The sequence below is a fragment of the Ammodytes marinus genome (genome assembly GCF_949987685.1).
Source record: "Ammodytes marinus genome assembly, chromosome: 7".
Taxonomy (NCBI): domain Eukaryota; kingdom Metazoa; phylum Chordata; class Actinopteri; order Uranoscopiformes; family Ammodytidae; genus Ammodytes; species Ammodytes marinus.
In genome coordinates, this window is record NC_137211.1 from 25,312,831 (window position 1) to 25,384,131 (window position 71,301).

A 71,301-nucleotide genomic window follows, 5' to 3' on the forward strand; every position below is an offset into this window, starting at 1 on the left:
CAGCTTCAGCCTCAGTGACCCATTAACATCACTGCAGTCTCATCCTTTAGTAAAATGAAAAAGGAGCTTTAAATTAGTGTGTGTGTGTGTGTGTGTGTGTGTGTATGTGTGTGTGTGTGTGTGTGTGTGTGTGTGTGTGTACGTGCGTTTGAATTTCTCTAACCAACTGCAGTTCATTACTGCAGGTCAGAGCAGGTTGTGGGAAGGAGGATAGACATCATTAAACTGCTCTTTGGCCTCGCCGCATTTATCATTTGCCACTCATTATTCAAAGCGCTCTACAGTAAATGTCATGTCATTTCAAATCAGATCAAATCAAAATGTTGGTTTGTTGCTCTTTCTTAATGCACATAGATTTAACCCAGCAAGCATTCAAAGGGCAAAGCACTTCAGGCTGATCAAATACTATGGCTTTAGCTGTTGCTGAGAAAGTTGGCCAATTACAGTTTGTGTGTGCTGTGTTGGCAGGGCCATGCATCATGACTGCGTGGGCTCCGACCATTTCTCACTCTCACTCTACTCACCGTCTTGGAAGAAAAACTTGGAAGAAGAAGCCCACAGCCAGTACAGGTGGAATGTAGCCTATCTGTGGGAGAGACACCATAAATCAAACAACGATTAGCCTTCGCTTTACAGGGACTAATTATAGGCTACTTAGAAAACTTTACACAGATTCACAAAGTTACAATATACTCCAGTTTTATTGACTGGAACTTTCATGGATTTTAAATTAATGTGTGATATATTCTAGTTATTGATTATTTACTTAGAGTGTATACCAATGTGAATCTATTGTGTGCCAATTCATAGTGGTGAAATGACATCATTTGAACAAATAGGGGTTTTGAAGATTTTGATCATATGTATGTCAACAGGACATCAATTCACAAATACATTCAAATCCATAGAGTCCACAGTCATGTTATCAGAGCATACCCACACATTCTAAAGACAAGACACACACATGATCTAAATAATGACTGAGGAGGTCTTAGTTGGTTGAAAATGGCACCATCCACTGACACAATGGCTTCTATTGATGCTGTTAGGCCACACAATGTAGCTCAAAATCCCCCCCCCCCCCCAAATAAAATAAAATTACAGATACATACACAGGGACACATGGATAAACATATTCGCTAAATGTCATCTTTTGTATTCATAATCATTTCAGAAAAATACCCCTACAACATAGGCTAATCCTCCTTATTGTTATTTTATCCTCCTTATTGTTATTTTATGTTACTAATAATGAGCTTTTGCAGGATAATTAAAGTTTTAATTACATCATTGTTTTTGGTTTTTCAGCTAATTAGGAAGATTACTGAAGACATGAACCAGTAATGCTCAGTTACCATCTTCGCTCCATGAAATTTAGCAGTTCCACTAATTGCCTGTATGGTCTGCTATCGGGGGCTACATGCTAATTGCTGCTAGTGACCTTAACCATGGGGAAATATTCCACTAATGGTGTTAATATTAAGGCAATTAACTGACTTATCTGTGCCGCTCTCTTAATTGAATCAGAACCATTTATTGCAGTCATTACTTGCAGTAATCATTTATTTAATTTATTTTTCTAAGAACAAGGCCTTAGATGGTTTTAAAACGTCTTAAATCAATTCCTCAAGTCTTAAAAGCACTCGGAAATGGGAAGTAGGATTTTATGAATAGTTTTTTTCCGACATATTTTATAAAGTAATTGTTCTATTTGTGATGTTCAGTTCAGGACCTTTAGAAGACACACGATCTGCTTTTGAGTTGTGTAACATAACCAATAAGAAAAATTAAAAAATTGTATTCAACATTTTAATCTCCTTACTTCTTCACTGGATCATCATATTTTATGCAAAATTGTCCCTAACCCAAAGTAAATAATGTATTTTTTCCTACAGTTTGGTTGCTGTAAAATTTGGACTTGAATTTCATTCCGACTGGCATTTCAAAAAGTTTTAAATCGAAGCTCCTCTGAGCTGTTGAAATCCTGATAGAAACCGCATGATAGGATTAGACAGAAATATTGATTTGCAGATATTTACAACTTATATTGATCATCTTGTCTCACAGAGCTGCTACAACCCATCATTTTATTTCTGAAGGATTTTAACCCAGACAAGGTTAGGAATTTAAAGTAATATAAAATGAATGTATTAAATATTAGCACTGACCTGAAGTACCCTGAAGTTCATCAGTCCACTGGTCCCTAGTGTGACACAGACCATTAGCAGTGAGGAAGAGGAAATACAGAATGCTCTCAAACAGTTCCCAGCTATTTCTCTCCACTTCGCTTTTTAAGAATGAGTGACATCAGGAGGACAGCTGAAAAAGCATAGAGAAACTATACAAAGAAGGAACATGAGGACAACTGAAGGGGACAAAAAGGTATGGAAGGACATAGAGGAAGAACAGTCATCATGAATGCAGTATATCATATTTTAAAAACTTTACTAATCACACACATGCATACGCCATTAGATGGGATTTGAATGCAGAAGAACCATATGTTTTTGTTCTGGTATTCTAACAAAAAAAACAGGATGAAAGAAGGCTTGCATTGGTTTTGAAAGTCAATAGCAAGCCTCATTGATAAAATATCAAAATTGTCTATTACTTTATTCTCAAGTGCACTGTATAACCATTTAATAAGAGCAAATCAAATTTCGACATTCATTGCAATGAAATATTTCAGCCTATGAGCAGAAAATGCCACGTAGCACACTCCGAATTTGAAATTCAACTCACGTTTTCAAGAAGCAAAATGTTTCAAAAAGCATTACAGCCATCAGACATGAATCACATTTTTATAAATGCGGTCCAGAGGTGGGGAAATGACGATGATGAGCAGAACGGAGCGGAGGAACACAGCAACTGAGGAACCCAAGCGTGTACAAGGAACGTGTACAGAGGAAAAAGGCAAAAGACGAATGATGCGTCACATTACGGTTGTTGTATCCGCGGTGATGGATCACAGTTAACAGCATATACAGTACCTCTGTCTGGGATACTATCTGGATCTATGTGGCCTAAGGGGGCAACATGAGGGGATTGTTATATAGAATAATAGGTGTGTGTGTACAATCTTTCGAAGCCAGAGACGAACACACACAGCCAGAGAGAGTCTGTCATGGTTATTTTAATTCTGCAGACAGGAAAGACACAGAAACTGTGGGCAAACAGATGTGTGCAGGAGAGGGGTTGACAGTATCATTTACATTCACATGGAAGACTACACTTAAAAGGGGTCAGAGATGTGTGTAGAGATTGTTCAGGATTAGGAAGGGAAGTCCTGTGAAGTTAAGCTCCTGTTTTTTTTGTTTTCAGAATTAGAATTATTTGTACTATTGAAACCAATAGAAAGGATAACAAATAAATTACTTTTTAAACATAAGTTATTGTTTCCTTGTTTTTCTAAAGCATTTTTTGGTTGGTTTTCAACTTCCACAAACAGGGCTCGGGCAACTATATTTAAGACAGGATAGCTTGTGAGTTTATAATACAATGGGAGTAATATAATGGGAGTTAGGACGCCCAAAGAGGAGGGAGAAAAGACTGAGAAAGTGGCAGAAAAGGGTCAGAGGTGTGAGAACATGGCAGCAAGAGAAAAAGACTGATGGCTAACAGTTAACCTATCGTATCCACAGTACATCAGTTTACAGAAACAGTGAAAAGAAAAATAATCAAAGTCCCTTATTCTGCATCTCTCCTGCATTAATACTGTGGTCATTACAGCAAGACTGTAAACAACTTAGCATAGAATAAACATACTGTTCCCTTTTCTATTGTAAATAAAAGGCTAAAAAAAAATGTAAAAAAGAAGAAGAAGTGCATTACAAAGTAGACCATCCAGGAACGAGCAACATTTGGATCCGATAACATTTCATGCAGCTAAAAATGAGTCATCAAGAAAATTGATAACCGTGTGTTTTGTTGCAACATTGAGATATTAATAAAAAATAAAAATAAAAAAAAAAACATTACAGAATAATGTGTAGCAGAAAGTTAAGACGAGCTATGGCACATTTTGACAGACAGCAGGTGACTGCAATGGAAACACATTTCACATTTCAGAGATACTCAAGGATCAAGTTAAGGTCATTATTATTTTACCCTGGCAAAAAAGTTTTATAAATAACATATTTGGCATAAAACTCTTCATATATATTATTTTCATGCCATTTCATGCATTTCCTAACGTTATGGCACCATGCCCTAAATGCTGCTAATGTCTATTGTTTTTCTTTGTTAATAACTTATGAACACCTGTAACACATGGTACATGTTTGATACGGAACGTTGGTGATTTGTCAAGCAGATATTTGATAATTTGGCTCTCAATAATAATACAAATATGAACACAGCAATTAAGACCCATATTAGGCAGAATATATATATTCTGTACACATCTCTTTTTTTTAAATCTGACAATAAATATATGTGTGGCATTGATAAATACAATGTGGGTAACATACATGAAAAAAATTACTTTTAGACATGTGTATGTGTTTCAAAAAGCGACATTAAGTGTGCATTGTGAAATACACATATAGGGAAATTTAGAATGTTTGACATATCTTATAATAGTTTAATTGGGATGTATTGACTACTGGTTAGGTGTTGTATGTCATAAGATCAATATAAATGTACTGTATAAAGGGTAGAATTTAAAATGGCAACGTATGGCTTCAAAAGACCATAAAAACAATATCTGATTAAGAGCCTCTCTAAAGCTTACTTGTTGGCACATTGCTTCTTGTTGAGGCAAAAATCAAAGAGTGAAAACGACAATTCCATGTTTCCTGGACTCACTACCCAACTGGTCCCAGTACAGAAATCTGGCACATAACCCTTCTTAAAACATGTTGTACATATTACAAGATATAACAAGTTAGTGAGTGAGCTTTAGCGGAGCTGATATTTTGTTATCTTTGGACAGAGCTAGGCTAGCTCTTTCCCCCTGCTTCCATTATTTATGCTAAGCTAAGCTAACTGGCTGCTTGCGGTAGCTTCATATTGACTTTACGGACGTTACAGACCTATCAACCTTCTCCTCGATTGGAAAACAAAAACAAATAGGCTGATGTCAGATCACAGAATTCAAGGGGAAATATTTGTGGCTACAGTCATTTCTGACAATGAGCAGTGGAAGCTCAAGCTACACAGTGAGCAGGTCAGACAACATCTCATAGTTTATAGTGACAGCCTCGGACTGTACTGTGACTTTGCCAAAACGAGGTAAAAGGTGACACCGTGTCTGAGGTGGACGCATGATCTTTGCTAAACGAAATGTGTGCGCGTGATGAGGCCGCAATTTGCTCAACACTGGTGAGTTTGTGTGTGAGACGTGTGGGGCCAGTGGTGAATTATGGGATAGTGAGTTGTTTGGCTATAGTTGCCTGATGGGGGGGAGGTTGAGGGTGTCCAGAGCGCTGTGGTAGAGCTCTCTCAGCGCTCTCAACAGATACAGACGACAAAACATCTGGTTGAAGAGATGGGGCAACGGCTCCTGGAAAGACAGGAAGAAATAAATTGGAAGAGTGTGTGAGTGTTATAAAAGAGGGAATATAAAAGGGAATCATACAGTTGGTTAGGCACAGCACAGTAAACCTAGACCTGGCTTGCACTACTAGCTACTTGGTAGACAGTGTTTGTGCCAGACGCCAATAGCTGCATTAAGAGTACAGTCTATGGGTCAGAGTAGTTGAACGGCGCTGATGGCGGCAGCTACGTAACTATGATGACATCATAGCAGCCTGACACAATGTAGCCCGTTGATTCATTCAATGAAGAGGAAAATCGCCACAATTAACAAAAGCTGCACACCGGCATTTAAATCTGAACACAAGGCTCTTCACACAAAAAAAGGCAAATTAAATCATATGCATCATAAAATGACATGAAACAACTTCATATTAATGGGAATTATCTATGAACACTCTATGTGAAAGGACAGGGCTTCTGAGATGCGTTCCAGAGGTAGAGGCAGGATGTGTGTCCCAGGCCTAATGCTAAACTGATGTTTCCTCTTCTTTTCTTAATCGGTAATGACATTCTGTTAGTGACAGCAAGTCACCAGACGGGGCAATGGGCTATTAACACACTAATCTCCATATGGCGCACAACAGGAGGGAACACACACACGCATACAAACACTTAAATAAATATATATTTACAGCCATTTGTCCAAAAACAAAGACTTGCTGTAGTAGACTAAATCTCTTGACCTTAGAATTCCCTTTCAGTGAATAAATTAGTACATTTATACAAGGCAAAAACCTACTTAATTTATAAGCATGTGTGAATGATGTAGTAAATAATAAATAAGTAAAAATCCTCACCCCCAGCACGTGGACTCTGTTGTAGTACGAGCTGAAGTCTTTACTGAGCGACACTAGGAATTTACAGATCTGAGGAACACAAACGTGTATACATATTAGATACATATTTCAACAGTTGACCTTTAATTTAATACATTACAATACAATAGAAGTTGCCAATTGATGGCAAAAATCAGTTTATCTCAGTCGACCTGACCTGTTCAGTCCTGATGTTGACTCTGGCCCCTCCCCCTTCACAGTCCAACGCCTGTCCTGATTGGTCCAGCAGCTCGGAGAACGGAATGAGGTAATTGAACAGGAGAAGCCACTCGCCCTGTCAGTCAAAAAAAAACACACAGTCAGCGTGGAGGGATGAACACTGAGGATTTATGTAGTGCACAGTTTGTAGGCTGACATAAAGAAAATAGAAGCAAAGGGAATCTAAAGGAATGAATGGAGTTACAGAACAGACTAGAGAGAGTAGAGTGGTACCTCTTCTTTCAGAGCAGAGAAGTCGAGCTTGGAGCCTTCGGGGATTTCTGGGTATAGACCTGCAGATAAACAGTCAGAAACACTATAAACATAGCATCCACAGATCTAGACTGGTTGCAGAACCAATGGCAAATGGCAGGTTGTAGGCCAAATCCTGCACTCCAAAGCTGAAGTTTTCCCTTTAAACATTTACATTCAGATTTTGCAAACATCTCCACAATGTAAATACAAGGCATGTGTAAATCCCAACTAACAGCCTGGTAACATCTACTTATGATCAACAATTTCTGTCTCAAACACAAATAGTTGCCACTCTCAGTAAAATAACAGTAATTTCATTTAGACCATGAATTAAACAGGTCACTGCACTTTGATGCGTATATAACCATTTAATTACATATTTCATAGGCTGCTGTATCTCTGTCAGCGACTACTTACTAATGTGAATAACTTGCATATGACCTCAGATGCAATCCAAACAAACAGTTATTTTCATAAAGGAAGAATATACTCAAAAATAAAATTGAATTAAACATTTACAATGTGTATATGGCTGTGTATCATATTCTGTAACTTTGTAACTATATTGTAAAAAACTGGCCCATAGCCATCCATTCTGAGATTAAGGGGGAATCTGCCTGGCCACAGCAGTTTGAGTTATTGGACATTTGTAACGTTATTGATGGGACAAATGAAACACTCGTCTCTCACCCTTCTCCACCCCTCTCTCGTAGCTGTCAAACAGTGTGTGCAGTCTGGCGCAGTTATACATCACAAACACTCCTCCTCTGGGCCCTTTGGTGGACACGCCCCCTTCCCTCTGGACGTCCAGTGTCACCTGAAAACAGACAGCTGTCAATCATTCTGACTCCACCAATCACACCCAAGGAGGAAACTGTCATCACTTTCCACATTGAATGGCCTTGTGTCTGAATTGTGCTCTATAAATAAACTTGCCTTGCCTACGTTAACAAGGAGGTGTTTGTGACTGACCATCAAACAGAGTCAGTTCTAATGAATCAGTACGGGCCTTTGGGACAAAATACACACACACAACACATCGCGACACATTCAGGTGTAATGAGGACTCACAGGACTGGTGTGGACCGTAGACAGCAGCTCAAACCTGACAGTGGCCGAGGTCATGACCCTGATGATGTCATCCCACGTCTGACCTACAAGAGGAGACAGGTATTTCACTCCAGTTAAGTCACTTTATCTGTAGTTCATAAATAGCAGTTAAGTCATTTTCATAACTCTTTAGAAACAAAATATTAAGTGGATTTGGTCCAACTGTTCCTATTATTTTGTTCTTGTTCGGTCCAAAAGGGTTGATTAAATTAAAATTGTATTATCTATGATTAATGTTAAACTAAAAAGTAGAACTACCGCCTGGTACCTGCCTCCGTAAGGCATACAATTGAACAGTGAAAGTACAGTGGTGGTATGAAATGCTTTCAAGGATGTTAAGCTCCTACAAAGCTACAATATAGTTACTGCAACCACACAATATGTAAAGTTGACCTCTAAAATATAATCAGTTCACCTTCGACTCCAAGTGTAAGATTGTGCTAAATTTGACAAAAAAAATCCTCCAAGGCATTCTTGAAATATACATAAAAGATTTGAGGTCAGAGGCCTTGACCTTTGACCTCCAAAATGTTGATCCTTGAGTCAGACGGACAAGCCAAAACCTAAAGCCTCCGGCCCTATGCTATAGCCCGGCTTTGTTGCTTCTGTGTTGCTGTCTGAGAATCCCGTTTGCTTTTCATTGCTTATGAGTTTTACTTGCGTTTGTATTATTTTAACATGTCCAATATATCGACTTTACAAAAGTGGCATATAATAAAACAACACACACACACACACACCTTCCACTTGATCTCCATACTTCATCTCTGAGGCCTCCTTCATCTGACCTCTTCTCAGCCTGGAGGAGAAGAGGAAGGAGGAAACAATAGAAGCCTTGTTTACACCGACAGCTGGGCTTAAAATATACTATACTACACAGAGACGAAGAGGAGCGCCATCAACGCCCACAAGTGGTGTTTTAATTTGGTCTAATTAAGGCTGCGATTTTACGGTGCAGAGTTGTGTACTAGCAAGGTTGTCTGAGATTAGAAACATCTGTCTGGTGGAGCGCTGGGAGGGGCAAGAGGGAAGAAGGGGGGAGGGAGAGAGAGAGAAAGAGAGAGAAGACAGACAGTAATAGTGAGAATGACATAAGTGTAAAGAGAGAAGGTGGGGCGTCTTACTGCAGGTACTGTGCAGCAGTGAGGTGACAACCGGGAGTCTTGACAGGCCCACACACCAGATGTCTCTGCAGGCAGGAGAGAGCAGAGCTGGTTAAAATAGGAACACAATGCAATACATGTGTGAAGACTGTGTGTGTGTGTGTGTGTGTGTGTGTGTGGTCACCTGTGTGTGTGTGGCTCCACTGGCTCTCCACAGTACTGCTATCTGCTGCTGGCGGAACTCATCCTGGCAGGAAGTCACATGTAGCGCTGTTGCCATGGCTACCTATGAAAGAGGCAGCAAGGATATAGAAATCAATGCTTTGTTGCAGAAAGTCTGAGTGTTTGTATACTGCGCGTGTGTGTGTGTGTGTGTGTGTGTGTGTGTGTGTGTGTGTGTGTGTGTGTGTGTGTGTGTGCGCGTCTCACTGTGCAGTCAGCTGTGGTTCTGTCCAGTTGTGCCAGATGGGAAACACTGTCTCTGTGTACTGAAACATATTAAACAATGGTTAAACAACATATCTATTGTTAAAGGAATAGAGCAGCATTTTGGGAAATAAACATATTCCTCACAGAAAGTAAGGTGACACCACTCTTTGTTAAAGGTTCCCTGTGCTTGACCTTTAGTAGCACTATGCAAGTTGTCATCACATCCATGCGTAACAAAGATGCATGAGGATGATGCCATAAACTGTCCAGCAGCCAGTGGTTTCACACTGATCTATAGGTGGTGGTAATGCTTCAAGATACAGAGCAATGCACCAACAAAGGAAAAGAAGAAGAGGGCTAGCTAGTAACATGGGTGGAAACATACAATGCAGGGTTCAAACTTTAAAAGGAAAACGGTTTGTTTGTTGACAAGGGCAGTGTGGAGATGGAGCCAGAAGACAGTTAGCTTAACATAAAGACTAGTAACTGGGGGAAACAGCTAGCCTGGCTCAGCACATAAGTAAATAGATATTTGCCTTAGGCCACTATCTATCTATCTATCAATCAATCGATCAGTCAGACTTTATTTATGTAGCACTTTGCATTACAGTACACAGCCAGGACAACACAAAGTGCTTCACAGAATAAAAACATACCACAGGCTCTACTGTTTGGGACAGGCAGCAGAAACAGATATCTTGAAACCTCAGCACATAAACCCAAACTCCACATGGCTCCATTTGTAAAACCATAACAGACCAAATGGAAAGGGACACATCTTGGAGGAAGTTACAATTATTTAGCTTTTCCTTTTGAAAAATCAGCAGGGAGCAATCACAGGGCAGACCAGAGAGTAAGACGGCTCTGCTTTTTTTGATGATTAAAAATGGAGGGGGATCTTCTACTCTTACAACCCGAAAAGTATTAGCAGGGAAATAAGCTATGTTACACATTTACATAACCACTTCATTGAAACATTTCAATTTGTTTGGTGTGGAACCGAAGTGCTTTTCACATAACCTGCCTTATTGCCCAAAAATACAAAATCACAGAATAAAGCAGCACGGCACGATCACAGCGTACTACATAGCCATTCACCTCAAACAGAAATGGGGCAGTTTGCAGTGACTCGGGAGGAGGGGGGGGGGTTTGTTTACATTTGCGCAGCCTGCGAGTAGTATACAAAACATGTACTACATGTAATTCTTAGTATTGAATTAATTTTATAATTAATCAAAACTAAAATATTTTGTAGCACCTGGAAACAAATGTAAGACAGGAATATCTTTAGAAACAAAACAGTTGGCCCTGCTGCTTCAGGTCACTTTCTAGCTTCAGTGTTCCAGGAATCCAATATTATTGTGAGGAAAGTTTGTTTATTCAGTTATACGATAATAAATGTTCACTTTTCTGACACACCCAAAGTAACATAGTGCACCTTTAACATTCCTTTTGGCCTCACCTGTGCAGGTGCCGAGGCTGGGGTCGTATCCCAGTAGCCCCTCCTCCTGGAACACTCGTTTGAGGTTGATTCTGAGCGCTCCCTCGTTCTCTTCCTCCTCCACTTTCCTCCCTCCTCCTCCTCCTCCTCCTCCGCTGGTCCTCCTGCCTCTCTCCGTCTCTCTCTCTCTATACGGGGAGTTGGCCAGCGCTTCCTCAATCTTCTCCTCTCTCTCCTCATTGGTCCAGTTGGCCGGGGCCGTCGACCAATCGATGCCAAGAGACTGCAGAAAGGTGGCCATGTCGCTGTCCTCGGGGAGCGTGGGGCAATAGGACACTGTGTATCTGACACAGGTGAGGAGATTGGTGTTGATCACAGCAGCATTTTTAATATTTGATTGCAACTTATAAACAGTATGTAATATTTTCACAGTTATCTGTCAGTTAGTTTTTTTCAATGAACTGATTGATAGGTTTGTCTTAATGTCAGATTATAGTTTTTGTCATATATGTCAGACCATATTTTTTGTTGTTTTTTTTATTTTTCATTCATTTTGGGGGCAACAATATTTAAGAAAGTAGGCTATAATCATAAATAATGCATACTCCAAAATTGTATTTAAGTAGTTCCTCAGATTAGTCTAAAAAAAGAAATCTTGTGCATTGGTCTCCTTTCTCATCAAAAGTTGTAGTAGTCTTATTATTGAAATTGAAAATGAAGTGAAGAAGTGCAGAAAAATATGAATTCTGAATGCTTCAAATTTATTTTTATCGCCATCACCTCCCTTTCCACATTGCCATCCGAACCTGTGGCCTGAGTTCCTAGTTCTTTTAAGCAAGTAACCAATTATTCACATTAGATTCAAGTCATAAGAAGGTTTATAGGATCAGGGTAACTAAAGAAAGTAGATGTATACAATTTCGAAGTCTAGAAGAGGATGTTTGAATGGTGTTTTGTTGGTATACACTTAAAACAAACAAACATACTTGCTATAATATTATCCTATTAACCCACAGACAGACTCACCCCTGTCTTCTCAGCAGCGCCCCCATGTGGTCTGCCAACAGAATAGTCCTCAGCTGGCCCAGGGTCAGCGTGTCCGGTGTGGGTGCGTTGGGTTTGGGGTGCAGCGCGGGGCAGTTGAGCACCACACAGCCTTGGTTCTCACACGAGGGCTTCAGGTACTCAGTAGCTCCGCCTGCCAGGACGGCCCCGAAGGCTGCGGGGCGGTCCACCCTCACCCTCAAGCCCTCAGCCATCACCTCCCCACCCGCCACGGGCAGAACACCACTACCACGGACAGACAGGACTCTGGACATCACCGCTGGAGGGACCTAGGAGGATATAAGAAGAATTAGGGACTCATTTAGACTACACAGTACACTGGGCAATAAATAGGTCAGCACTTTATCCACAAGTTCTAGTGCAATAGGGCAATGTGAAACACAAATGTTAACACTTGCACTTACACTGTTCAATTCTATGGAATGAAGCAAAGTTTACTTTACCTTACATACTTTTAACCATGTTGTCAATGTTCAAATGTGTGTCTGTCTGTTTGTTTTTGGTTGTACTCTCTCTCTTTTTTTTTTAGATTTTTTTTTTGCATTTTTATGCTTTATCGATAGTGTAGACTAGAGACAGAGTTGAAATGGGGCAGAGAGGGGAGTGACATGCAGAGAACGACCGCGGGCTGGAATCGAACCCGGGTCCACTGCTGGCCGAGGCCCATGGGGGGGGCGCCCTACCAACTGAGCTAAGGGCACCCCTGGTTGTAGTCTCTTTGAAGTATATTTTTATGAAAGCAATCATGCACTGTGCCCAAGCCAAATTTCCCCACAGGGACAATGAAGTTGAACCTAACCTAGACGCATCATGCATGCATTGACCAAAAGAATATGTGAGTGTGTTAGGAGGAAGGGCATGAGGGGATTTTAGTTAATCACAAATGCATATATTCATACAGGATACCGACATGATATTTAAACTGAAAAAATATATATTTCGTTATTTTCAAATTGGAATTTAGAAGTATGTACTTTAAAGGGAGTGAGCATTTACTGGAAAACGCTTGTTGTCAAAAAAAGTGATTTTGACAACAAGCATTCTCCAGAATCGCTGACTCCATCTTAAATTCCTTCAAATTAGAAATACAGTGAAGATGTTATTGTGTGGAGTATTTTTAGCTCTTGCTTTGAATTATGCATGTCAGTCAAACCTGTTTTTCACATGCATTTATTTTTGTGATCTATAACATATCAGATATTGCCAATCCGCTTCCTAAACCCATATCATATGATCTGGGTTTCAAAGATTTATTTTGTAAAATGTTTTATACAAAATCTTAATAACGTCATATTTTAATGATAACGATAGTTACGTATGTAACTACGGTTCTATGAGTTCCGGATGACCGCCAGAGGCGGTGCTTATAGCACTGGATATTCCATTGCGCGCATGCGCAGGTCGAGATCTTTATACCAACAAAGTCACCTGTGACACCCGGGTGACTCCGGGAATGTCTATATATTCCGGAAGTCACCAGAGGTTCTGTTCCACTGGATCTTCTCGCGGTGTCTGAGAAGTCTGAGTGACAGAGAACTCTGGCGGTCATCCGGAACTCATAGAACCGTAGTTACATACGTAACTATCGTTCTATTTCGTTCCTACTGACCGCCAGAGGCGGTGCTTATAGCACTGGATGACTTATACCAAAACGGTCACGAAGAGTACTCATCAATTAAGGGCTTGCAGCCATCAACAAGACAGCTGTCATACCACCGGATGAGGTGCAGCAACATTTACTCTGTAGAGCCGCGCAACGTACATGATGAAGACCATGTAGCCGTGGCGCAAATGTCCTGCCGTGAAATCCGCTTCAAGGCAGCCCATGATGTAGCCATACTCCTGGTAGAGTGGCACTCAACGGCCAAGGCATGGGGAGCCCCTGTGCTCTATATGCATACAAGACCACATCCACAAGTCAGTGGGAGTGTCTCTGTTTGGACAGGGCAGCCCCCTCCCTGCGGCTCCCATAGCAGACAAAAGGGTATTTGTCTTACGCAAGCTGGTTGTTGCCACAACCTATGCCCTAAGCGCCCGCACCGGGCACAGTGGGTCTGACATTCTTTCTGCACCCCCTGGTGAGCCCAGGGGATTGAAAGCAGCCAACTCGATCGATTGGTTTACATGGTGGGGAGACAATCGTTTGGATAGGAAGGATGGAGTTGGCGAGAGCACCACTCCTGACCCTTCTACATGCCAGCGCAAGCACGCCTGGCTTACTGACAAGGCATGGAGTTCACCGACCGATTGCAGTCGCATGGCAAGGAGGAATGCCGTCTTCATCGACAGCCGCGTCAGGTCTGCCTGACTCAGCGGCCCAAATGGGGGTAGTCCTAAGGCCCTCAGGACTACTTGCAAGTCCCCTGATGGTGCCCTCAGGGGTCACGGTGGCTGAATGAAGCCTCTGGCCTCCCTTCAGAAACTGCCTGACTAGGTAGTGGGACCCTACCGCCTGGTTATCCACCCCTGCATGTGCGGCCGATATCACAGCCACATAGACGCACAGGGTGGAAGCAGCTCTCCTGTTGCCCACACAGACTGCAGAAGTGTGGTATCACTATCACTGAGCAAGTCCATGGGACTTCGCCATGTGCCATGCACCGCTGTGAAAACGGCTTCCACCTGTTTGCATAGCGCCATGTAGTGGAGAGTGCCCCTGAAGTCAGAAAGGTATGGACCTCTGACTGGTCGCAATACGTCAACAGTGGGTCCTGGCTACCAGGAGCCCCACGCACAGCTGCAGGCGCCCCGAGTTCGGGTGCCACATGTGTCCGCCTACCTGAGACAGAAGGTACTGTCTCCCTGGAAGGCACCAAGGCTCTCCTTGAGGAGTTAGTAACGCTGGGATCCATGGCCTTCCTGGCCAATGTGGAGCCCCCAACGTAGGCTGTAACTGCAATGCTGGACCCCATCCAGTGTTGTCAGTAACAAAAGAATTGTAGGAAATGCATAAAGCAGGCTGACTGGCCAAGCATTAGCCAGAGCATCCTGCCTTAGGGGACTGGTCCTCTCCATCTAGGAGGACCCAGGGGGACAGTGGGTCATCTCTTCGGAAGCAAAGAGATACGCCACTGCCCTGCCAACTTGTCCCAATCATGCCCACCACCTCCGGATGGAGTCTCCACTCCCCGGGGGTGGCCCTTTCTATCGCTGTGTTCCGGACACCTGGAACTTGGACAGCTTAGATAATGATAATTAGATAATGCTGAGGTCAGCATACTTATCAATCGAAGGAAGAGGCTGTACTCCAGCAGCCTCCATTGCATGAAGTGCTGTAGTAGCCGCTGAACGGTAGCTACGCGCTACGGAGAAAGGCAGGCTCGCATGGCCGCCGACTCGAGCACCAGCTGAGCTGTAATGGTGGCAGGGATGCTGCCACACACTGTTTAATATACGCAGAGCCAGGGACGGCCCAACGGAAGAACCCTGACTGGTACACCTTGCCCAGAAATGCAAAGGGGAGGACCACCTGTGACATTGGGCAGTAGGGACTTGAAAGTAGCATCTTTCAGGCTATAACACAACCCAGTCCGCCTGAGCGATAGACTGGAGGACCCCTGCAACACGCAACATGGGGAAAGGAAGAATCGTGAGGCACTGATTCCGCCGTCTTAGCCCAGAACGGGGCGACCCCGCCCCACCTCCTGGTACCTGAGCTTCGGTTGAGTAGAACCTACCGAGCATCGAGTAGCACCCCCAAGGACTCTGGGGGAGGGCGGAGACTGGACGCCGACCTCCTGGCGCCTGAAATGCAGCTGTAGCGCAGTGTTACGGCGCTGTACAGAATGTGCTGAGAAGCACTGGCCCCTTGATTGTCCACCTGAACGTGGTTGAAGCTATTGGCACGGGGTACCACAGAGGTTCCCGGCCTGGAATCAGGCAGAGGTGCACGTCGCAGCGTGCAACTACTGTCTAGCCTGGTCAACCTGAACACTTTGCCCTGGGACCTGAAGAGCAGCTGGCCGAACGTCTGGCCTGGGATCACTGGAGAGAACGGAGGGTCTGTCGACACACCTCCGACTGGGACGACTGCGCCAGCCAACCTTGGCGGCGCGCCACGTCACAGCTGATCAACCTGCCTAGCCCTTTTCTTGTGAAGCGACCTTGGGTACCTTGAAAGGCGCTATATAAATTCAAATTATTATTATTATTAGCTCCCTAAGTCATAATGCAAAGTCTGCAGTGAAGCATCACTGAGGGTCCGTGCTGAGTGACCAGCACCTGACCCCTGTATGGTTTGCGACCGAGCCAGGACTGTGTGAGAAAGCAAATTCCCAGATGGCCCCCACAGGCAGCAATGTCGTAACTCCTAGTAAGGAGGTCGCCTGAAATCCGGCCCTGGGGCCGAGGGCAGCGCACATCGGCTCTCAGAGCCTCGTCTGGGGAGACAACCAGGGATGCTATAGCAGGCTCAATCGGAGCTACCCAGTCCGAGCCCTAACTATCAGCATTGCATGGCTGCCAGAGCTCTACTGTCACTAGTGTGATAGGAGAGAGCCCTTAATCTGGCCAGCATCTACGGAGCCCAGCGGAATAAGGCTCAGAGGGAGGCACACAGAAACGGAGGATTGAGGGCCTGCCGAAAGAAGGCATTCGTGGGTGCAGATGAAACCAGAGCTTCATCTAACCCCATACTTGGCCGAGTCACGGACAGACACTGACTTCCTAGCCGAGCTGCCCACCTGTAAGAGACTACAGGACGCAGCTGTGGACAGCATGTCATCCCCCGAGTAGGAAGGATGCACAGCCGCAAGGTTATTCACTGCACTGGTACCATGAACTGGTTGGAGGCTAGTAGAAGAGCCTCTACCTAGCAACCTAAGTGCCTGAGACATGAAACTACAGTTCATGCATGGGTTATCTGACAGCGCTTCCCTCAGGTGCTCAACCCTGAGACCTGCAGGGCACTTGTCATGGCCCTGTATGGAGGTCATGAAGGCGTAAGCTGGCCACTGTTGAGCCAACGAAATATGCGTCTGACTACAAAATTGTGGGCGCTTGACATAATGGCAACCTTAATTACCCTATCTCAGTAACTAATTAGAAAATAGCAAATTAGTTAGTAGGCTATGCAGCCGGGCTCTAGGCGAGAGCACCGAGCACCGGTGCGCAGCCCAAAATTAACCCCTTGAAGGCGACTCTGCTACCCGCAAGCCGCCTACTGGAGGCAAATTAACGCAGGCTTAGGCAATCGCGCCCTAGGCGAGAGCACCCGAGCACGACGCCCCTGCAAAACGATAAATGAAGTACGCAACTGGCCTAGGCGACACAGCACCCAAGCAGCAGTGCAGCAAAGCTAGCAAATACCGCGGCGGCGGCTACTGCCCACGCCGCTCACTGATAATCAAAGTAAGCACCCGGCCCCGGCGAACTCACCACCCGAGCACAGCGCAACAGCTAGCAGAATAAATTAGAACTTACCGTGGCGGCGCTATCCCAGCCGCTCACTGGCAACTAATCAAGTAGCAACTGGCCTAGGCGACACAGCACCCAAGCAGCAGTGCAGCAAAGCTAGCAAAAAGAAATTAGAATTTACCGTGGCGGCGTTAAGCCCAGCCGCTCACTGGCAACTAATCAAGTAGCAACTGGCCTAGGCGACACAGCACCCAAGCAGCAGTGCAGCAAAGCTAGCAAAAAGAAATTAGAATTTACCGTGGCGGCGCTAACCCCAGCCGCTCACTGGCAACTAATCAAGTAGCAACTGGCCTAGGCGACACAGCACCCAAGCAGCAGTGCAGCAAAGCTAGCAAAAAGAAATTAGAACTTACCGTGGCGGCGTTAAGCCCAGCCGCTCACCGGCAACTAATCAAGTAGCAACTGGCCTAGGCGACACAGCACCCAAGCAACAATGCGACCTGTTGTGTAAAACTATGCTGCCCACTGGCGAGCATAATTACCGTAGGCTTTAGGCAATCGAGCTTTAGGCGAGAGCACCCAAGCAACAATGCGACCTGTTGTGTAAAACTATGCTGCCACTGGCGAGCATAATTACAGTAGGCTTTAGGCAATCGAGCTTTAGGCGACACAGCACCCAAGCAACAATGCGACCTGTTGTGTAAAACTATGCTGCCCACTGGCGAGCATAATTACAGTAGGCTTTAGGCAATCGAGCTTTAGGCGACACAGCACCCAAGCAACAATGCGACCTGTTGTGTAAAACTATGCTGCCCACTGGCGAGCATAATTACAGTAGGCTTTAGGCAATCGAGCTTTAGGCGAGAGCACCCAAGCAACAATGCGACCTGTTGTGTAAAACTATGCTGCCACTGGCGAGCATAATTACAGTAGGCTTTAGGCAATCGAGCTTTAGGCGAGAGCACCCAAGCAGCAATGCGACCTGTCTAATAGTACATTGGCAGTGTAACCCTGCCGCCCACTGGCGAGCAAGTTACAGTAGGTTAGGCAATCGAGCTCTGGGCGAGAGCACCCAAGCAACAACTCGACCTGTCGAGCCAATTAAAATGTGTAATCCGACACAGTTCAATTGAATTTAGTTTACTTAAGACGGGGACAGTGCAAATCAATAAACCACACGGTCATACATGGGTTAAAAAAATGCTAGAATTAGCCAATGCTATTCTCCATCTGCAGTCCCCTGGCAGTGTCAGCGGCTCTTGGTAACCCCAGCCGCCCACTGGAGAGCCAATCAACGAAGGCTATAGGCAATTGAGCCTTAGGCGAGAGCACCCAAGCAATAATGCGCCTTATAACACAGTGACGGCACGACGTTCACTGTCGAGCAGATAAAGTAGCCTATGCAGTCAGGCTAAGGCGTGAGCTACCGTGCAACACGGCTCTTATAACACAGCAGCACAGACACGACACCCGTGCTGTGAACTAAGCTGCCAACTGGCGCCACACTACAGCAGCCTACACACGAGCAACAGTGTGACAAGGCTAAAATAACGCGGTGAAGGCGATTTAGGAAACTAATTCGTCCACCGGCGACACAGCTCACTACAACAGTGAAAGAGACTTCTGACCGAAGCCGCCCACCTGACGAGCAAATTGAGTAGCCTATCAAGCCGCTCGCTGTCGATTAAATCAAGTAAGCACCGGTCGGGGCGAACGTAGCACCCGATCAACAGTGCAACAATGCTAGAAAGACAATACATTCGAGCATACAATTAGCAACCGGCTTAGCGAAACACACAAGCAACGGTGCGAACGAAGAATAACACGGCGACTGTGAACCCAGCCGCCGCCTGATCTAATCAAAGCAAGGTGGAAAGGTGATATTAGCTTCCGCGGTAGCCCCGGGCTACGCGTAGCCTTCACACTACTCACCCTGACCGGCCGTAGCCAAGTCTAACGAATTGCTGTCGCAGCCCTTGGTGGTCGAAGTCAAATCGAAGCACCAACCCTCAGGGTACGAGCTACTTGCGACAAGCTAGTGGTATATTAGCACACAACAATGTGTGCGACCTGCTCCGCGAGAAAATAGAAGGAACAGAACCTCTGGTGACTTCCGGAATATATAGACATTCCCGGAGTCACCCGGGTGTCACAGGTGACTTTGTTGGTATAAAGATCTCGACCTGCGCATGCGCGCAATGGAATATCCAGTGCTATAAGCACCGCCTCTGGCGGTCAGTAGGAACGAAATAGAACAGACATGTCATGCGTTTTGCGTTGGTGTTTTGCAGCTGTGCGTGTGTGTCTGACCCACATTGGGCTGCCTGCCACTCATGGGTTAATAATGACTGCTGCAGGCTGTCAGAGGCTGGTCGATCATGTTGAGGGCAAAGTCAACGGCCACTGAGCTAGACAGGACATGGGGTTTAGCGTTCTCACTTCCATACATGAATTGGGGTTGTCTGTGTCCTGTGTACAAGACTGAATGTTATGCGCCATGCAGGCAGAGCTTTATAAAGCAGGTAGTTCCGGTGCTCAGGTCCTATTGACCCCATTTGATTGAAATATAGTTTCGTCATTCCACTATTGTTTTCTTAATAATTCCATTATCTACGAAAAACATTTAATGTTTATCCCCTTCTAGTTTTTGTAAATTGCTTTGTGTTTATACAAATATATAAAAATTGGTCATTTTGGCCCAATCACTTTAGAAACATTTGAAAACACCTTCCATCCATTTAAATATTACTGCGCCGAATCACCTTTGCAAGTATGACACCTTTAGCAAAAAGCTGGCCTGGGACTATTCTTCTTGGCGGACGAATGAAATACAATTAATAAGTTTTTAGCAGCTGTGTCTATTCTGTCTAATCATATCAGCAGTGTTCCTGGTTTTTAATTTGAGTGTCAACTGTAGTGACTCGTGTTTTTTTAATGCTAAGAGGGCTTTTCGATGTATTTAACGTTGAGTGTGACTCTTTTATGCAGTATTTGAGTTAAAAACACAAAACACTGCGAAACGAGCACGAAGACCGTTAAACTGCAAGCTAACCATAACAGGTATCATTCACACACTGACCTGTCCGTCCGCGTACAGCGTGTTGAGCATCGTGCTCGGCGACAAGAAGTCCCTGCTACGCAGATTTTTAGCGCTGCTCTCCTTGAACCAAAGCTTCTCGGGCTCGGGGAAGACCCTGTCGCCGCTCTCCCGGTCGCTTGAGTCGGACACATGTTGTCGCTTCCCCCGCAGTGCGGAGCTCAGCGCCCGGACGGTAGGGCTGATCCGGAGGGGCGAAGACTCCTCCTCGATATTCTCCATCGCCGACACAACCACCCCCAACACAAACAGGTGAGCTAGCTAAAAACACCAGGCTGTCAGCACACCAACACCCTGATCATTTCTTCAGTTCAAAGCCGCACTATCTCTCTGTCTCTCCCCGGGGCTGGTGGGGTCTATGCTAGGCTGAGACACGCCGGAGAACACGGTAGTTTGCACCCGACCCGCTCGGTTGCTCACGGCTCGATGTCAGTTATCTGCTGTGGAGGACTGCATTGCATTGGACGTTTTTTTCTAATGCGGAACTATTGAAGGGAAACCCGTGTTTCTCCCGAGGTGAATTTTCACGTTGGACCAAATGCAATGTGTGTTATAGCGCCATCCAGTGACTTACACAGTAACTGCAACCTTAACGTCACTGGCCAAAAGTATGCGAACACATGTGCTGTGTTGTTATTGTAAAGTTCATGTTGACAGGACAGGATCAACATAGAACAAAGGGGCGCAACATGGCCTACAATCACCTCCACAGGTCTTACTGGAGTTTCTCTTTCTCATCATTCCTATCTCATTGCATCAGATTCAGATCACACAAACCTCACACACATTAGTAAACCTCTTGATCTTACACCAACAGTATACTTTTCAGTGAGGCAGTTCATATTGTGATCTTAAAATATAGGCTTTGTATTAAAAATATATATATTATGTTATGTAGGCCTCAGCCAGTAAGTCAATGTGTGCTTAATAATAGTAGGCTATTTGGTTAAGAGAAGATGTGGGCTTCATTAAGGATCATCAAGCAACTGTGACTTCAGTTAATAAAAGCAGAAAGAGGCAATAAGGGTGGCTGTGTCATGAAGTAGGCCTATCATGTCTCAGCGGCTACATTAGAAGCCTACCACTGTGAATAGTGTAGAATAAGAAAAGCTGCTCTCCAGGATTTGATCAATGGGAATCTATTTGCAACTCAGGCCAATAATAATGTACGGTGATGGATATTGTAAGAAAAAATAAACAAAGTGACTGATTGTTCAAAATGCTGATGCTTTATTAAAAATGTGTTAATAAAAACAATAGGCTACAGAAAAAACAAAAATGTAGTGGCACACTTTATACATTGAGAATCTACAATGATGCAGTAAACGGCTCCAGTCGCTGTCCTTGGTGTCATTCTTGGCTGACACGAAATTCCCGGTTGCGTTCACTGTCGCCCAGCAATCCGGGAGAAAACGTGTCATTGAGGAAAAACACCTCCTGAACTTCAGTCATTACAATCTGATTTATACAGTTCCAAAGGGCAACACAGCCTTGTAGTTATATGCGTGCCTCGCGCTGACAGTTTCACTTTCCTTATTCATTTGGTAAAAAACAAAACTATAATTCCACCTTGAATGGACTATTTGAACTAGTGAGCAGTTTGCGCTACGAATCAGAATGGGGGAATTAGAATAAAAGGTTATGGTGCTATAGCCTACTTGCTGACAAGTGTAATGTATAGCCTACTTTTATACTGTGATTGATCGGTGTCTGATTGTTATCAATTTATTATTATATTTTAGCTTATTAACCAAAGTCCATAATGTAGAGTACATTTCCAGGCTGAGAGGTATTCTGAGGTAGAACTGTATAGATTAAATGAATGATGTGTGGTAGGAAGCAAGAATATCTTCTTCTCAGGATGTCCTGTGCAGTGTGGGATGGAAACGGACGCCATAACCAGCTGGAGCTCCACATCACAGCTGCATTATGGGTTCCGTTACAATCCCACCCACCAAATCTAGCTTCAGGCTCAGTGAGGGGGGGGGGGGGGGGGGGGCAAGGGTCCGCTCGGGTTGACACAACTAAAACAAAATAACAAGAACAAAGTGAATTTCGGCAAGTCCTGGAAGGAAATTTGAAACATTGTGTGATACGTTGTGTTAGTCGCAGCTTTTCAAAGTAAAGAAAAACCCACGTAGGAGAAGCAGCATGCAATTGAACAAATGTGAAGAGCCATTTGGACTCACATTCCATTAGGTTGACACAGTATGTCTTGAGAAAGAACATTTGTGTCCAACGCAGGACAGTGTGTGCAGCAGAAAGTTCAGTAATAAATAAGCTGTGTTTACAGCCAATGAATGGACACACTTCACTAACAAACGACTGCAACACTTTGGACGCTCTTCAAGTTGAGCTCAATTCATTTGTTACTTTCCAGCTGTTTTGTCCAACGCTAAGCATTCATTTTTGACTGTGTAACGTAACACAGGACAAGCATTTAAATCCTCCATCCACTGAACATTGTAATGTAAACAAGAGTTAGTGAGGAAACAAGGCAGAGCAGCTTGGGAATGACCCAACAAAGATACCAAGATGCCTCAATAGGAGAAAAGATGCCTATGATCAAATGTTATGCCTAACTGTTGTAAATCGATGAATGAATTACAGTACCAAATAACACTTAATCTGCTGTAGCTGCTTCACATATGTTCTGAAAGAAAATATAATCAATTAATGGCCCAATTTAAAAAAAGAAATGTAAGCATATTTTTAAACACTAAGATGGAGCATTTTAAAGAACACCCTTTTTATTTTATTATCCGTGTGTAAGATACCATTTTTGAATTGGTTTATGTTGCAGTATAAACATTAAAACAAATGGTCACTTACGGTAGAGTTAATAATTAAATGTCTATTTTCTGTATTCAACTAAACCATAAATAAAGCCATTGTAAAAAAAAAAGAATTCTCTGTTTGCTGGACTGAACATCTGGATTTAAGCATGTAATAAAAGCTTAGTCTAGAAATAAGATTAAAAGTTAAAGGAAATTCCCAGCATATGTACTTTTATTTTTATTGTTTAGTAATAAACCCCATCAAAAGTATATTAGTGAAGTCCATAACAGCTCTTGCGTATATGGAAAAAAGGAACTTTATTCTACTTTAAACACACTTTGAGTGGATGAATGGCAGCTAATGCCAACATCTGTCACAACCTTACAATGATAAAAGTTTGAATGTCAGCTATAGAAATGTCAACATCTTCATCAAATATTTTTCAGGACTGTGTTAAATATAGTAACAGGGAATATTGAATTAGCGCTTACAGTGTCACACTCACTGATAGCCCTTTTTCTTATGCAGAGTGCCCCATCTTGAAAAACCTGTTGTGTATCATCTGATAGGGGGAAAACAAGAAAAAACCCAAGACGTGCCACAAGAGGTTGGCCAGACAAGGAAGAGCTGATAGAGTGATAAAAGAAGGAGAGGAGAGAGAGAGCTGACAGAAAATAAAGGAAGAGATTGACATCGTAGGGCTCTTCCTGTGGGGCTCTAGAGAGGTTTCTAGACCCTGGTTTAAGGCTGCATGCATTTCTCACGTCCTCAAAAGCCCTTAGAAAAATGAGAACTGAACCCTGGAAGAAAAGAGGCAGTCTGAGAAAGAGAGAGAGAGTAGGCTGTAACATACTTTCAGTTTGTCATCTATGTATACTTTAGCCCTTGATAAGAAAGCCCAGACGCTCTTTAGACCAATGAGGGAACCAGCACATTTATAACAAGCAGTAAAAAAAAAACAAGAGAAGAATGTGTCTACAAAGTGTACATTAAAAGAAGTCAACCATGGAGAAAAAGAGAGGTTGAATGAGGACTGGCTCTTCACAAAGCAGTAAAAGGAAAAGTGAAAGTACAAGAGCAGCCAGAAAAAATAACACTACAGTATGAAATCTTGAGTGACGATAAAAGTTTAGAGAAAGAAAACAGTGTGTAAAAAAAAGTTGTCACTCACATTTCAGAGCGGCACGTCCTCGAGCTGGAGTCCCGGCTGCCAACAGACCCGGGAGTTCCAAAACTTCCTCTCTAAATACTCCAGAGATTCATTTCACTTTCACTTCTCCTGATCACACAAGACTCCTCCTTTCCTTCCTTTATCCACTCCCTCCCCACAGCTTCTCCATGCTGGAGACGAACGTCAGCCACTTAGCTGTCTTTTTTTTGAATTAGCTTTGTTTCAGATCACAAAAAAATACCATTTATGAACACTTTAAGTTTAGATGAAAATATATGCTCTTTTTTGTGTTTTTACCTGCTTGAAGTGTTTTCAGTAGACTTAGTAATACACCTGTACTGATTAGGTTTAATGTGAATGAAAAGTATTTGCATATAATGCCATTCAGACTTTCATATTCTCTTGTTTTAACATCTTAAGGGCAAGTGAAAAAGTCTGTACTTTAGGCAAATGGATCCCTGTGTGTCTAAATGCTTATATTGTCCAGTTGTAACATGTCTGCAAGAGTTAACGTCAATAGGTTAATCTATTTACATTTAAAAAAGTAAAAGAACAACAACCAATTTTACATTTGCTCATGTAGTGGTGTCTAGCTATTTTAGACAAAAACAAAACAGACCCCGCTGTGACGAGTTTTCAACCAGATACCTGATTAAAGACTAGTAGTCCAGACTAGAGATGCAACTTGGAACTTGTATTCCAGTGCTGTGAGAAAATGACAATGGGCCGGTTTCACAGACATGGATTAAGCCTAGTCGTGGACTAAATGGAATTTTGAATGGAGATTGTCCATTGAAAGTACAATTTAGTCCAGAACTAGGCTTAATCCATGTCTGTGAAACCGGCCCATAATCTGATAAACCTGGACGGATAAAACCAAATCTTTATGTGTAGCCGGATACCTCTGGAGGTATGCATTACTGTAGATGAGCTTTTGCACAGTTGTTACTTTTTTTAAATTTACAATATATTCCCAATGTTTTTTACAGAAAATTAAGTTTCCTCCTTTTGGTCAAATTCCAGCCTGTTTGCTCCCAATTTGTTTCTCGGCCTTGAAAAATACTAACTTCTTTAACTAACACACTTACGCTTTTTTTGTTTTATTATTTCTTGAGTATTTTAATTGGTAAGAAGCACATTTAAGATGAATTCTGCATTTAGATATGTGACATTCAAAAAAACATTTATCATAAAACAGCAGTAGTTCCCACTTAGCTTCAATTTGGTGATTTCCATGTCAAGAGTCATCTAGTTGTTTAGAAATGTATCAGCCTAAATATGGACGAACTGTGAGTTTTTATAAGGTTAAATGTAGCCCTGCTTCCAACAGAACTTAATATATTCCTATGAGTAGTTATTAACTGCTTGACATAATGCAACATCGCTATTTAAATGCCACTGAAAAAAGGATTAAAAGCAGCCAGGACATTAATAACTATAAAACGTTTCAGTGGTGGTAATTCTATTATTTTAGTGATTCTTGAGAAGTGGGACAAAACAGGGTGCATTGTTGAAAAAATACAAACCCTATGTTTCGGCAAATTAAATTACATGTATGTATCCAACATATAGGCCTACTAAGCTACTGAGCTAAGCTTTGACACAACATCCCAGCGTTTTTTTTTTTTTTTTACCGTCATTGGCCTATCACCACCGTCAGATGTCAACTCCGTCAGATTTCCTGTCCGAAAGTGTGGACATATTTAACGTTTCTTAAACATAACAAATGGAATTTATCTAGTAGCCATTTGGTTTTTCTGTTGATGTTAGGTTCTATTATGAACTACTTCGGGAAAATAAAATGATCAGAAAATTTCAAATAACTTCTTCAGAAATTGTATGTCGGTGTTGACATATCATGGTTGTGACACAGGACTTTCAAGATTCGGAATGAAAAATATTCTAAAACAACACTTCTCTGAGCCTGTCTGACTCTAATGTACTCTGCAGAGGTAGAATTTGACAAGAGGTCCTTCAAAGTGACAGCTGCCCCTTATTTCGCCTGATTTTAGAACATTTTACATAATGAAATGTCTGACGGTGTTGATTTACAGTAAAGTGGTCCCACCACTTAGTTAGAATCCTTCTAAAACATGAATGTGTTTTAGAAAAACTGTTTTAATTGATAGGAGAGATTATTTAGTGTCGCTTTTGATGAAAAAAGCTCTTTTTAATCATTAAAGTACATTTTTAATAGGTTTTATTGCATATGAAAGATTGAAACCTTCTCTGAGGACACTGTTTTGGACGTCGTGAGAAGAAGTGTCATATATTTGACATAATAATGATACAATTAAATTTAAGGGGATAATTGTGCTCCAGACATTCTATTCTTAATCCCTAATAACATCTACAATTTTAAATATTTTTAGTTTTAAACACAACAGCAGTTACATATGGAAGACGGCCTTTTGTCCCGGTTCTCAAGAATCACTGATTTATTTTATTTCAGGAAACGCATTAAAACCTTGACATTATCACTAACCTCAGCCTGTAAACTGACTCCTTTGTGTGTTAATTAGAAACACCTGCATTTGACATGATGGATGATGGCAGACAGGTGAGACCAACAGAGTGTGACGGGAGGAGTGCCAATCCGTCCCTCTGGGCTCAGCCTGGAAAGTCCGGTGGATTCATCCTGAGAACCTGATCGTCTCTGGAGACATTCAGCAGGAAGGTGAGGTGTTTGGTCTGTGAATGAACCTTGGTAGAAACCAGTTTAGCAGAAATTCAGTGTGTTATCTAATGGGATGGACTGGCAACAAACTGGACTTCTACTTCTTCTAAGTGAATACTGGAAAAAGTGTATGAATTTAGTTTTTGTTAAGACATATTCCATTCCTTTTTAAAAGCTGCAAGATGCAAACTTGACACTTCACTTGCACAAAATGCATTAATTGACAATTTTCACAAAATTGGTAACAGCTCATTTTACAGAACCCTTTCTCAATATTCCCTTATAAAACTGAATTATTGCTGGTGTAACTAGGAGGAATCCTTTTTTCACAGTGCAGCAGGTCAGCTGAATATATATTTTGTCTCCAGCCGAGCATACAGTCCAACAAATCTGGAGGACAAATTGGATTATACAGTAGTATTTATAACTAATAGAATACATATTTCAGATCCTTAAAGTAAAAGTAAGGCAAGGCAAGGCAAGGCAAGTTTATTTATATAGCACAATTCAGACACACAGTTCAAAAGTAGCAATACTACACAGTAAAATACTGTTGCAAGTATACTAGGTATTTCTGGAGAATGTTTGTTGACAAATCACATTGTCAAAATCAGTGAATATCTCATCACAATCTGCGACCCGTCCGTATTGTGTGCGTGCTGAAAATCTGGTGTTAATACACAGCCTAGGCTCTGTAAACTGGTATGTAAACAAAGGCAATGTTAAAGTGGGCCAGCTTTGTTTACACTTCTTTAACACACTTTCGCTTTAAGTTAAACGTACAATATTTGCATCTGAATTCAAATGAGAAAGTATAGAGTATAATCAACTTAACAATGGTCTAAAAATTGTTTCCCTAAAATAAGTACCAAAGTATATTTTTTTCCTCACATGAAGCTAGGATATTATGATCCCTAAAAGAAAGCGTGTCCCGATAGTATGTCTAGGTTTCCAACTGCAAATATAAGGACTATTCCCTCCTGTAACAGATGAACAGTAGACCTTTGGTTGTTGAGGTGACGATTTTTCTAGGACGTCGCTTCCTAAAGTTAGACGCGACAAAATTCACCTTCCAAAATATTCGCTTTTTCGTGCCGTTTATTTGCGTCTCGCCCGGTGTGCAACTACCTAAGCTGCAGTACGTATTCTCTGCAGGCAACAGGACAGTCCAGACACACACACACTCTCAGTAGATAAAACGGTACCTCTATTAAATGTTTAAAACCAGTAGTCATACACAATTCAAGACAGCTGCTTGTGGAAAAACAAGCTTTATTATTGGACAACTTTTTTGCATTAAAATGGACACCAGACATTTTCTTTTAATCAACAAATGAAAGGCATTGGAGGACTCAATCACACGTGCACTGATTGATAAATGCTTAGTTCCCCTCCGTCACACACAAACAGCTACACTAAACACAGACAATGCATAGATGACGCTGGCAGGAAGACTGATGGATCCTTGGAAGAGTCAAGTTTGAGTGTGAGCTCATTTTTAATGACGTAGTGTGTGGAGTATGAATATCAGAGGGTCTTGAGTGGTGTGTTTGCATAATGTATCAGTTGGAAGGGTCTCCATTCGTAGGCTGGCTTCTTCTCAATACAGACGTTTCTCATAACTGTGGGAGACAGAAGAGTCAGTGAGTGAGGGGAAAAAGCAACTATCCATGATGCTCCCTGAGGTTTCCTCTTAACACAGACTGGAGGCACTAAAGAGGAAGTTTAACTGAAGGGTTGTGTGGTCGGGGGCAAGATATACACGAAACTAACAACTTTAAAGATGATGGAATATGAAACAAGAAAGAGTTATAGTCTGTACTGAAAAATGTGTGTGTGTGTGTGTGTGTGTGTGTGTGTGTGTGTGAGAGTGAGTGAGTGAGTGAGTGAGTGAGTGAGTGAGTGAGTGAGTGAGTGAGTGAGTGAGTGAGTGAGTGAGTGAGTGAGTGAGTGAGTGAGTGAGTGAGTGTACCTGTGCATGCTGTGGACTCCACCCTCCACTTGAGCTGATGTGGTTCGTCTTTCAAATTTCAGATCTCCAGAGTACATCATGGCTCTGTCAGGAGGAGACAACAGACGTCAAGGGCTAAAAAATACAGCTCTATGCAAATAGAGGGCAAGTACCAAGGCTAGAGCCGTGTCTATAGCACATACGAATGTATCCAATTCAACACATTTAACCACTTTGCAGTCAACCGGTCCATCAAACTGGGACTTTGGAAGGTCCCTTTCAAATGTCTCTTAATAGTGATTCCTTTGTGTATTGCATTGTGAGAGAATGGATCCATTGACAGCACACTACAAATAATCAACCATATGTAAGTATGCATACAGCTTGTTTTAAGTAGACTTCATTTGGTCACCTTTCCAGTGTGTTATATTGATAAACTGAAGATAAGAAAGGCAGAGCTGAATTGTCCATGTCTACCTAATGAAGTGGCCACTGAGGGCTTTTATGAAGCTGCATAACATTGGCATTACTCAACCCATGTAATCCCTAGAGGCAGGTTCACACATGTATCCCTTTACCTGAGCTGTGTGAGGCTCTTGGAGCCGATGTCCTGACAGGAGTGCTGAACACCAGCCAGCAGGTAGGGGACAAACTTATGGATGGAGCCTTTGTCCTGCACCGCTCCAGAAACACCCTGAGCAACTTTAATCTTATCACACTCACTGTGAGGGCAGAGGAGAGAACAAGGGACATGATAGTTTAATATATATACATAAGACCTTTCATTTATCTGACATTTAAAACAGATGATCTGGTTCAAGTGTACTAAAGATTTGATTATCAAAGGGTGAATGATTTTTTTTTTTTAAAGTATTAGGTAAACATGTGCCACCCTGTACTTTTCTAGAGGGCTCATTTCACGACCACAAGACCATGATTTGTAGTGTTCTGAAAACTACAAGAAATCAAATGAGGAAGTGTTGTCATCTGGGAAAACCTGGCAAATAATTAACTGTAATGGCATAGTGGTGAGACTAGGCTCTGTAGAAAGAACAGCCCTCTCATTCCTTTCTCTCTTGGGGTTGGAGTGAGACCCTTTCATTGTTATAACACAGGGATACACAGAGTGGTAACTTCCATCGTGCTGTTACCCCAACTAGAAACGGATCAATCTGCCCATTAGCCCAGTTTGTGTGTTTGTGTACCTGAAGTATCTGGTCTGTGAGCCCAGGTTCTTGTCCATGGCGTCTAGGGAGCCCATGCCTCTGTATTTCTTCAGCCTGATGTTGTCTGAGAAGAAATATTCACCTGGCGCTTCACTGGTGGCAGCCAGCAGAGAGCCCATCATCACTGGACATGGAGAGAGATACAAGTTAGAGAGTGGAAGTTAGGGTAGCGGACTGGAAATGAACAATGACTAATGAAAGGCTAAAATGGTGTAAAAGTGAGAGAAAAGCTTGGATGTTTTTTAAACATTGAGGGCAGTGAAAATGTACTGGTCAGATGATATTCGTCTTACATGGATTTGAGAAGACTGAAGACGAATAAATCCTTTTTATTTAAGTTTTGACTGTACAATCTAAGTAGCAGGGTATCTGCAGGTTTCAGCATGTCAAATTTAAGACTTTTTAAGACCTTTTTAATACCACCTTGAATGAAATTTAAGACCTAAAACACAATACATATAGGCGATATTTGGGGGGGTCCAGCTGTATTACAACCCAAGCATAGCTTGTGTGTCACTCAATGAGACACATTCAAGTTTGCTGTCTAATTACAGAAAATAAAAAATGTTCAGCAGTCTGAATGAAGACAAAGTCCCCCGCATTTACCATCAAATAAATATAAGATCCCTGTAAAGGCAACGTGAAAACCCATCATTACCACCTTTTCAACCTATTATAGAGCTGTATCAATTGATTTACATTTTCTGATAAACCAGTCACAAGAACAGTTTAATCAATAAAAAAAGTGTTAGCTGCAGCATGCAGTATTAGAATGAAATACAAAAATCTGGTAATTTATGGGGAAGAATGTCCTTCGAATTTTAATGAGCCTACTCATTCAATAAACAACAAACTTAGTCCATTAACTTTATTTTTCAGAACTTGTGGCAGAAACTATTTAAAAATTGGTTCCACAGGTGAATGATTTTGCACTTTCAAAATCGGGAAATAGGTTACTGTAAAGTAGGCATAGCATACTGTATACAGGTTTGCATGACTGGGGGATGCCCACGGGACCTGCAGTAATTTGCGAAATGTTTTATTTTCTTCATATTGTTGCAGGCGGCTAGGTTAATAAACTGCGGGTATTAGGGTTGTACCGATTGGTGATGGAAATGTAGGCTACTGTCTGCGATTGACGGGACGATCGGCAATAGTTCTTAACTAGCCGTCAGAGAGCGAGGGCAGAGTGGAGAGAAAGAAAGCGACAGACAGAGAAGCAGAGACTCGCGTCTCACTCTGTGAGCTCACTGCAACGCGACCCGAATGACCGTCTGATGAGCAGCTATTAATTAATAAATATAGATAAATAAATTTTTTTACTAAACACAATAAATCAGTTTGTTTCTGTGTGATTTGCGTTTGGGTCAGTAGCCTACCTACATGGTGGTTGCACACCTACGGAGTAGCGGCAGTGTGTGGTTGCGGGGTGAATAAAGCCAGCCATGATATTTGTCGTCCACCCTCCACCTCTCACTGAATGTATAATAGCAGGGCATGTATTTCGCTGGGTCGTTCTCCCCTTTCTTGCTTTCACGCGACCCGACTTCAAATTCGGAGGCAGGGGACACACATTCTTCTTCTATGCTACGTTTATATGCGGATCACAGCCACACACGGCCGTACTGCCTCTAGCGTAGTGTCAGACTTTTATATGAGCAGTTAGTTAGAAAGTAGCCTCTCTACATCTCCTTCTCGGAAAGTCGCGGAAGAAAAAAATATATATAACATTGAATAGTCCTGCCCCGACAAATGTAAGACCTTTGAGTAATGGATTTAAGACCAGCATATAAAAATTTTAATGAATTTAAGACTTTTTAAGACTTTTAAGACTTCCGCGGACACCCTGAAGTAGATATGTTTTATGTATCTATCATTTAAATAATAAATGTACAAATTCACACCTACTCCAACAGCCATCCATGCTTACCTGTGGATGCTCCCAGGGCCAGGGCTTTGGCTATGTGACCCACAGTCTGGATGCCACCGTCAGCGATGACCGGCACACCGAATCGCCTGGCGTACTCCGACACCTTATAGACAGCTGTAGCCTGGGGTCTGCCACACGCCAGTACTGCAGAGACACAGGAGGATTCAATGAGTCGGCTGTACAAGTTATTCATCCATAACAGCTGGATAAATAGTTGTGTGTATATACAGTATACTATATACTAACCCTTCACCGAACAGGGAATAATACATAACCGAAGTTCACAGAATGCTGACACAGCTCACCACTCAGAACTTTACAGATTCAAGTTGGAAAGCGGTGTGTTCATCTTTAGCAGCCAATTACTCTTTCATATCATTGTGTTAGAGGAACATGATACTTTCACTCCTCTTTTCTTCTGTTGTTGTACAAGTAGGACATCGATCAAAAATACTGATGAGCTTAAGAACTGACCATTCTGAAAATTCAACCAAGTTTTGATAGGCATGCATGGTGGAAACTCCCTTGGAGTCAAGTCACGTTAACGAAAAAAGTCAGTGAATGAGCAGACAGGCTGGGAAAGTGACTCACTGTTATGTATGTTAAATAAAAGTGTGAATGAGGAAGTCAAACTTGTCACATCAGCAGACAGACACCACAGTGCACCAAGACTCCAAACCCATCTGCAGATTAATGCGTCCAGGTCCCACAATGCTGGGGGCAGTGGACAATCATCAAGCAGCTTCTTTGACAGAAATACAACGGAACAGCAAATGGTGTGTCCGTTTACAGCTTAACCAAGCAAACTCACATTGAAGGCAGGCATGAACGTGCTTAGACTTTCTCCAGTGGATTTCTCCACTAACACAACACACTACCCTACACACTCTCCAATACACACGCCCCACATCATAAAAACTACTATAGCTTTGTCACGTCAGTTTCAATTCATATTCAATCCCAACATTTTTTTTGATGTTGCCCAAAGTACTAATTTTATTTCTTGGCCATCATGCCAATTGTAGTTTTTGTCTCAACTCACTTATGTTTCATCTTTTATATGGATTGTAGAGATGTGTTACGACTTCATATTATAAACTGTGCAGTCAAAGTTCATTGATCATGTATGAACTATTCTGTCCACTTAAAACAGGAATACGTGTTTTAAGCAGAATAAAGATGACAAACCGCGGCAAAGGAATAAAAGAAGGTCAGCCTTGATGCTGCTCAGCCTGCACACATGAGGTGATCCATCCTCTCATGGGTCCATGTTACAAATCAAAGTCACTTTGGGTGCAACAAGCACGGTTGGAGGCCTGACATCAGCTTTGTGCAGACTGGAGATGTTGACTATTAAATAAGTGAGTATAGTACAAAACTACTGAGCAAAAAACAAATGTTATCATGGCCACCTTGTCCTTGATAATGATGATTCATTCTGAACATTTTAGTCATGAGGCAAAGCCGCCAGCTAAAATATACCTGCTTGGTCCCAACCAGCTCCCCACGTTCACCACCTCAGCTGAACAGAGACACCCAGAGGCTGCCAGCAACATTACAGTGCCTCTCCCTGATGTTTGCTTGCTCCAATGTGTTGGGAATGGTCGTTAGAAAATGGATGAAAGGTGTGGTGTGCAATTGATACAATAGTGTAGGCAGGACAGAGGCATACATAACATTGCTATTAAACCAGCCAGGTATCCATAGGCAACCAAAAGGACACAATAGTGTCTCAATCTGACAAACAGAAGGTCAGTAAAGTGGGTGGAGGACGAGCGACATTCTCTCAGGATGATTGACAGATTAGTGATGACTCATGAACAAGCAAAACCCCAAAACCCCAAGAAACAAACAACCTACTACCACTACCTCGGCTACTTCTACCGATGCAAAGCTGTTAACCAATCAATGCAACAGGCAGTGAGGTGGTAGGGGAGGGGGCGGGCACACTGTGATTGCTGAGCCAATGGGATGCCAGCCAGCACATACCAGAAGGTGGCGGGGACACTTACTGGAGTATCCCGTAACAAGGCTTGGGGTTTTGGGGCTGTGGAGCTTTATTGCTGGTGGTACACTTAGGGGAGCTGGATACGCAAATACATAATCACACACACACACCATACCAACATCAGGGAGGAGGGGATTTATGCGGGAGAAAGCAGAAGGAATAGGAAGAGAAAGAAGGGTAAGAGCAAGCAGGATGACGACAGACAAACATGAAGAAGACCGTTAGCAAAATAAAAATATATTGCTAATGATTTAAAAGAGAGAGGCGGCAACACATGTCAAAGACACTTAGCACAGAGAAAAACAATAATCTTCTTTACTTTACCAGACAAACCAAAAGGTAAATGTATCCCAATGGCTATTTACATTTCAAATTTAAAATCAGCTTCATATTTAATTTAGATGAACTTGCAACACACCTAACTGCATAATTTAACCAACAACAATTTAGTCCCTTTGTTCACAAGGTCAGGTCAGGCGATCATAGTATCCGACATGGCCTAGCACATAGGAAGACTACACACTACACATCCCAACCCATCATAGCAGGTGTTGTGGTTAGAGCGCCCCCACCATGAGGCTCAGTCGTCTTTGTGGCAGACCCGGGTCTGCTGGGGTCGTTCTCTACATGTCATTCCCCTCTCTGCCTCTCAAACTGTCTAATAAAAGCAAAAAAGGGGGGGGGGGTGGAACGACGCAGGATGTGCCAGAGACAGCTTTAAAAAATGTCAACATACAGTGCAGCCGAAGAGAAGCACAGACGCCAGACTGCGAGAGAGAGCAAAATAATTCTGCTCGTCTTTCCATCTGAACCTCCTGTCCTCCACTATCAGCTGTGTTCTACTGAGACCAACTACACCAATCACCAAGTTGTTGAAGCAAATACTAATCTTTCTTACACATTAGGCTGATTATCCTAGTTTGGTCCCAGCATTAGAATCAGTCAAACAAAACGAAACATTTAGCATCCTGACCTCTGCCGCCATTCAAACTGTCAGTATGAGGGACTGTCTGTTGGCTGCATGGTGGATGGGAGCAGGTAGACAGGCTGCTACTGTTGGTTGACTCACCTTCCTGTGTGATGCAGATGGAGCCGCTGCCCATCCCCACCCTCAGCGCGTCCACTCCTGCATCGATCAGGTTCTTGGCCTGAGCAGCAGTCACCACTGGAGGCAGACAGGGGGAGACAGAGACGCTGTTAGATGGATCATTACAATGCTCACTCAACGTGTGCATTTGTAACTGTAATCAACATGATAAATACACCAATCAGTGTTCATACGCCTGTGACGCGTCAAGGTAGCTCAGTCAACTCTAGCTTTTGGCTGAGAAACCTGATACAAGATCTCTTGGCAGTCAAAAGTCAACGACAAACTCTTTCCAATAACGATATGGATTTGTACATCCTTTACTTAGGATGGGTAGCCAGGATCAAGTGAAATACCTTCCCTGGTTATTTTGTACATGTTGGTGTCAAGAGGACTAGTATAGTTACCGTTGCCTCCGATGACCTGTAGGCTTGGATACTTTTCTTTGATATATTTGATCATGTTGATCTGGTAGATGGAGTTGCCCTGAGACGAGTCCTGGAGGTGCAGAAGAACATCATGTTGTGATTTACAGAGCTTTATTACTTTGAATGTGTACCGACACAGCTGGTAGACTGTCTAAAACCAAGTCAGACGCTGTGAAGCCACAACGAATCAAAAGGAGTCCGTGCACCATTAACATTTGCTCCCACAGTTGAGAGATCAAAGTATTCATCCCACACAGATCTTTATCAAAAAAATCATCTCATTAACACAGTCATTGGGAGCATATTTAACATTGTTTAAATGTAACTGATTTGGTCTGTCCTGCACTCAAGTAACCCTATTACAAATCTGTGTAATGCAGTCTGTTCTTTCGCCAGTAATCCTAGTACAATTTCCTCAGTTATAAACCTGAACCCACTTCAAACCCTTTTGGATTAATGTTTGAGCCAAAGTAGCCCTCTCTAACCTGCACGACTAAGTCTGAAACTGATCTCAGTAGAGTAGTGAAGGCCAGTGTGAGCTCGGCCCACTATGGTCAATGAGAATCTCTTAACTCCTTACCAGTACGACCACATCCACCCCGCTCTGAGCCAGCTGGTCCAGCCGGTACTTGTCGTCGTTGTGCGTGCCGATGGCGGCGCCACACAGCAGCTGTTTGCGGGAGTCTTTAGAGGCCAGAGGGAAGTCTCTGTTCTTCTTCAGGTCTGTGCGGGCGATGATGGACACCAGGGAGCCCTCTTCATTCACTATGGGCAGCTTACCTGTGAGGGGACAGGCCACAAACAGTCACACCTGGGTGGCGGTTCATCCGTTTCATGGCGTATTGTTATCAGAAATGATACATTACTTTGTGCTCCTCAAAAACATGCAAGTCATGAATTGTTCTGATGAATGAATCCAACATCCTAGTTCTTACCTTTCTTACTCCTCTGGAGGATTTCATTGGCTTCTTTCAGAGTCACTCCAGCAGGGGCCACCACTAGATCCTCTTGCTTGGTCATCACCTGTCCAGTCAGTCATACACACAGGACATGAGTAAAGGAAGCTTGTGCTTTCAGTGCAGAGGTGAGACTGTCACATTTCTGAGGGTTTTAGTATTTTGATGAAAAACTGATCAATAAAAACTGCAGGCTAAGTACTAGTATCTAAAATATTGGGCTCATAAATTGTATACATATTAGGGATTTGAAAGAGCATTAGTCCACATGTGGAGGTCTGTAATGTCATGCTAGGGCTCATTGAGGCAAGGGAGCACCATACTAGAGCGCCTCGTATTTCACTATAAATAGGCTACATTTAATCTTGTCGGTTAAAGGTGAAGTCTGCAATTCTGGAGAACGCTTGTTGTCAAAATAATCATGTTAAAATAAGTGAATATCTCCTCACATTTACAGAACCTTTGCTGTTTGTTATCACCAGATTTTTCTTCGTTGCACAATCAGTACGGACAGGTAGCGGATCATGAGGTCATATTCACTGACTTTGGCATTGTCCAGAATCGCAGACTCCACCATTAACTGTTAAAGGCCTACTTCACCGGTTTCAATATGAAGGTGTATTGAATTCTGAGATCCTATGTAGTATAAATGTGCAAAAAAAAATTAAATCGGTTCATCCTAGCCTGAGAAAAGGCAGAAAGAGTGTTTTTTTAACCCTATATTTCTCTTTCTCGCGACATCACAGAAAGAGAAATATAGGGTTAAAAAAAACTTACTTTGTAAATATTACTGTGATGTCCTTTACTGTGACATCACAGTAATATTTACAAAGTACGGTAAGAGTACGTTGCAATAGTTAGTTTAGTCAAATAAATATCTTTCTTGGACTTTAATCCTTCGCTAGTCAATGTGTCAAGTGGTTTTCTTTACATCTCCTTTCATCGCTTCCAAATCTTTTTCACCCGAGCCTTAAAACTCTGGATACTTTGCTCTCTTTCTGCTGGTCATGTCTAAGCTGGGCCCACCTGGCTGAGTGGCAGGAGGTGGTCCTCCTCCTTCAGGAAGTCGATGTCTCTGGAGGAGATGATGCCCACCAGCTTGCCGCCCATCTTGCCGTTGTCTGTGATGGGGATTCCACAGAAGCCGTGGCGAGCCTTGGCCTGGAACACGTCTCGTACGCACTCGTTTGGGCTCATCACCACCGGGTCTGTGATGAAGCCCTGCTCATAGCGCTGGAGGAGGGAGGGGGCGAGGGAGGGAGGGAGAGGGGTAGAACCAAAACGACAAAAAATGAAGGGAGGGAGCGGGACAAGGAAGGGAGCATAACGGCAGGAAAAATGGTGTAAGGGACTTGTAAAGGAAGTGTTGGACATGTGTGAGCGTGTCACTGCCTAGACTGTAGAGCAGAGGAGCAAGGGATGCTGGGAAAAAAACACACTTCTACAGCTTGCATAAAAAAACAGAGGAAAAGAAAGACGAAGAGAAGTTGAGTCGAGGTGACAGGGGAAAAATAACTAATAGAATACTCAAGAACGACTCAAGACACTGAAAGAACAAAGATAATGTACATGAAAAAAATAGATAAAAGAAACTTAGAAAAGATGGAAGAAGGGATGGAGAATTTGCAAAGAGAAAATGAAACCAAACCGAACATCATCACTACCTTGACTTTGCGAACTTCGTTGGCCTGGAACTCTGGAGTGCAGTTGTGGTGGATGAAACCGATGCCACCCGTGAGCTGGGAGGAGACACGAATCAGTGTTAGTGTTACATCGAACCAACTAGCCAGCAGGAAATCAAACAGTCCAATGGTAATGATCCAAGGAAAGTGTGCTTTCATGCACTGTGCTTACAGCCATAGCGATGGCCAAGTTGGCCTCTGTAACCGTGTCCATGGGAGAGGAGACCAGGGGAGTTTTCATGGTGATTTGTTTGGTGAGCGCTGAGGTCAGGTCCTGGAAAAAAACACATGTATAGTTTAACTAAGCTATAGTGAATAATACCCAGATCAGTTTAATACCACTACAGCATGAGATGGTAAATAATTGTCCTCCATCCCGACTCACCACTTGTTCTGCTGAAAAGTCGATGTAACCCGGCAGAATCAGGAAGTCGCTGGAGGGAGAGACAATAAAGACAAGGTGAGTGCAGCAAGAACTAGAGTCAATACAGGGCCTGGTCATTCATTCAATTCGTCTTTATTTCGAAAAAAACAAAAAAAACAACAACAAAGCAAGTAGGACATATCATACAAATACATATAACGCAAAAACAATCATTATTAAGTGTCATAAACAATATTTATAAAATAAATGGTGTGTCTTTGTTCGAAAAGGAGTGAGAGCTTATGTATTCCCACCCCTTCATTCTAACGACTCTGAACTTAACCCAGCGTAGTAAACAACTACTGGGCGACTGTGGCTCAGTTGGTAGAGCGGGTCGATGATCAAAGGGTTGGAGGTTTGAACCCAGCCGTCTGTGTCATGGTTGTTGTTGTGTCCTTGGGCAAGACACTTCACCCACCTTGCCTTGTGTGAATGTCGATAGTTAGCCTGCTATCGGTGTATGAATGTGTGTGTGAATGGTAACGTGGGAAAGGAAAACAGGTCTCCCTTGCAAAAGAGCCTACGGTCTCAATGGGATTTACCTGTAGAAATAAAGGTTAAAAAAAAACAAGACAACACAAAAGTTTTCATTCATATTTTGAAACTAAAAAGTCAAACATCTCAAAGTGTGTTATTGGCACTAAGGCCTCTTGCCCGGGACTGTCGGACATGACAGGAATGTTCTCTCTATAGAATCTGTAGCAGGTGTGTCATGTTACTGACTGTACTGTGTCTGTCAATTGCTTTTAGCAAGAACTTCTTAAACACGAGGCGTGAAGTTTTGAGTGGCATGACCATGTGACAGTGAGAACAGAGGAGACGGCATGTTCCAGCACATGGTGCGAGTGACCGCCAGACATCTAACCATCACTACTGTACTTTAATACTGTCAACATGGTCAAGACAATCAGTTAAATCATGAGCTCACTGGGTCATCAGTAGTACACACTAGCTGGGGTACTACTGGATTTGCTTACTCAACATATTTGCATTAAAAGAAATTCTACTATCCTCTTATTTTATTTCATTGTAATCAAGTTCTGGATGTGTGTTATATTAAGCTGCCATGTTAAGGCTGCCTAGATCAAAACAACAAAACTTTTGTCAATAAAATGTAAAAAAAATTCACAACCTCCCAGAATCCAAAGAGTCATCTTCAAGCCACTTCTTTTGTTCAAACAACAATCCTTCACTTTAAATGACTGACATTTACAATGGAGGAATATATTAATCTTATATTCTGACCAAAGATATTTTCTATTGGTTATTACTTGTGTATGGATGATGTTCTTGTATAGATGACTAGCAAACAGAACCTCTACATAGCTAGGTTTCACACTGTGCAGCATAACAACACAGGACCATACCCCAGGAGCTAAATTTAGCTCTGTGCACAGCTACAGCAGGATTGTGTCCCCCTCCTCTCATTTCCAAGAAGCTATCATTCAAACTACACGAGTGTTTTACCCAGGGATATTGCAAACCAACAATTCTGGCTGTATGGCAGTGTGTCAGTAACAAGTCGAAAACAATCAACAGTGAGTGTGTGTGGGACGGGTAAAGTTCAAATCATTCACTGATGGTCACTGGCCAGAAAACAAAAGTGTTTGTGTGTTCGGCTGGCAACTGAGGTAATGTAAACACAATGGTAGTATTTGTACGAAACCTTGTCCTTATAAACAAGACAGTGGATCACCACGCCAATTGTTTCTACTTGCATAATTAGATCACTGCCAAATGAGAGCTTATTTCCCCTACAGAGTTTCGTGTTACACATTGCATATTTCATATCCATTAAGACACTTTGGGCTCTGGTCACTTCTGATGTGCGTTACAGTTTACTATAGATATAAAGAGATTGTAAACATGTTGAGCTTCAGTTCTGGTTTTAAACGTAAAATCCTATCAGTTGCATTATGGGACACGTAGGTCGCAGTAGTTTTGGAGCTGCTTGACTCATTATGTGGACTATACTGAGTAGTAGCCTACATTAGCTAAACACATCCTTTTAAACAAGTAATGGAGCAATTAATCAGTAATTAAACTATTACTGCCTGTCCCAAAAGGTAGACCCTGGACTGAGGGCCAGCTAGCTATTGAATTATGTTAAGTATATAGGCTTACTGTCATGCATTCATCTAGTATCCTCTTTTGTTATTTACACTCCCTCAGATCTCATAACAGCTCAGTCTGACTTCTGTAGTGAACACAGCGTGCTACTACTGTGTGTACACTCGGGGGTGAAAGTGTGTAGCCGTGCTCGGCCTGGTCTCCCCCTGGGGCCAAGTAGCACAACACTGACACGGTGTCATCTTCCTTACTTGTATGTGAGCCCGTCTCCTCCGTTGAGCAGCTGTGTTGCCGACAGACCGTCGTCGGGGACGTAACCGGTCTGCCCGCTGATCAGGTAGTCCGCCATGACAGTAAAATAACCCTCGCCACTCTTCAGTTCAGTCTTTCAAGAAGAGAAATCGACTTCACCAAGCTGCTAACGCAACGAGTGAATGGGTAAAAGGCGCGCAGGCCCCGGGAATAAACACCGAGATGAACTTTGTCCCTCTGCCCGGTTTGCTGCTCTCCCTCTCGGCTCACTTCACTGTCCGACCGTCGTCCTGCTCGAGCCGCCTGGAGGTCCTGCTGTCCTGGCTGTGAGTCACCGGCTGGAAACACAACTCAAAATGTCGGTGGTATGGACACTGACAGGCCTCTCCGTCTGCTGGGGCTCAGCGCTCATATTCTCCCTACGGTTCCCCTCGACACGTGCTTTTTCCCCCGTCCGAGTCCGACAGCGTGAGCGTTTCCCACTTTGACGTCACGTCCGGCGGACCCGCCCCCACCTCTTTTTTTTGTTTATATATATACTTAATTTAATTTTTTTTTTTAATAATGTATGCAGGATAGCTTTTGTTACCACGAATAGAAAAAGCATATATGTTTTTGTTATATATAATTTAAGAAAATGTAAATAAAGACTATTAGTCATATCTGAAAAAAGATTTACAGTCGGTGTGCTATGTTACTCATATGACACTCATACACTGTATGACAAAAACAACAGGTGTGTCATAAAGATATAAACATGACAAAACGCTGCAAAAATTGGTGCTCAGTCATGAGCAGTGAGGCAATTATGGATGCACATGAATCCTAAAACATGTGTGATATGTAATGTTTTGAATGTGCAGAAGGTTTTTGAACAATGTAGGAGAATACATACTGTTTATGAAAGCAATACCCGAGAGCCTTACTGCAATATATTTTACTAAGCTATATTTTTGTCACCGGGAACCTGAATGTTGCACCAAGTGGTGCATACAAATCAGAATGCAGGAAATGAAGTGTTTGAGTTTCCACCCAGATGTAATGTTGAATATTAATCCACGCCCATGTGGCGCTGCCTGTCTTGCTTATGAATAAACACTTGAGGTTGCACCCCTCCCCACCCTTCCTGTTGCTGTGTGGTGGTGGTGAAAGTGGGTCACACCAGGGCCGCCCATAAGGGGTAGAAAGCGGGAAGGCTTTCTAGGGCCCAGCCACTTGGGGGGCCCATGGTCTTTGGAAGCCAAGAACCTAACTAAGCTAAACTTTATTTTTAGATATTTAGATATTTATGTCAATATCTATTCAAAGTTGGGTGTTTACACAGAGCCGCGGCTCCGCTTACGGCCATTTAAAAAGCAGTAGAAAAGCAGAAATGTTCAAAATGTTTCAGATTGAGCACAGCGGAGTGTAACTGTTTAAAATATAATCCATCCTATAAACCCTTTATGTGCCAAATGGTGACAAGATTGGGTTTTGATATTAAACAGTTTTGTCTGGATTATATTTCCTGAGTCGTTCCTGCTCACGGAAAACACATGTAGGTTGTGAAAAGTATTTGGACCCCATGAAAAAACAGTTTGGGTACCTTTTGTAGTTCTTCTACATTCCATAGTTACTCTGTAATTTTCCTGATTCTACAAACAGGTTTAAATTCTCTCTCCCAATAACGTACTTTTTTGTGAAAAATGATTTCCCTTTGGGGACAATAACTTCTAAAGGCTTTGACATAAGTCTTCAGGTTGACACGGTCTGACCAGTTTTTCACAAACCTGGCCAATTGACCAACCAGCCGGGTCATACCACAATGAAGCTGACGAGCAGCATCATCCCGTTTTATAATTGCTGTAACCACCAAGGTCCTGCTTTCTGCATTGTTTCTAAAAATAAAAATGAAACTAAAAAAGTTCTTAATGCAAAGAAAGACACAAGGCAGAAAGAAGTTGGACATAATTGAAGGTACAGATTTGAGTTCAAAGATTAAGAACTTTTTTTGTAATGATTTCAGAGCTTTTGCAGTGATGAGAGGAGAATGAACTAAGCCTAAATGTTGCAACCAAACATAGGCCAACTTTATAGTTTTGAGGGTAGGTTGGTTTGGTTATTCATGTGGAGAACCGCCTTTTTCTCATTTGCGTGTGAAGAATTTGTTGTTGATGTTGTTTTTTAAGTGTTATTTATTTCAACAATACCACCAAAAGATTTTAAATGATTTAATGTCATGTGCAGAAATACAAAAAAGTGCAATATTTGGTGCAGTCAATTAGTGTAAATGTATCTTACCAGAAACTAGTAGCATAGAAAACATGCAAATTGTGAAAAAACTGTTTGCTTTAGTGAATACTAAAGAAGAACAATGTCGTGTGAACTGATTATTTCGTAGAGATCTGTTGATCTATTAAACAATTGTGTGAGTGTAAGGGAATCAGAATACATTGGTAGGTATGCTGGGCTAAGTCAGAAATGTGCTACTATTTTAAAATAATAATGAGCCCTTGCTCCCCCAACTGTCCCTTTTTGATAAGATAGTTAGTCTCTCTACAAATACATGTATGTGTTTATTGAGGGATGAGCGCACTCACACTCATTGTTGATAGGAGTAATGGGTAAGGGGGGCCCATTGACTGGAGGTTTTCAGGGGCCCAGCCATTTGTGTGGGCAGGCCTGGGTCACACACATAAGGTCAGGCGGAGCAGTACAGCAGTTAATACCATCTTGGCACATTATTACATTGAACTATATCAGTGTGTAGTAGCAGACACCCCTGGGCTCCGTGCCAATCCAGTAATGTCAGAGGTGGCCAGGCTTTCTGCAGCGTGTGTCAACACTGCACTGGCTGTGGAGAGTTTTATATTTTTTACCTTCAGAATCCACAGGTATTATTCTATCATGCACAGATCTGAAGACAATCAAATGAGTTGCACATTGAGTCACTATTAGTGCCACTATAACTCTGTTATTGTAGGAAGTGTAATAGAAAGCATTAACAAAAATTAAAGGGAATTCTTCCCAAATCAACATTTACTAAATAATAGCATGTGTCCTTGTTAATAACACCAAGACTGTACCCTCATACCAACATTATAGCACAGTAATAATTCAGGGGGCTGAAGACAATTAGTCTGTTAATTGAAATCCAGTCTGCCGCTATTATGAGGAGTTGCATGTTTGTATCCAATATTTCAATTTATTCTGCAATATCCGGTGGTTTTGTTATTATATCTGTTATTAGATCGGTTCATATGAAACTAAAGTGTCATATGAACCGACAAGAAAAATAACATTACTTTTCTTTCGGAAATATAGCACTTTTACTTGACCCCTATTCATTTAACAAAGTACAATTCAGCTAAAAAGGATTTAAACTTGTTTGTGTATGTGTGTGTGTGTGTGTCGGTGTGTGTGTGTGTGTAATAAACACACGAGAGACAGGGTCCGGTTTTAAAAACTCTCAGTAACTCTATTTCTGTATTAATGTACAACCGTTGAAAATTACAACATTTTTTTGGTATTTTTTTTTCTTTTTCTTAATTTTTTTTTCCTTTTAAACGATCTATCTATCAACAGCCATTTTCCAGAAGAGAAGTGAACAACATGAGCAGGAGAAGAGAAAATAAAGAGCAAAATAAAGTGAGGGAGGGGTGAAGGTATAGAAAGCTGAGAGAGCACAAGATGGGGGAAAAGGACAAATGAACAGTTTCTGCAGAGGAGTGTTTAAGCACAAGTGTGTCCATGTTTGCATGTTATGCGCGTGCAAATGCGGTGTCAGTAGGATTTGCTGTAGTGCGCGCGATTGGCTGATATTACACTTGCTGCTTCAAAACATTGTTGTCGTCTGATCAGTGGAGATGCAAATGTGAGATTTTTATGGACAAGATGCGGCTCGCACTGGTTTGTATCTTCATTAGCTGAACACAATCGGGGAACAATGTGGGACTATAGGTAACTCAGTAGTTTTACTTCTACCATAATGACTCGTGGCTATTTGCTGGCAGTAGTGGCAGTAGCAGCTGGTCAGGTTTGGTACAAACACAAGCGTGAAACATTGGGAATAAAATCTAAAGACAGTTGTCGTATAAACACACATTCAGCTTATTCTTCTGTATTTTTGGACATTTAAGGAGTATATGAAGTCACCATTGTTGATGGGAGCTTTTTTTAATTGAAAGGCCTCCATAATGTGATATGGAGATTTGTTCATTGGCATGTCAAGTTTCTCCTGTCCTGGTCGATGATAACGTTTGTTCCAAACAACGCGTTGGCAGTGGCCTCTTTCATCTAGAAGTATCAGTCTCCACTAGCTACCAGTGTCTAGGTTCTACTCCATCATATCATATCTGCTCCGATGTATTTATTTCAGTTAATCTTGTACAGCTCAGGAGGAGAGGTAACTGTTATTTAAATATGTGGACACAGTTCATACTATCAGCTTTGCGTTTCTTGTGCTACAACTGCCAGCAAGAGCCCACTACTCATTATGTGAAACCACCAAATAAAGAGATTCACAAATCGGCACAGTCTCGTTAAACAACATTTATTCCATCTTCCTCATCTGTTAAATAACAAAAGCTTCACCATCCATAACAATTTGACTTTTCTTTCTAATGACTACTCCAGCATTGCAGGAATAATGTTGGACAATAACAGCACTGCTTCTTACACACTTGTTGCTTTTAGGTTCTGTGTCAGTGTGTGAATGCATAATGCAAATTCAAAGCTAAACCCACTGTTTGCGGACCTCAAAAATTGGACTTTTCTGATCAGATCAGAAAAACAAAACTGCAACAAGTGTAACCACGGTGACTGTGATGCTCTATAGCCAACACATGGAGATGAGGAGATGCTGAGAATGAGGAGAGGAAGAAGGGGGAGAGATACAATCGTGCCATTCTGTGACCCTGCAGCATACAGGCAGAAAGAAAGAAGCAAATGGGTGAGTGTAAAGAAGCCAAAAAGAGGGGGGGGAGGGGTCAGTATGACAGCACCGAGGGATGGTCATGGAGGGAAGGTAAGCAAAGGGTTAGGAGAAAGGGAACAGAGGAGAGGGAGATGCTGGTGCTCTGCCATGGAGCTTCAGGTGTCGTGGAAATCCTTCAGCAGCGTGCGTCGCCTCTGCTCTGCAATGTGCATCTGATTCTCCAGATCCTGGGAGAAGAACAAATGGACCACACATTAGTTATTGTAAAGTAAACCTAAGCTTCTTTCTCATTTCTATACTCTTTAAAGAAAGTGATCAAATACCATACATGGGCCGGCGGCTTCTTTTTTTTTTTTTTTTTTTTTTAAATCATACACTATCTTCGGGACAGGAAGTTACTAAGACAATTTAAAAGAAAGGAGATGGATCTTTATGTGATAAGACTTAAAAAATAAATAAAAAAACATAAAAGATAATATGGACTTAATAGCCAATTAAGTGTTGATACTATTAGACAAACTATTGCTCCGTTTTAAATCCCCATACTTGCCTGCTATTTAGTATTGAATACAAATATGGGCATGTACTAACATGTGGTAGGATGCAGCATGCTTAAAACTCAAATCACACATTGAGGGGGACTTGAATGTCAGTATCAAATATCACACCGATCCCTTCACTAGCTCTTACCCCTCTGTCACTGGCACTGAGCTCCCCCTCTCCTGTCACCACTCCTCTCTCGTAGGTATCGGCCCGCTCCACCTTCCACGACAGGTTCTCTATCTCTGCTTCCAGCTGCGCCTGCTGGTACTCAAACTGCACACAGACAAGGAGAAAAACAATAAGTCACGATGAATGACTTTGAGAAAAACCATGATTAAAAGATACAATTAACCACCCTGAAAATCCAAACTCGGCGCTAGCTAATTTAAATTTGCTCTGCATACTACTCTTGGCACGAATCATTGAGCTCATTAACAATGTCGGACAATTTCGACTGACCAATCAAATGGTACTATCTGCTATAGGCGTGCATAGCCGGATGACGAAAGTGCTGCGGATGCCCCGTCAAAGTAATAGTGAACAACAAAGATGGCTGCGGATATGTTGTTTGAAACTGCTTTGGCATTTGGACTTTTTCTTGAAAAAAATAACAGAAGGTGGCACGCAAATCTTTCATAAGCAAGAATTACGTTTTTGCTGTTTTACCGACCAGATACGGCAAAAGTTTAATTTGCTGCCTGTCAGATGGCAAGGAAGTAAACTTATACTCCCTTCATTTAGTTAAAAATCATATTTAATCATCATGTGAATATGTGCAATAAAGTACATCGGCATTTGCATGTTTTCTTTCTCACCAGTTTCTTGCGTGGGCCGGACTCCATGTAATAGGCGTAAGGGTACGTATACTGCAGCGTGTAGCGACACTGAAAACCAAAAGACACAGTCATGATGTTGAACGTACTGAGGGAAGGGTCATGCAAACTCAGCCTGTCTCAATTACGAAAAGCACATTGGCAATCAATCAACACGGTCTATATTCTACCACTTCACTGAGACAGGCCGACTAAAGAATAAATTAATGATACTTATGTATAATACCTATATTTCTGTCCATCTACTGCTCTCTTCCATCATTTGCCCATTCAACATTCTAACTGTGCATAACAGGTGCAAAACATCTAAAACAAACATACACACGCACAGATGAGTGTGTGATTACCTTAGCCAGTAGCGCTGCTGCATTATGCAGATACTGCCAGTCGATCCAGGTTCCCAGGTTGTTCATCACTCTCTCCTGGATCTTCTCCTGGATCCTCTGGTACGTCTGAGCCTCCAGCTGAAGAGACTTGTTGTGATTCTCCCACTGGTGGAATAAAGAGTTTAAAGAATATATGAATACAAGAGTGAAGAAGGAAATCTGTTGCGTGTTAACGCCCTCAAATGCTAAAAATGTAATTATCTTTAATGTATTCCTAGTTTATGTGAAGCAACGCTTTGACAATGCCTCTAAAGAGTTAAGTAGAAAAGAAACCAAAACATACATTTTACATATTAAATCTTAAGTTCCAGGAAGGAGTTAAGGTTAACATGTTACTCCTATCAATTTTGCATTTAATGTTTCCCGAGCATATAAATACAGATCCAAGAATCCAACTCACCCTCTCAAAGTAGAAGAGGTATTTCTTAAGAGCCTCTCTGGCCTGGGCCTGCTGGCTCTGGTTGACTATATCAGGGTTTTCTTTGTAGCGACTACACTCGTAGTATTCACTGCCGTGAGTCTTCCAGTCACCAAGACACATCCAGCAGAAGTCTTTCAGGACACAAACAACACACATTTATGGACACAAAGTGAAAAACAACTGTAGCTTCAGAAGGTATTTAAAAAGATCTTTCTATTTTTAAGTACTCAATGTGCTCCTTTTAAACTGTCAGCTGTCACCATTAGTCAAAAGATGCACACTTCTATTCTATATTAACCCAGAGTCCAGTTTCATCATTCTCCATCAGTCTAGTCATTCATGTCTCATAAATGCATTGTACCACTAGGTGGATGCAAAGTGCCTCACAGAACAGTGAGCGCATGAGTCACTGGATCACAACAGAGGTGTGAAACTGAGACAAACTGCTGCTGCTTACCGTGTTTGCACTTGGAGCATTGCTGAAACAAACAAAGACACAGGGGGGAGTCAAATGAGTGAACCAGAAACCTGAGAAAAAGCATTTGAGTCACAGTTTGAATTATTCAGAGCAAATCAGCAGCAGTTTATAGCTCGATTTAGCACATACAGCTGTTAAAAATGTGATAAAATATGCACACACCAGTTAACATATCTATGCAGGAGTCATTTAATCAAGTGTCTAACTATTAATGTTGTGGGCTTGAGATCTTAGAAACTCAATATATGTAAGCACCTCCTGTGTTCTGGGAGAGTGTGTGATTTTCAGCGTGACTCACCATGTGATTGCACCCTCCGTTCTTCTCAATGCAGATATTGCACTTTGGACACTAGAGGAGAATTATGGTAATAAGGTTAGGATTAGTGACATGTTACAGCAATGCATTGCCAATGAGTATTTTTGAACTGTGTGAGATGGTCTGCGACTGTTTGAGTGTACAAAACAACACTGCTTTTGTATGTGCACTTTGTAAGTTTGTATAGATCCATCATACATCTTTAGTGTGTGCGCTGATGTAGTTAGCCGTCTCCGAGTCATCTGCACACTTGATCAGCCATTTCCGGATGGTTGCACAGTCTGTGGGCGCGTGGTACATCTGACGGCATTTAAAACTAAGGGCACAAAATACATACACTCAACATTTGTACTGCTTAAATGGACATTATATTTTTTTTGTTCAGCCATATAGTGTGTGCATGTGTGTGTGAGAGTGTAGCTCCTACCAGAAGACTTCGTGGCAGCGGCTACACTGCACCCTGCGCGCCCGGGGCTCCTGTACCTTGATGACAATGGGACAGTCTGCACCCGGACACAACTGCAACTGGAAGTGACTCTGTGGGACGGAGAGAGAGAGAGACAAAGGTTAGGTTAAGACATAGGGAATGTCAATATCAACAGACACAGCGTGATGATTGTCCATCCCTGGATTAAAACCTGCTGGACGTTCTCAGGATCATCTTTAGGTCTGAGGTCAGTTTGATATTATTCCGTGGATAATTAAGACAATGCCTCTGGAAAGAGTTGCTGCTGTTGAATTTTTTTTTATTAAAGTTAGTGCTTCAACATTGTAAGCACCACAAAAAATGTCAATTGTAGATGGAGACAATTATTCCAAACCACGGGCGAACAAATATGTACATGTGTTTCTTTGTGATTGGGGCGAATGATCCTTTGAGGAGACTTATCTGAGATATCATGATGAACGTTAATACGTGTAGATGGAAAGCAGCTGGCTAAACAGACAGTGAAGTGATTGATAAAACAGCGAGACGATTCAGATCAAAAACTGCGTGAAAGAGATTCAAAGAATCCCCTGTTGAAACGCACACACACACACAGGGCTACGAAGTTTCTCACTCCCTTCCCACATGCCTCTGACGTTTCATTTGCTATACATGCACAGCTTGACCAAACAGATTGAGCGCACACACACAGACGGACACAGGCACACACACCCACCTCAACGTAGTCTCTGAAGAGGTAGCGTCTGTATTTGTCCTTCAGCTCCTCTCCGGGCAGCAGAGGCAGGACAAAGTCTTCAGGCATCTGCAGAGAACACTCCTGAGCCATACACGAGATACCTGGAAACACAAACGCAAAAGAGAGGAAAAGCATCAATTACACATACTACACAAATAACTTACTTTTGTCAGCAAATCTGGAGAATGCTGCTGAAAAATAAAAATCAGTGAATATATTTTCTCCTGTTCCACAACCTGTCTGTACCGTGTGTGGGCCACCTAAGATAGAAACCTGCCCGTTTACAGAGACTAGGCTGTGTATTAACGCTGGATTTTTTTTTTCAGTACACAATTCGTCATGGTAGCGAGGACGACTTACAACAAGCATTCTCCAGAATCACTGACTCCACCTTTAACTACATCCCTACTAACTACATCTGTGACTGAGCAAGCTCCTTTGGTTGAACCGGCTGGTTTCTAGTGTTACAGTGACCCAGAAAATGGATTGGGGTCCAGTGTCTTCATAAATGTGTGCTGCGTACAGCTGATAGAGAAGCTCTTATCAGGCTCTGAAGGACTTTTTACATGGACTGACTCCATCGGAGCAACTGTAAAGAAAGTAGCACAGGGCCACAGCTGCATACAAGTACTCACAAATACAAAAACACCTACACACGAAGAAAAAATTAAAAGGAAAACAGCCTGGTAAACTGTATGCACCTTTCTACACAGTACACTTTACAATAACTTAATTTACTGATCCGTGTAAAAACCCACACACCCATCTGCTCTACTTATGACACAAACAACGTACACACACAAACACACACAGTTGTACTAGATGGGAGTCATTCAACCTTGTTTTACACCTCCCTTATCTTCAATGTCACAAGTCTTGGACTATACACACACACACACACAAGTACACATTTAAAAAAATAATAATTGGACCTTTGCACAGACTTCCAGCTATGATCTGTAGTGTTTTCCATCATTAAAAACAGTTTCATAAGTAACAGATTTAGCTCGCCTTGTTAAATGTAATACAAGCCTGCAGACCCTGCTGGGCTGGCAAGAAAACACAGACTAAAATAAACTTCTAAAAGGATCATAGACAGGTTGTGATGAAACACTCAGTGGACAATCACATGAACACACAAACAGCAAAGCTAACAGCTCACATCAAACAAGGTGTGACTCACCCACTCTAACAGCAGCTTTGATGACTACACACAGACTCACAAACTACTCACCCACTCCAATGCCATCTTTGACCAGGACGGTGCAGTGCTGCTCCCAGCATGCTTTGCAGAAGGAGTGCTGGCAGGGTAGTGCCAGCAGGGAGTCTCTCCGTACCACCTGTAGACACACACCACACTGGAGGGACTGAGGGGCCTGAAACACACAAACACACCAATTAACAGGCCATCAAACACAAACTGAACTGAAGAGTTAGTCAGGGAGCTCAATATAGGCTAAAAAAACCTTGATACGATTGTTAGTAGGGATGCACCGTTCCCAAACTTCCTATACCTATGTGAATTTGTATTTAGCCGATGTTGATGCAGATGCTTGTTCAAATGTTCAAAACAAAAGGATGGATGACAGGAACTAGGTTTGTAACCAATAAACAGCCTTGTAGTAATTCTTAGCTCGGCAACAAAATATGAATAGTAAAAAAAACATTCTCAGGCAAAGATATGAAGACAGCATGTATATATATATATGGTGAGTTACTCACAGGGACTGGTCTGCAGGTGCTGCTCGGCTGTACAAAAGCATCCGACAACAGCAGGGACGAGTTGGACTTATATCTGTGGAGAACATGGACAGAACCAGAGGTCATATGAGAACGACAGACAGAAAAACTTAATGAGATGATAAATGAACAAGCTATGACAACCTGACAACATGAGAAATGACTCATGTTAAAATGGTTACAGATGGAAAGCAGAGACAGAGAGAGTAAAGAGAGAGTGAATAGGAGGAAGAATCAGAATATAAAAGAGATTAGAGATTCATAAGAGTAAAAATCTTGCAAGGGAGGGGGAATTTATCAAGCAGAGAACAATGAAAGAAAACAAACATAAGGCAGGAATGGGGAGTTCGCAGATGGTACGTACCTTTCCAGTATTTGTGTAACCCGCCAGTGAAGGTGTACCAGGATCAGTTTTGCTACCGCTGGTAAAATCTGGACAGAAAAAGAGAGAACAGAGAAAGAGATCACACAAATGTTGCTTCAATTGGTCTTGGCTGTCTTGAAGGCCAACTCATGTGTAATGATGTGTTATGGATATCAATTACTCTTATTAATTACAGCCTCTCAAATGTACAGCTTTGCTTAGTCTTGCATTTGAAATTAAACAACAAAAAACACAAAAGTCATTTGAAAACATCACCAAAGTGATAACTGTGGTAGTAAATGGACTTTAAGATTTGGTAATTGATTAAAACAAATCTGCCAGCTTCATCTATAATAGAATCAGTATGCTGCACAAAAAGAACACACACTCCACTGACAGCCCTATCAGTTCACAGACTTCCTGATCAAGTGATATTCTCCCAGCTGTTACTGTATAGTTAATATAAAAACAGGAAGTTATCTAGGATTACTCTACCCTGTCACAGAGCACTACACACCATTCAAATACAGTAAAATGACTGCATGCACCCTTCTCTCACCTACTGCCACCAACACACAGCTGCTCCTCTGGGAGCTGCTAGCAGGTGACTGTAGTTGGGCTGTGCACGTCATAGCTGTGATTATGGGTAACTGTGTGTCTGTGAGAAGTTGAACTAAGGTGTTACTGAAAAACAGCATGCAGACTCAAATAAATAAGAGTAAAAACCATATGTAAAACACATTGACTGTCAGATCAAAGGACATATTCCCAGATGACATAACCTTATGCTCATTCTTACTCAGCCTCTTCCAATCCCTCTGTTAAGCCTCAAATATACTCGCTGTTCAACAAAGGGTTTGCATAGACGTCTTTGTTCAACACACTCAACTATGTACTCATGCGTGTAACTTACTGGACTTAAGGATGTGTAATGTTAATATTTGAGGACGTGCAAAACCAACACTTCAAACGGCCCCAGCAGGATACACATGGATGTCGAAGTGCACTTGGGTGTCGACATGTGCACCTGGGTGCATAGTTAAAAGCAGCCATGTAATCTGCTTAAGAATGCATTAATATTAGTCTGTGCACTCAGATCTATGTAAACTGTCATACTCAGACTGCCAACCAACTCTAATATATTGTATTTATTTAGGGCTATTTGTCACAAATTGGCAATAAACTTGCAGTGCTCTTATTTCATTAAAGAATTAAAATAATAAGTATTTCAAAGCTGACTTTACATTCACTTTACATCTTTATATTCATGTTCTATGTTCCTGAACATTTGAGTGCTGACTTGAGATTTTTTTGTATGTTAGAAGTAGGGCTGCAACTAACAATTATTTTGATAATCGATTAATCTGTTGATTATTTTCTCGATTAATCGATTACGTAGTGTTTTGGTCCGTAAAGTGTCAGAAAATTTAGAAAAATGTTGATCAATTTTCCAAAGCCCATGTTGACGTCGTCAAATGTATTGTTGTGTCCAAAACACACAGATATTTCAGTTTACTGTCATAACAGGATTAAAGAAACCAGAAAATATTCACATTTGAGAAGCTGAAATCAGAGAATTTGGACAATTTTTATTACAAACTTACTCTAAAAGATTAATCGATTGTCAAAATAGTTGGCGATTATTTTAGTAATCGATTAATAATTGATTCTTCGATTAATCGTTGCAGCTCTAGTTAGAAGAGGCTTTGAGCACTCAAATTGTATGTGTTTTTGGTTGAAAAAAAAGAAAGAAAAAATAAACTTATAGAGAACCCTGATCACAATTCTTTAAAAAATTCTGATTCTCATTTTGGCAAGAATCATGCAGCCCTAACACAATGCTTACCCACTTCAGGCTAATAATGTCAACACATCCGTAACCCAAACCAACAAAGCGCAGCGCTGCAAACCCAATTAAGTTTCAGACCCTTCTTTCTTGGGATCTACAGACTACAAGCTCACCTTGAGTGCAGCAGCCACAGTGTTAACCTCCTCTATCAGCGCCCTCTGACTCTCCTTGTAGGTGAGACAGGTGAACAGGTACTCCTCTGGGTCGAAGGAGTCTGCCCCCTGCTGCTCCACGTCCCCGGCCACGCCCTCGTAGTAGCCCTGCATGTCTCCCTGGTCCTCCTCTTCTCCTCCATCGTCATCATCATCCTCCTCTTCCTCAGAGTTCACCCCATAGTCTTCCTCGTTACTGTCCGACGCCTGGCTGTTCATGTCCACGGACATCCAGTCGACCCAATCAAAAGGCCCGAACAGGTAGACAGCCCGCCTACCTGTCGGATCCTAGCGCTCCGATTGGTTGAAAATGTCTTGTTTGAGTCTCCGCCTCTCAGTGTGTCACCCCGCGCTCCTTTCCACCGGCTAGTGTCACTGCTCAGAGACACACTGACTTCCTGTCTGTCTGTCTGTCTGTCTGTCTGTCTGTCCGAGGCACAAAGAGTGCACGCTCAGCAGCAGCGAAAGAAGCAGAAGAAGTCACACTCCCCGTCACTCATTTGGAAAGCTGTTCCAGGGGGATCTGAGGAGAGAGAAATGAAGCAAGAAAGCAGAAGAGTTATAGTGGGGCAATAAGTGGGGAAAAACATGCAGTAGTGGTCAAACATGACAAATAGTATTGCCGAGTGATTGTTCTTCATTTTTTTATGTATTACATGTATTTCTCAACATACAATCTAAGGCCCGGCCAATATGAATATTTTGGGACAGATTGCGATTTCGATATTACGAAGTAAAGAATTCCGATAACCCATATATCGGCTGATTAGGTAAAAATATTTTCTAAATAATAACAAATAGTAAAAAGGGTCTTGACCAAGACAGCAGGAGCAGCATATCTAGAAGCAGATACATAGCTTTTTCTTAATTCTGATGAAAGCAGATCTGCTTAATTCTAGTGAAGATCATCTCCGAATAATAATAGTGTCTATTAAACTGATTTACCATCAGTAAAAATACAGAAATAAAATATAAAATACAAGAACTGAAGCGACTACTTCTTCTTTGGGCCATGTCCTTGGTCAAGCATCACACTGCCTTTTAGGAATTTTTGAGACGGCATCTGACAGCCCTGCACTATTATTAAGACGTATTAAAACAATTATATTGGCATTTGTTAAGTTACCGGTATATTCTGTTCTTATGACATTTGGATGAAAAGGCAAACTTGCTGACTAAAGCAACTGAGGACAGTCACGCTGGGGGTTCACAGACTGTGGAGAGTCCCCTCAATGTTTTCTGGAGTTTTTTGTCTTCTAGCCTTGCAGGCAAGATAGCCCTGATCTAGGGGGCATGGACAGTGACTCAATTAGGTCCAAGGTCCCTCCCTCCCAGCCTGCACAGTTGATCAGATCATAGCTACACCTGCCCTGCTACTCACCATACTGTATAACTTTAGGCCTTAATATGCTATAAGAACAATTGAAACATCCTCTTCGATTGTTTCCAGAATAAGCACTTTCTGCAGCTATACATCTGCTCCTCGTGTGTTTCTCCTCCAGCTTTGGATTGAACATGACAAAAGCAGGACTTCAGCTCTTGCTCACCTATTCTCTATTCTGAACTGAGCACAACATAGGATTAGAAAGCTTAGGGTGGTATCAAAATCAAGATAACTGTGAGCACACAACAGCACAGCATTACTGAATGCATGATAGAGGTTACAGCACATAACCAAGACTACTGTTCATCAACTGAATAACATGAATTTGGAAAAGACACAGCTGAAAACTGATGGTGTGATATTTATTGATTTTAACCTAACCATTGCCCAGCCATTTGGCATTGCAATTAAATTCCTTCACAAGTAAGATCAGCACTGTGGAAAGTCAGCTGTCATGCCAGAAAACATGCCCTTGACACGAATGTGGTACCACTTCTACGGACAGTTTTAGCTCCAGTTTTTAAATGCGGATGGGAAACTTGACAAAACATGTCTCGGGTTTAAAACATTTCCCATAACTTCGAAGGAGAAAGATACTGAGTGAGAACGATACAGACTTTACCACCGTAAATATGTGATTTGTATCCACCACAGCCAAGATACACAGGAACAAAGACATATGCTAGCATCACGAGTTGCAAATGTACACCTGAATAAAAAAACAAGGTTAGCCGTAACACCGGGAAAGCCTGGCAACCGGCCCCGGGGCGAGAAGAGAGGCACTCACGCATTCCGCCCGGTCAATGCTAAAAATAGGCAGCAAACTGGGTGACACACATCTTGCGAGGCTAATGTATCACAGCGACTCAGCAACGCCTTGAGGGGGATGGTAATCAAGCAGTTCGGGAGAGTTAACGCACGTTAATATAAAAAAAAACGTCTACGTAATTGCTGGACACGGGCAATTTTGGTCCGGCTTGAAAGCAACTAAAAGTAAAACGGCAGTGAGTGGAGGCAAATCCACATATCGGCTGGCTAACGCACGGTTAGCAGGATTAGCTTCCTCGCTAGAGAGCTGGCAGTGATATTCAGCAGCGCCGTGCAAAACCAACGAGTTTGACGAGCCAAATGGTTGGGTACTTTAAGAAAAGACACGTAGAAGTTTTCAATTATTACATTTAGTCATTCAACAAGAATGGAAGGCATATGAGCTAGCCAGGTTAGCCACCCTCGTATCGCCCTCGCCCGCTGTGCCCCCGCCTATATCCCACTCTAGTCCGGGGATTGAGATGTAAACAAGGCCCCTCTGGAGCCAGGGAATAAACAGACACATTAATACAACCGCTGCATTATATCACCACCCTGGTTAAATGCGGTGGTATTTACCTTTCAGAGAAGAGTCGGCTCTGCCCTCGTTGACAGCCAGAAGTGTGTGTTTGTGTGGGGAAACCCAAAGAGCGATTTACTCTGTGAGCGCTTGACTGGTAGGCGGAAGACAGAAGGCTACAGAGGTACTTATAGATGACGTCACGTCCGTGCTTCTCATGCCAGTCCCAAGAGAGAGCCAGCAGCCCTCTATCTCTCTTTCTCTCTTCAGGCAAAACTATGCAATACCTTCCTCCACTCTATGCATTGCAATTTCAGAAAGATGAAGCAACATCTTCGAACTTTTTTTTGCAAATAGACAGATGGATAAATAGATAAACATTGACATTAAGGGTCAATTCATATGAAGTTCACCATACAAAAATTTACCTGTTAGTTGTAGGCAATCAAGTTATTTATTACCTTTATGGCTATTCTTATCCCCAGATGATCTGTACGTCTCTACACACATCTTGATGGCAAAAGCCAGCATGATCTCTCTCCTTCCCCAAAGTCGTTTCCCCACACTACCCACTTCCTTCTATCTTTCACCATTGTATGAATGTTGCACAATTTTTTTATTTACTTAATTATGTCAACCCTTAAAAACACATACATTATGAGGATTGCACAGGCCTCAGTACGCTTTTAATTTGGATTTATTTGTGAATGTCAGACAGATAATAGGTAGTTTTTAACAAACTGATTAATGGGCCAACTAGTCAACGGCATAGTTGATCCACGATGAGTGTGTATACTCTCTGGTGAGCACCCTACACACTTCAGCAGCAGCAAAGTGTAATGATTGTTAATAATGAAAGCTTTATGCCTAATTAAAGCCACTCATACACTGTAACCTAAACAAGCTCTTTGGATGTGCCTCATGGTCAAATGAGTAAGACAAATATGACAAAAGCCTTGTGATTATGTTGTACTGTGGCTGTTGTTGAATAAGGAAGTGAGATGTCTTTGTTTTGTTATACTAGATTTCATACAAAAATTGTCTTGAATTGGACAACAAAAAAAAGTACAATTAAAGTAACGAGGCAAACAGATCAAAAGACTACGATAGTACATTTTTTACTGGTATTTCAACCTTTCTTACAAAAATACTTTCCGTACAAAAACAGTTTACTTTTTCAAATACAGCCATCATCTGCTGTGTACAAACACGTATAGAGACACAGGGTGTGAAACAGTGACACAGTGTGAAAGTGATGAGTGTGAGAAAGAGAGGCTAAAAGGTGACAACTGATCCAAAATCAAGCAAAAACAAGTGAACATCAGGGGGAGGTAGCACCCTAACAGAGAGTGTGAGCTCAGAAATCTTTGAACAACTTTTCAACTGCAGTTTAAGTGATTTAGTGATTCACGTTTCAACCTCAAGAGAAGGGTTACATGATCGTCTGCATGTACTTCTCTGTCTGTCAGAAAAGAACAGTACAGTAAAAGAGCTAAAACAAACTGGCAACCTACAGAGTTTGCAGTCCATGCATGTTATCAAAATGGCAGGTTGCATGGTAAATAGTGTAACAATGGCTGCATTCCATTTGATAGTGCCAGCGTGCCAATTGTCATGTAGGCTAGGGAAACCTAAATATGGAAACAGTAGCAGGTGGCGGAGCTGCTGTGGTCTTAATAAATCATATCAGTGTGCCAAGTTGCCAATATGTTCATTGTCCAGTATTGTTTGTAGTGTTGTCGTTACAGAGGGTGTTGTGTTCACTCGCCATACAAGCCACCATTTCATCTCAGCATTAGATGGGTGTGCCGTTTTGTGTGGCAATGGCTCAAACCAGCAATGTACTGGTCCAGTTTAGGAACATGACTACTTAATAAGAACAAAAGGGCTTAGTGTATCACATGAGTCAGGGTAAAAGGATGAGCAGCGTGTTTCTATGCCATGACAAATGCACATTTGAAACTGTAAGGACACTTCCCTGTTCTCACACTCATGTTGTTCTCTCCAAGACAACCAAACACATGTCGACTTGCTGTATTTGTTATTCATCGTGTGTGTGTGTGTGTGTGTGTGTGTGTGTGTGTGTGTGTGTGTGTGTGTGTGTGTGTGTGTGTGTGTGTGTGTGTGTGTGTGTGTGTTTCCCCTGGCATCTTGGCATGTACTGACTCTACTGACCTCTCATACACAAAGCTAACAATACAAAGTATGAGCTAATGGGAATATGCACCAAACTTGAAACAATTGATTTCAAATTTGTTCCACCTGAGCTACAGTATTTTTTCATCCTGCTTTCCAGGCATGTCAACATCTTCCAAAGTAAATACCAGGAGCGGTCAGCCATGTGCTTTTCTGAGGGCAGAATACTTATCAACCTTGATCTAACTGAAAGTGTCGTTTGAGTGTAGTTTTTTTTAGTATCTCAGGGCATCACGCTTTCTCAAAGGGGAACATGTGTTTCTCTTGTCCTCTCTGTTCTCGTTTCGTGGTGGTCTTTTTCTTGAGTGCGCTGCTCCCTGCGTCGTCCTCTGCCTGTCTGTTCCGGGGCCAGGACATGGCCAGGGTTTCGGAGGCGTTCTTAGCCGGGTGACTGCCTCCTCCCTCGGCCCCCTCCTCGTCAGACGACAGCCCGGCGGCCTCCTCCCCCTGAACCAGGCCCCTCACTGCCTGGTTCTTCTGACTGTAGCGCTGTTTGAGACGCTCTCTGATCAGCAGGGACTTCACCAGCAGGGTCCAGTTAGACATGGCCCTCTTTTCTCTTTTCTAGGAAAAGTGAACGAGAAGAAAAAGTCGATGTGGTGTTTTGATGCAGAGCAGGTTTTGAATGACTCACTAGTTTTTGTTTTCACTCGAAGGTAAGCTTGTTTTCAATAACTTCAAAAAGGAAACTATGAGGAACTCTGAGGAAACTGAAAGTTCCTCGTAGCCACTCACAGTTCTCACCACAACTGCAATATCACTATCATTGAAGTTCATACACAAAAGAACAAACAATACCACACACACCTCTCTCTCCTTCTGTTTCTGAAGCTCTTGGTCTTCCGACCAGGCTGCTCGGAGAACCTCCTCATGCTCCTCACACACAATGTAACCGTCAGTCCTGAAACAAACAAACACACACACGTAACATTTAACATGCGTTTTTTTTCTTCCGTAGGAATAAACATCCTGTGAAAGCATTTACCAATAGGATATTTTGGGCTGTTTGATTATTTTATATATTCACATTATACTATGCAAATGTTAAGAGTGGACTACTCGGGCGATTCGATTGAAAGAGCCGGATTCGACTGCCAATCTCACAGTCAAATGGTCCCAAAATGAGGTTTAAACTGCTTATATGTCTTCAGTAGGAATCAACATCATGGGAACGCATTTACAATATTTTACAAGAAATAACAACGTGGATGGGATTCTGTGTTCTGTCAGGGGTTGAACAATATGCTACAGATAAAAGCTAAATGTTAACGTTAACTGTTTGACTGCTACCATACCAGCGGGAGCTTTCTCAATGTTATCTTACACAGCGTGTGAGAATCCTCCGTGGAAGTCGAAGCCTGTGACCGCGGGCACTGCGTCCATGTCCAGTTTCTTGGCCACGCGGTTCAGGTTGGGCAGCCTGACGTGAACACAGCCCACCGGTATCATGCAGGGCTTAAAGAGGTAGACGTTACCGAAGTCGTTACGGGGAACCTGAAGGGAACACAGCCAACATGTTAACAATACTGGTGTAGAACCTTCAGCTTTGGTTACTGTGTATAATCTGTCACAGTTGTTCACCTCTTACATATCCATTACTGAGCACTTTTTATCCTGAAATGATTGGTTGTTCCATTTTCTCTGCTCAATCAAGTATTTGTATCACACAAAGCTTGTTACCTTCCCGTCCACAGCTAGAGGCGGCTGGTACTCCTCAGTCTGCCATTCTCCAAACAGAGCCAGGTCATTCTCATTCTTCTCCGTCATTATCCTGGCCTTACGGGAGCGATTAGAGAAGCCCCTCACCATCTTAAAAAGACACACAGGGACACAGTCTCATTATAAACTCAGTTCAGATCCTAAAACAACCAAACACGGCACTTTTAATCTCATTTGAAGGCTGAATAGCGAATATGTCCTACTGTGTCACTACAGAAGCATGTCTGGTTCAGAGTATATTAAATCTAACTTAAGACTGTTAAATGTGTGGCTTGCTTTGCATGGCTCACACAAACCCTTTTTATTTCCTAGACAAACTTAAGTACCAGAGACAACACTGTCTGTGCTCTGATAAACAGCGGGAGAGAGTATTGTGTGGGAGAGAATATAACAGGGGGTTGAGCAAAGCTGCAAGTCATGAGTTGGTTTCAGAAAATGCCACTGAGAAGTCTTTTGTTTCCTCCTGAAACTAAATAAAAGGTTTTATAGTGAAGTAATGGATATGGCACGAGGTTAGAATGGGTTTAAGTGTGAGAGGAACTGAGACAAACTAGTAGACACAAAATAAAAGAAGAGAATTAATGAGAAGAAGAGGAACAAACAAGTAGACGAGACGTGAGCGATGTATTATCTCTCACCTTGTACGGCTCCTCTCCCAGTCTGACAGTGCGTGCTTCTTTCAGCCACGTGTCTCTGGAGTGGAGGGTTTGAATGCAGTCCCTAAAGACAAATGCACATAATAAGACTAAATATCATGTTTATCATTCACCGTTTATAATTTCCCTCAAGAATGTAATGCTTTGCTCATGGCCCGAGCATAATGCAAACACAATGTCTTTTGGTAGTATTCAGAATGGGGTTGGGCGGTAATATGGTAATACCGTATCCCGGGGTTTTTAAAAATAGTTATGGTATGTCCTTCGCAACTGCTGCTTTGTTGTGCATAGCATCCTAAATATAAGAATGCATTGCAGCTTAAAATACTTGACAAGTAAATGACATGCAGTCATTTTGTTCATTTCCTTCATTTGGAACGTAGGTTGCATTGAGTTACATTGTGATGTGTTCAAGCGTTGTTCAGTAAACATTTGTATTTAAAGGTAACTTCATTGTGATTAGTTCAATGTTATCTTGTAAAATGAAGTGTTAGGCAAAACACTAAAACACATGGGCTACAGTGGAAGTAGAAAAAACAGGGGACACTTTATGGAAGGTTTAAATGTATCAAAATTGGTTACCGCCCAATCCTTCCTCCTTCTGAGAAACATTTAATTGTAAGTGTGAACATGTCTGAAAAATATAAACAGTCCACAGCAGAAATGGACAATCCATCTTCAAGAACATGACAGTTCAAGTAATCAAATAGCACCACCAGGTGGACTCTGATGATCACAGCACACAATTAATCCAGACATGCAGGTCAATATGATCCCAGGTGAAATAACTAGAAATAAGAGGTTCATCACTTTACCTTTCATAGTCTAGACTCACACATTCTACTCTACAAAGCAAATGTCATGCAGTGGCCCTGTGGAAGTCATTTAGTCAACATGTATTGATGACTGACCTGGAGTATACAGGCTCTCCTCTGCAGTATCCCAGTATAGTGGCAGTTGAAGGGTAGACCGCTTCATATTTCAGTAGGTGTCTCTTTAGGGCGTACAGCGGATGGTTCTTATACTCAGCTACTGAGATGGGCAGGGGTTTGTTCAGCAGCTTGTTCTGGAGCTGGGTGGTTAACAGAGGGAGAGCACAGAGAGAAGACATTATACATGATATGGAATTTCATTTTAGTCAAAGTTGAGCAAGCGATGACACATTTGCACAAGCACATTTTATTTTATTTCACACGCACAGATATTAACATTTCCATAGCTAAGTAATTAATTCAACAAGCGAGAGTAGTAAAGGCAGCTGCGAGCGAGTTATAAAACAACTAAGGAGAGCTTACAAATCAGCTCTCTTTCTCCTCCCCTGTGCACTTTATGTTCAGTTCTGCTCGCTCGAGTCAGGGTCTTATGACAGTTTGGGGGCATAACCAATGCGGGGGACATCAACAACACTCTACTTAAGTCCTCCCTCGGGATGTCTCAAAAGTCAATTTGTGGAGCGCACATGCACTGAAAATTGTGCACGCCTAGACTGACAAACGAAGCAAGTGTTTCGATCGCCACAAAAATCTGACGGCATAATTATACAGTAATGAACCGTTTGAAGAGGCCATGCATTTGGGCGTTTAGTAATTGCATGAATTACCTCCTTGTCCTCCTTTGCGTCTCTCTCGTCCTCTGGTCCCAGGAAGGGCTCGAGTGTTTCCTCCCACCACTCTTCCTCCACCCGTCTCTTCCTGGACGAGGTCATCCATGTTGGGTCATACTTCCTGCCCAGGTCCTTGAGCCAGCCGTCTCCGTCCACAGACAGCACGTAGGTCATTGGGGCCGTGGCGTGCTTGGAGCAGAGTTGAGCCATCCTGACCCCGTCCTGCACATCCACACACACCCAGGAGGAAGACTTCTCCAGGAACACTTCCAACCACTCGTCCGCTCCGGGCCCTGCGTTCTGCTTCCCGATCCTTCGCTTTGTTCCGTTGCTCGACGTTCCTTTTCCCTCCTCCTCTCCTTCCTCTAACTTCACGTTCTCCTCTTTTACCTGGGTTTGTCCTCCGCCGCTGCTTCTTTTCGGAGCCGCCTTTCCCTTCTTTTTTGACGGAGACTTAACATGGCTATCGGAGTCCGCACTGTCCTCTTCGCTGGTGGCATGAAACTCCTCGTCATCGCTAAGCCCCTCCCCTTCCTCCTCCCCGTCACTGTTGCTCTCGTCCTTGTAGCTGACCTTGGAGGCGATGCTGCGGCGTTTGGAGTTCTTTGGCCTCTGCCCTCCTGACGTTATAACCTTGTCCTCTACCTCGTCCTTCGTCTCATTCTTCTTTGCTTTCTTTCCTCCTCTGTCTCCTCCTCTCTTCCCCCCGCCTGCCGCTGGTCTCTTGGTGCCAGGAGAAAGCTTCAGGGGGCTGGCCTTGGAGGTGTTCTGGCCAGTGTTGCTCTTTCCGGGGGCACCAGGAGATGTTTTAGCCCCTTTGCCCTGGTTGAAAGGACAAAGTGACGTACGTTTAGGTAGGTTTTTAGTGATTTCATTTATGCACAACACCTGTTTGATCTTTTTCAAGTTAAGCTGTTTTAGATCCTTTGTTTCCACGGATAAACAAACAACGATGTTTAAAAAAAAAAGATGTAGTGCACATCCATGTATATTTGTGTGCGCTTTTGCACATTAAAGTACTTTTCGGAGCATTGGGTTGGGACTATACTTTCGTACTTTAGAGAAACAACGATGCATGCCTGTGGTGTCCCTCCGCAAAGAGGCAGTCAAATGTAGCCTCAATAAACAGATTGTCAGTACCTTGGCTGGTGGCATTTTGAGAGGAATGGGCTGCAACGAGAGAACCAATCGGCAGAAGAGCTGCACAGACCTCAGGAACAACAGGAAGAGCTGCAGCAAACACCAAAAAAATTAGAGGAGCAGAATTATTTACCCAATGTATAACTGCTGTATGTTGTATCTCACTTTGTCTAATCAACTAGTCTTCTTCCAAAATACCAACATGAGTCATCTCCTGGTGGTTCCTGGCAGACAGACTGGCCAGCCGTCTCTCCAGCAGAGCCCGGGGGTCAGGGTGCTCCTCACAGGGCAGTTCAGGGTTCAGGGTGAAGGTTGCTCTAAACCTGAAAGGGGAAAAGACATGAGACTGTCAATAGAAGATACAGTGGCGTGCTACTGCCAAATTATATTTATTTTTATTATTTTTATTATCATTATCATTATCATTATTATTATTATTATTATTATTATTATTATTATTATTATTATTATTATTATTATTATTATTATTATTATTATTATTATTATTATTATTATTATTATTATGCCAATACTTCATCAGGTGATTTTGATTACTTTTACAACACAGTTTACACACTATGACATTGCGGGGATTTTCAGGCACCACTACATACCATTTGTGCATTCCAGAGACATAGTTTTGGTCGATGCGTTCCTTGGCGACATTGCCGAAGTGGGTGGGCAGCAGCGACAGTGTGATGGCCAGCAGGTCTGGTTCACTGCACAGGCGGTTACGGAACATCCCATTGGCTATGAGGCACATGAGGTGGACCTGAGAGACCAATCAGAGGTTTAGAATGAGCAGGGTCACAATGTGGCCACTTCAAATCAGACACAGGAATAAGAAACAGCAATAAGAAGAGCATTTGGAAAACATGTGTGTGTCTTCACCTTGTGTGTGTCTACCAGCTGGTCCTTCTGGAATTTATTCATCATCCGCCTCAGATACGACTCAAACTCCGCCTTCCTCTTTTGCCTGTGCCAATGAAAAACGACCATTATTAGAGTAAAATAAACAAGCGCTTGTCTATTGTGTGCTTAATAAAAAAATAAAAATAAAACTGTTGGCTGGTGGAAATGCACACCGTAGGGTTGTAATCAGACTTGAGTTATCATCTTCCTTGAAAATTCAGAATGTTGGGAGGTTTTAAGTTGCCAAATACAAGACATAAAAATAACCATGAAACCAGTTGTACACAACGAACTGATTGCAGAAAGGAAATCTTCATTCTGTAAAGTACACATTTTTGGTTTTTATTATCTCTTAAATGTTTCAATTTCAATATTGTCTTATGTATTATTTTACTGTATTTGTTTGCACCTGTTGCACTTTCAATTGGTCTATAATATAAATAAACTTGCCTTGCCTTCCAGCCCTCTATAGCCGATCATGTAGAAAAGGTGTCTAAAAAAAGTATATTCATTATAAACACTCAAACTTATATCCACTTACTTTTTCCTGACTTCTGGGGTCTCGATCTCTATCTGGACCGGCTCAGATGGCAGGACGGGTTCTGCTGGTTCCTGTGGACCCAGCGGCCCATCTAACTCTGAGCAGAACATACACACTCAATTATTACTATTATTTCTCCAGCTTCCCCCCAACATGCTCTACCATCTTTTAAATAGTCAAAATTTTAAATATATATTCCATCACTTACCTTCCACTTCCTCCCAGTCATCCTCCTCTTCCTCACTATCCTCTTCTTCTTCTTCTTTCTCTCTTTTCTTGGTATTAGCTGGAACTTTACACGTCTCTGAGGTCACTGTGCTAAAGTGTTCTCCCCCATGGCTCTCCTCCTCCTTCACTGGGGACTGGAAGTATTTACTGGTCTTGACAGCAGTGTTGGAGGAGGTGGTTTTCCCTGCTGCTCGTTTAGTGGAGGCACGTGGTTTGGGTTTGACCTTCCTCTCAATCTTCTCCTCTTTCTCCGTGATAACATTACCTGGAGGCACAGACAGAAAGGAATCATTAAGTAGCGATCAACACTGATACAGTTAGTTATTTTTTTTGGTATTCTACTCCTCACTTGTTCTTGACTTGTAGGGTTGAAATCAGGAAAACGTGCGATATGTGATTACATTGTTGAATATTGCGATAACGATATCACTTGTGATAAATAAACAACTACTTAAATAGACAGTGTTTAATGTCTTTTTGAGTTCACTGCTAACATAGACACCATGCAGTAAGTAGCCCATGCTGGAAAAAAATTAAATGCATTATTTTGATTGCAAAAACATGGTTTTATTGTTTGATATTTATTGACTTAATCAAAACATCTTCATTGTCCCCCTTTTACATTTTACATGTTCTGGTAGGCTACATCTGATTGGCCAAATGAATGCAAAGAAGAAGTATGATCACCATAAACAAACATCACCATCATAGACGCTGCATTCTCCATGGAGTCACAGGAAAACATTTAAAAGGGTAAATTTGTTAAAAACAAACAAAAACAGAAAAAATAAGTTTTATTTATTTTTTATTGGACCTAAAGCTCCCTTGAGTTTATGATTAGAGGCCTTAGTAAACCATCATTTTCAACAAAATAAAAATCCAAACATGAATAAACACAAATCAACAGGAGTCCAACAGAACAATGATGCTTGTGGTTGGGGTCCTTCTCACAACATGAAGCAGAGAGGTTTTTGTAAATTATGGTCACAGTTATGACACATAATTTCACACACCCCAGCCTCATTTGTTCGTAGCAAATACAGCCTTGTATCAATGATGTTGCTGTTAAAACACAATACAGACATCACATTTGAGATAATGCCGCTGCTGCTGCTGCTGCTGCACTCGCTGTGTGTTTTCTGATTAAGTAGCATACAGCAGTGCGTCAATGTAAATTCAAAATTGTCAAACGATCAAGTGAGAGAGGGCAACACAAATGTTTAAATCAAGACAAAAGATGAAAATGACAGACAGATGGACCAGCTAGAATAAAAAGCTAAATGTAAACAGCTAGTGAGAATGATGCACATCTCAAGTATCAAAATATACACACAAACACTCAGAACATGTGTTTCAGAAAAACAAGTTTCATGTTTGATGAAGTGGAGCACAGATGTTGTATGTGGGCCAACAGATCCACTCCAGTAACCCTCCACAACATATGCACATGCACCTGCACCAAAAAGTGGTGGCAACAATAATAAAACAGTCACAACAAGTATTAAGGCAAATCATACAACACTGGAAAAGCCTACATCTTTTTTTTTTAACCAGTGAAGATCAACACCTAATATTGAAGTTTTAATAAGATCGGTGACTTATCTCCAAACACACTGAATAATCACTCTATAGGTCTGGACAGTAATTCAATATAATGGGATGTGTCATTATCGTTGTATCCATGATTTCAGACGAAAGGCTTTGTGCTTTAAAAGGCAGGGTTTTTCTTCTCTGTTTTTGAAGAGTGTTGTCTTACGAATGACAGTAAAACAGAGTGTAATGAATGGAACATCTGTTTTTATAATTCTTTTATATTCACTATCCCCATATAGAGAAAAAAAACTCAGCCAGTCATTGATATGTATCACTGCACTTACATCAAGAACACTGGTTACTTGATGATCTACGTTCCATTCATTCATGTGATAACTTCTAGTCTGCACTAGGGCTGCACGATATTGCCCAAAATGATTATCACGATTATTTTGGTCAATATTGATATCACGATATTTTACCACGATTATTCAGTAATTGTAGTGAGTAAAATATTTTTATTGGATTGTCACGTAAACATAACAGCGCTTTCATATCCATGTGATCGGCTATGCAATATTACTGATAATGTACATATATTTGCATAAATATAATAAATATTTACCTGAAGTCAATGCATTTCCACAAAGAAAATATAAATCAAAATATTGCACCAAAACTTTACTCAAAATCAAATCAACAGAGCACTGCTTTAACTTTTCCTTGTGCTACATTTCTGTTGAATAACACATCTTTGTTTCCTCACCTGACCTCATTGCATCTCCTAAAAGCAAAAATATAAAATATTTTACTCCATTCATTGTACCTGCATGATGGATGTGTATAAAACTTGATTTTGAACTAAATAAAATTGTGCCCACAATGTATAACTAAAATAAGTATATTATGAGCTGCGCCCTGTCAAAATAAATCACAACCTATATGGCTCTACTATGTCGGAATTTAATTTGAAAGGACGGAGACGGGAAGTGGCAGGTAACACTCAGCAACACGTTAGTTAAATGTTGCTGCCTCTCATGCCTTTACTCCCAACGCGAGGTTTCATCTTCGCTTCAGGTCGTGTGTACGCTGAGGCACTGACTGTATGGAGTTATTAGCAACCCTGGGAGCTTGTCTAATAACTGGAATAGTCATTGCAAACCCACTAGGTTCTTATGTAATGAAAACATAGTTCAATACGCCAGCAAATAGGAACGACCAAGGATACGAACTAGCAACGGTGGAATAGTCTACTCGCCCAGCTAGACTGCTTCAGCTGACTGAAGGCTCCGGCTCAGCTGTTAGCCACAGAGCTACTGTTTTGCTAACACAACTCAAGACTCGCACACTGTACAAACAGTAAATCGGCCAACATGCTTAACCAGAGCTCCATCTAGCTAACAAAGCATTATTCCCCAAAATCTATAACAATTCACGGAGAAAATGACTGCCGAACATTTACATGGCGGGCTGCAGCCTGAAGCAAAACGTACTCACGTCGTCTTGCTGGAGTCCTGTCGGACATTAACCATGACTCCTGTGTTCCCTGCTCTCCTGATACATGCAAAGACGTGTTGAAAAAGTATTCCATTGTTTTCTGAACGAGTAGCCCTGTTTGTGGACGTCTATCCATCAAAACTATGACGTAGGTCCTTAGGTGACCCGTTCGCTATACATTATACTCTTGACAGCGGTCTGTCTGGCTGGATAACAGACCTGGCAAAGTGTCATGTAATAATGGGTTATAAATCCGGTCCCACACAAAAAAAGAGACTAACAAGGGGATGTATGTGATTTCACAAGCGCAGATGTCTGCTCTCGCTCGCGCGATAAGCAGCAGCAGCTTGCTTCTTCGCGCGGCTCTTGGAGTGCTTTCTGTCTATGCGGGCAGAAAATTGTTCACACTTTGGGGGCGGAGCCACTGGACTTTGATTGACAGCTCTCGGGGAACCTGGGGTTGCCAGGTTGGAGCATGAACAGGCACATGATCAGCGAGTGGTTTGGGGAGGGATTGATTTGCTTCGCAGCTGAGCACACATTTAAAATATCGCACATTCATGTACACGTCATCGTGGGAAGCCAATATCGTCATCGCGATGAAAATTCGATATATTGTGCAGCCCTAGTCTGCACTGACTATCAGCTATAGCTTTACCAACAATATGCCGATATGCATTTAGTAGGACACATTTGTGTATAGGTGAAAACTTTATTAAGTGTATGCATACGCTCGGGGCTAGATAGAGGTACATTGCTTTATATTGTTGGACCCTTCTTACATTAGTCTTCTCACACAGATGCACCAACAGATAACAAGCTAAAGGTTTCCCATTATTTTCCTTACTTTTATGCAATGCAAACTTCACACAGCCAGCGCAGCACACACAGGAGATGATAGTTTAGTAAACAGAGAGACAGAGGAGAGAGAGAGAGAGAGAGAGAGAGAGAGAGAGAGAGAGAGAGAGAGAGAGAGAGAGAGAGAGAGAGAGAGAGAACGCTGACTTTTCCTACCAGCATCTTTCTTCCTCGATTTCAGCACCTGCTTGGGTTTCTTTGTATCGACCTCTGCCGCAGTTGCACACTGTCTCCGCTTCGCCATACCGTCTGGCTCTCCTCTCTCAAACTTTTTCTAAATTAAAATGAATTTCTTTAAATGTCTTATGGGCAGAAATAGACGAGCGGTTGTCCACACGGCGTTGGGTGAGAGAACAGCGAGACCGCAGTTATACAACATGTCTCGGTGCAGCTTTCATAACAAGGGACTGTTTTGGTGGTAGGACTCTGACGTCACGTCCGCTACTTCATTTTCTTCTTCTTCGCTGTTAATATTGCAAACTTGCCTTTTTTTGTTCAACCAACGCCACAAAATATCTACTTTTGCTTCTAGTGCTCACATAAAATCCCCACAATGTCTGCTGCTGATATTCAGCGTTGTCTATAAATCGTGGTGGTGTAGTACCACAGTTCGGACACTGGTGGGCGCTGGTGTACCGTGTGTGATGCTTAACTAAAACAGGTCCCATTTGAGTTGTTCATTCCTTTTATATCAAGTCTATGGGTCATGCAGGCATTAACGAGGAGGCCATTGTATTTGTTCCAGCTCTTCATACTACTGATATTAAAGTGTCAGCTTGAGCACTGACAGTTTCCGCGCCAACACATTCATAACATTGATGGGATTTCATAAAAGAGACGCACATGCTGGGTGTCTGTCTACACATCCGCCTGCCCTGGCAACCATAGGGGCTGTTTATTTGAATAGGCTATCTGAACATTCAGACACACTCATAATGAGTTTAGCCGTTTAAGAAAAGTAATCCGCAATATAAGGCTGCTGGGTATACATGGCCACAACTCATTTTGTGTTTTGTATGCTTGTGTGTTTCTTCTGATTTACAATTAATCATGATAGTCGTTTGTGCCAACCATTTGAAGAGTTATTGGTGAACCCAGCTTTCCTGATTCTGAATGGGCCATTCTGGGCTTTAGAAGCACCCTACATAATGACAATGTAACTGTGGGTTCATAGCTAAGCCATGGGCAACCTTGGATGTGAGAAAAATTGAAGAAATATACAGTACTACGGTACAATACGGTCTGACAAGGGGTGTTTATGTAGCCTACTGTGTAGAGCAATGCACAACCACCAGCAAAGTCCTTTACAGAGCTCCCAATCCCATCACAGGTTCACTCAAGTGTCTAACTAAAGTGTAATCAGTGATTTGTCTCACTTTCTCTTGTAATATGAATGTTGTGTTTGTTTATTTGTTTGTTTGTCTTTTACCAGCCTCAGTGTTCCCTGAAGATTAGATTA

At 42.2% G+C, this 71,301-nt stretch overlaps 4 protein-coding genes across 4 annotated transcripts; all 4 read right to left on the reverse strand.

Moving 5' to 3' along the window:
- Nucleotides 1–3,239: 3,239 nt before the first annotated feature.
- On the reverse strand, nt 3,240–20,758 carry dalrd3 (DALR anticodon binding domain containing 3). Its single transcript, XM_080030911.1, has 13 exons — nt 20,410–20,758; nt 11,937–12,244; nt 10,932–11,254; nt 9,470–9,528; nt 9,225–9,326; nt 9,062–9,126; nt 8,678–8,736; nt 7,899–7,981; nt 7,518–7,644; nt 6,807–6,865; nt 6,532–6,648; nt 6,336–6,404; nt 3,240–5,503 (listed from the first exon to the last, which is right to left on the reverse strand). Exons 1-13 carry the CDS (start codon nt 20,647–20,649, stop codon nt 5,384–5,386), a joined length of 1,731 nt encoding a protein of 576 aa, XP_079887037.1. The 5' UTR covers nt 20,650–20,758; the 3' UTR covers nt 3,240–5,383.
- Nucleotides 20,759–28,308: 7,550 nt separating this feature from the next.
- Nucleotides 28,309–41,536, reverse strand: impdh2 (IMP (inosine 5'-monophosphate) dehydrogenase 2). The gene is made up of 14 exons (XM_080030912.1): nt 41,067–41,536; nt 38,707–38,755; nt 38,494–38,595; nt 38,304–38,378; nt 37,666–37,872; nt 36,619–36,706; nt 36,264–36,463; nt 35,663–35,753; nt 35,238–35,333; nt 32,161–32,304; nt 30,210–30,354; nt 29,583–29,726; nt 29,026–29,109; nt 28,309–28,675 (listed from the first exon to the last, which is right to left on the reverse strand). Exons 1-14 carry the CDS (start codon nt 41,162–41,164, stop codon nt 28,654–28,656), a joined length of 1,545 nt encoding a protein of 514 aa, XP_079887038.1. The 5' UTR covers nt 41,165–41,536; the 3' UTR covers nt 28,309–28,653.
- A 2,968-nt stretch (nt 41,537–44,504) lies between these two features.
- On the reverse strand, nt 44,505–57,133 carry arih2 (ariadne homolog 2). The gene is made up of 15 exons (XM_080030913.1): nt 57,019–57,133; nt 54,210–54,771; nt 52,248–52,315; nt 51,866–51,938; nt 51,378–51,519; nt 50,123–50,244; nt 49,387–49,496; nt 49,158–49,275; nt 48,942–48,992; nt 48,623–48,644; nt 48,145–48,296; nt 47,706–47,849; nt 47,341–47,409; nt 46,673–46,798; nt 44,505–46,209 (listed from the first exon to the last, which is right to left on the reverse strand). The coding sequence occupies exons 2-15, from the start codon at nt 54,477–54,479 to the stop codon at nt 46,138–46,140; spliced, it is 1,539 nt and encodes a 512-aa protein (XP_079887039.1). The 5' UTR covers nt 54,480–54,771; nt 57,019–57,133; the 3' UTR covers nt 44,505–46,137.
- Nucleotides 57,134–59,102: 1,969 nt separating this feature from the next.
- xpc (xeroderma pigmentosum, complementation group C) lies at nt 59,103–70,127 on the reverse strand. The gene is made up of 14 exons (XM_080030910.1): nt 69,999–70,127; nt 65,935–66,219; nt 65,727–65,823; nt 65,165–65,249; nt 64,888–65,045; nt 64,476–64,596; nt 64,274–64,363; nt 63,131–63,955; nt 62,442–62,602; nt 61,513–61,594; nt 60,836–60,964; nt 60,480–60,649; nt 59,963–60,056; nt 59,103–59,719 (listed from the first exon to the last, which is right to left on the reverse strand). Exons 1-14 carry the CDS (start codon nt 70,084–70,086, stop codon nt 59,387–59,389), a joined length of 2,718 nt encoding a protein of 905 aa, XP_079887036.1. The 5' UTR covers nt 70,087–70,127; the 3' UTR covers nt 59,103–59,386.
- Between the last annotated feature and the right edge of the window lie 1,174 nt (nt 70,128–71,301).

What these genes read in the sequence shown, in the direction of transcription:
- dalrd3 (XM_080030911.1), bottom strand. Translation starts at nt 20,649, where the DNA reads ATGGAGAATATCGAGGAGGAGTCTTCGCCCCTCCGGATCAGCCCTACC. An exon ending in GTATGGAGATCAAGTGGAAG is followed by an intron (nt 7,982 to 8,677) that starts GTGTGTGTGTGT and finishes CTCCTCTTGTAG; the next exon opens with GTCAGACGTGGGATGACATC. An exon ending in TCAACATCAGGACTGAACAG is followed by an intron (nt 6,405 to 6,531) that starts GTCAGGTCGACT and finishes TGTGTTCCTCAG; the next exon opens with ATCTGTAAATTCCTAGTGTC.
- impdh2 (XM_080030912.1), bottom strand. Translation starts at nt 41,164, where the DNA reads ATGGCGGACTACCTGATCAGCGGGCAGACCGGTTACGTCCCCGACGAC. An exon ending in ACAGGTCATCGGAGGCAACG is followed by an intron (nt 35,334 to 35,662) that starts GTAACTATACTA and finishes GTCTGCCTCCAG; the next exon opens with TGGTGACTGCTGCTCAGGCC. An exon ending in CATCTGCATCACACAGGAAG is followed by an intron (nt 32,305 to 35,237) that starts GTGAGTCAACCA and finishes GTGTCTCTGCAG; the next exon opens with TACTGGCGTGTGGCAGACCC.
- arih2 (XM_080030913.1), bottom strand. Translation starts at nt 54,479, where the DNA reads ATGTCCGTGGACATGAACAGCCAGGCGTCGGACAGTAACGAGGAAGAC. An exon ending in GTTACACAAATACTGGAAAG is followed by an intron (nt 51,939 to 52,247) that starts GTACGTACCATC and finishes TGTTCTCCACAG; the next exon opens with ATATAAGTCCAACTCGTCCC. An exon ending in TCAGCGCACACACTAAAGAT is followed by an intron (nt 48,993 to 49,157) that starts GTATGATGGATC and finishes ATTCTCCTCTAG; the next exon opens with TGTCCAAAGTGCAATATCTG.
- xpc (XM_080030910.1), bottom strand. Translation starts at nt 70,086, where the DNA reads ATGGCGAAGCGGAGACAGTGTGCAACTGCGGCAGAGGTCGATACAAAG. An exon ending in ATCGAGGAAGAAAGATGCTG is followed by an intron (nt 66,220 to 69,998) that starts GTAGGAAAAGTC and finishes CTGTGCCTCCAG; the next exon opens with GTAATGTTATCACGGAGAAA. An exon ending in GTCTCTGGAATGCACAAATG is followed by an intron (nt 64,597 to 64,887) that starts GTATGTAGTGGT and finishes TTCCCCTTTCAG; the next exon opens with GTTTAGAGCAACCTTCACCC.